The sequence below is a fragment of the Arvicanthis niloticus genome, chromosome 3 (assembly GCF_011762505.2).
Source record: "Arvicanthis niloticus isolate mArvNil1 chromosome 3, mArvNil1.pat.X, whole genome shotgun sequence".
NCBI classification, from domain to species: Eukaryota; Metazoa; Chordata; class Mammalia; order Rodentia; family Muridae; genus Arvicanthis; species Arvicanthis niloticus.
In genome coordinates this window covers 78,593,424-78,664,144 of record NC_047660.1, presented here as the reverse complement: position 1 = coordinate 78,664,144, position 70,721 = coordinate 78,593,424, and the positions used below count along the sequence as shown (strand labels likewise).

The 70,721-nt window shown below is 50.2% G+C and overlaps 1 protein-coding gene and 1 long non-coding RNA gene across 2 annotated transcripts; both read left to right on the top strand.

The window, feature by feature from the left end:
- Positions 1–17,588: 17,588 nt before the first annotated feature.
- On the top strand, positions 17,589–69,432 carry Zcchc24 (zinc finger CCHC-type containing 24). Its single transcript, XM_034497809.2, has 4 exons — positions 17,589–18,030; positions 29,348–29,548; positions 61,009–61,173; positions 65,687–69,432. Exons 1-4 carry the CDS (start codon positions 17,785–17,787, stop codon positions 65,798–65,800), a joined length of 726 nt encoding a protein of 241 aa, XP_034353700.1. The 5' UTR covers positions 17,589–17,784; the 3' UTR covers positions 65,801–69,432.
- LOC143441756 (uncharacterized) lies at positions 52,665–57,468 on the top strand. Its single transcript, XR_013109426.1, has 2 exons — positions 52,665–55,707; positions 57,092–57,468. It is a non-coding gene; the product is annotated as an uncharacterized LOC143441756 (long non-coding RNA).
- Positions 69,433–70,721: the final 1,289 nt, after the last annotated feature.

Genomic DNA, 70,721 nt, shown 5'->3' with positions numbered 1-70,721 from the left:
CTCTATCTGCTTCATGATGAAAGATGAGATCTGTATTAGCTAAGGGTATCAGGGTAAATATTTACAACACAGTTGGAGGCTGTCCTGGGATTTTACTACTGTGAAGAGATATCATGATCACAGCAACTCTTATAAAGGAAACCATTTAATTGCTGCTGGCTTACAGTTTTAGAGGCGTAGAATTATCATCATTGCAGAAAACATGGCAGCATGCAGGCAGACATGGTGCTGGAGAAGGAGCTGAGAGTTCTACATCTTGATCCGAAGGCAGCAGAAGGAACCTATGTGTCCCATTGGGCATAGCCTGAGCATAATAGACCTCAAAGCCTGACTCCACAGTGATACACTTCCTCCAACAAGGCCACACCTTCTTCAACAGTGCCACTCCCTATGGGCCAAGCATTCAAACACATGAGTCTATGTAGATATTTAATCCACCACAGATGCTTTATATGGAAATACCAACAGTAGGTTCTCTTCCTCTGTCCCATGCATGGGTTTCTACAGAAAGAATCCTTTCAGATTCCCTAGTTTGCAGTAAGACCTCCAGAGAAGCAGAAAACAGAGAGGCAGCTGGTGTTTTTAAGCTTTGTCTTGCCTACAGCCTAGACAACCAAGAGACAATCAAGAGAAAAGGAATAGAGCCCTTCTCCACTCCTTTCAGAGGCCCAGCTACATGGGGTAGATGCTAGACCAGGGGGAATGATTTCCGAAGCTTAGCTGGACCAGGGTCTTGCAGCATTGAAATCAAGTCAAGGCCAAGTATCTGGTGATGCTCAGATTGTAGGTGAGCAGAGGAAGCTTTCAGGCAGGGACCAGAGTGTGGCAAGTTGAGGGATGGCAGCAGCCACCCTGGGGAAATTCGAATGGAGCCAGCTGGGAGAAGGGTGTTATGTCTCTAAGCGGCCTACCCCTCAACTTCCTCTCCCTCAAATATCCTGACCCGTGTGCACTGTTGCACCCAGCCTTGTAACAGTTCTTCCCTTTTGCTCAAGTGGCTGTAGCAGGGCCCTAGTGCCATGAAGCCCAAGATGAAAAAGCCCACACTCACTGGGGGGTGGGGGTGGGAGTGCTGGAGAGGCACTTCCTGTTGTGACCCTGGCAGTTTCTCAGCCTTCTTTTTCTTTGATATCGGGATTCACATGCAGGAGAGTGACCTGTTTAAAGGTGTGGTTGTGCCTTATTGTAGTCCCAAGTTGGACAATTATCAGTACTATTAAATTCCAGTTCATTTTCAGCCCCAAATGAAAATCCACACCCATTGAGCACTTGGTCACCATTGTCCCCCAGTCTCCAGTCCCTATAAATTGCTCTCTGGGTCAATGAACTTGCCTATTTCAGACATTCATTAAGTAGAATTCTTTAAACAATGGACCTTTTCTGTATGACTCTTGCACTCACCCTAAGGTTTTCTAGGCTCACCATGCTCTACCTGGATCAGCAATTTGTTTCTCCTCTTTGTTGAATATCAACATCCCCCCCCCCCCTCCACCAGATCATGGAGTTTGTGGTCCCTGCCCCTTGTAACGTGAGTACTGCTACCATGATCATCTGTGGACATCTGAGTACCTGTTTTCGGTTCTTCTGGGTAGATCCTTTTGGCTGGGTCTTGTCATAATTCTGTCTCGGTCTTTAAGGAACCTTCAAACTGTGTGTAATGGCTGCATGGTGTCCAACACCGGTGTTCAGACTTCAGCTTCTCCACATCCTCTCTAATCCTCGTATGTCTAAGGAGGTATTTCACTGTGGTTTTAATTTGCATTACTCTGCTAACTAAGGAGGTTCAGTGCCTTGGGGTGATTCATTCATCTTTAGAGAGATGTCTAAGCAAATTATTTGCTCATTAAAAACAGAATTATGTATAATTTATTATATAATTATAATATATAATTTATTTATAAATTGAACACACACACACACGCACACACACACACACACACACACACACACACACACACACACGGAGACAGGGTGTATATAGCCTAGCCCAGGTTTGCCTCAAACTCCCTAAATTACTATTTAGCATAACCTGGAACTTCGGATCCTCCTGCCTTTGCTTCCTAAGGGCTGGTATTTCAAGTGTACACTACAATATCTAGTTTATGAGATCCTGAGGTTAGACACCCAAGTAAGCATCCTATGGACTAAGCTCTGTGTGTGTGTGTGTCTGCTTATATGCATACACATGTATGTACTCTCACTTATGCATGCGCGCATATAGAGGTCAGAGGTCAATGTCAGGTGTCTTCTTTCTCCATTTTATTTTTTTAATCGTTAAATTCTATGGTTGGTTGATTGATTGTGAGGGTGTGTGTGCACCTGTTGTGTGTGTGTAGAGGTCAAAGGTCAATATGCTGTAGATGGGTGGTTATTTCCTCTCATCATATAGGTCCTCTGGGTCGAACTCAGGTCATCAGGCTTGGCAGCAGGTACCTTGACCTGCTGAGCAGTCTCTCCAACCCTTCACTTGATTTTCTGAGACAAGGTCTCTCAGTGAACCTTTGCAGCTAGACTGGCTGGCTGGAGTTCCGCCTCCCCCCCCCCCCCCCAGGGGTTTCCTGTGTCTTCCACTCAGGCATTGGAGTTTTAGGCACAAATGCCACACCCAGATTTCCTGTGAGTGTAGGGATCCCAGTTGATGTCCGAATGCTCGCTCTGTGGGGCCACCTCCTCCGCTCCTATGCTGTTTTTTATTAAAGAGCTGAAATCGTTGTTCCTCTATTGCAGATGCTCCTCTCGAGGTACGTGAGCTGCGGACTGTTTCCCTTGTCTGGTGGGCTGGGCTCTTGCTGCCTTGTTAATGTGCTTCAGAACACAAAAGATTCTCATTTCCCTAAAGTCCCGATTTTCTACTGGGTGGCCATGTGGGTCTTTGGTATTCATTTTCCCTCTGTTCAGATCCCTTCCATCTGCTGAGTTCCAGATTCCTCCTCGTGTTTGCAAGTCTTGCTTCTAGTGCTGGTGTCTTGAACAATTTTATCTGTCTCAGATAACAAATTCCCACAGGAACCGTGACCAACCCCCCAAAAAACAATCGAACATTATGCAATTAGTTAAAGCTTTTAATGATGACTGCTGATGACGACCAAGAATCACTAAGTTCCCCCCTGGGTCTGCTTCACACTGGAGAATAAATCCATTTTACTTTCACAGACTATGATCCTGAGAAAGGGAACCTCCTGGCATACTAGAGAGGGGCTTCAAAGATGCTGTGATACTTGAAACAAGACTTGAAACAAGTCTATCCTGGCTTCCAATCAAGCTCAGGGCAGTGCTTTTGCTAGGGTAATGGTGTGGGATCCTGCTCCAAGAGAAAAAAAAAAAAAAAAAAAAAAAAAAAAAAAAAAACAAAAATGTGGTGCCCGCATAGGGTCAGGGCCCAATGCTCTGAACCCAGGCTCAGGAGGTGGAGAACGCAGGAGGACACTGCTTAGCTCCTGGTCCCAGATAGGAAATTAGAACTTCTCCCTAGGAAGCTTGTTGCTGGGGGATAGTTCCAGATCAGTGAAGAGCTTTTGCCAGGGCACAGGGCCCCACAACATAGCAATCTCAGATTCCAGGCCTTCCACCCTGAGAGGCTCACTGTGCATCTGGATAGTATTTCATGGCAAACTCAGCCCTTGTCTTTGCCCGGGCCAGCATACCTGCTTGAGTCTGAGGCCACAGGAAGAGTTCAAGCTTGCCATGGTGGATTGCCACTTAACTGAGGTAGTGCGGAGAAAAAAAAAACAAAAACAGTCTTATACAACCGAGGTGACTGCAGCATTGTTGTGTGAACACACAAGGCAAGATGCATGCATCGGCCAGGTGCTCCAGAGAAACAGCTGATAGGGCAGAAAACAAACACAGACAGAGGAGGGGATAGTTAGTGCTCACCATTCTAGAGGCTGAGCATTCACATGGCATGCCAGCAAGCCCAGGATGCCACGATCTGCCTGAGACTCTAAAGCTCTGCTTGACTTAATCCCATCATCTCTGCTTCAGGAACCCAGTCAAAATCGCCTCTGTTTACCACCCAGCCGCCAAGCAGCTCTTCTCAGCAAGTCCTGGCATCTCTTGCCTGGGTGTGTGCAGTGGCCACTGCCCAGTGTTGACCTTTCCCTTGCTGGCTTTTAGTCTCATTCACATGGTGCCACTTCACTCAAGACCCTTAGGGGTCCCTCCAACCCACTCACAATAAGAGCTATTGTCTTTGCAGGGCCCCCGAGAAGCTTTGCAATTCTCTCTCTCTCTCTCTCTCTCTCTCTCTCTCTTTCCCTGCCATCCTTTGCCCCCCGCTGGGCTCCATGTCCACTGGGCTCCTTGGTTGGTTCTCCTTTATGTCCCCTGGACACTTGAAACACAGTTCCACCTTGCAACCTGTGGCTTCCTGATTTGTGTCCATGAACCATCTTCCTCCTGATGTTTCCAAAAACGTACCTCATCCCTTTATTCGGGTCTTCATTTGTTGATTCTCAGAGAAGCTAGTTCCAGTGGCTCCATTAAAGTCATTCTTGAATTCTTGACTTGATTTTTTTTCTTTTAGTTTGAGACAGTGATTCCTTATGTAGCCCAGGTAGGCCTTGAACTTTTTTATTTTTGGAGACAGGGTCTCTCTGTTGTAGCCCTGGCTTCCCGGAACTCACTCTGTAGACCAGGCTGACCTCGAACTCAGAAATCTACCTGCTTCAGCCTCTGTGTCCTGAGTGCTGGGGTTAAGCATGTAGGCCATCACTCTTGGTTTGGTCTTAGATTTGTGATTGTCTCGCCTCAGACTTCCAAGAAGCTAGGATCAAGGCAAGGGTTACCATGTACGAGTGGATTCTCCATCCTGCACAAATAGATTCTTCTTTCTCTTTCTCCTTTTCTTCCTCCTCTTGTTTCTCCTCCTCCCCTCCCTCCTTTTCTTCCTTTGGAGACACGGTTTCAGGTCCCATAGGCTTGCCTCAACCTCACTATGTTTCTGAGGATGACCTTGAACTCCCTATCCTTTCCTCTTCACCAAGTGTTAAGATTACAGGCCTGCCTCATGCCTCACTGGACAACGACAGGAGGACTGGAGCCATTACAAGGTCCCCTTTAATTACTGGAGGTTAGGCCTCTATCCCTGCCTTGGCAAGATTAGAATCGCCATGGTCCTTCCATACTTGGAGAAGGGAGGAGATGTCAGGGGCAGCCCTGCTTATACACTGAAGGCCTAAAATCAGCCATAAGCCTAAAATCAGCAATAGGCCTGACATACATGCATGCTAACACAAAGTCTTGGGTCTCTGTGGAAAAACACTGAAACAGATGGCTATAAGCTATTGTAAACAGGCAGCTTTTGTGGAAATTTACCAGTCTGAGTAGTCATAGATCTTGTAAATAGGCAGCCTTGGCAGATAGTACCAAATTAGATAAGGACAAGTGAATCATAGGCAGAGTCGTAGTGACCTGTCCCCTGAACCTTCACCCAGCTGATACCCTGTTCTGAAAGATATCTGTACTCCCCCTGAACACCTATGCTCCTGTGTCATGCCCTTCCCCACATCCTGCATTTTTGTGTTTATAACCCCTGTGTTAAAAAGTAAAAATTATGATTTGATAATTAAAAAAAAAACAATTAAAAAATATTACAGGCCTGTACCACAATGCCTGCTTTCTGGAGATTGAGTCTAGGGCCTTATGAATGCCAGCCCAGTATTCCACCAGCTCAGCTTAACCCCACACCTGGACTCTTCTATCCCATTTTCTTGCTTTGCTACCTTCCTTTTCTTTTAGTTTTTCTTAATCCAATCTCTCTTCTTTATCCTTTGACACTTCCATACATGTAAACAATAAATGTCAATCATGTCCATCCCAGCTCCCCCTCCCAGGTACCCTGAACATGTCACCCTCCCTGCTTAATGGCTCTTCTTTTTGGTTTTAAATGGCACACCAAGTTCATTTCTCCTTTTTGCTTTCTTTTTTAATAACACACAGAGGTCAGTCAGGGCTGCCTGTTGGAACGTTGACTAATCTTGTTGGCTTGATCTCAGCGGGTAGCCATAGCAGCAGTAAGTTCGTGTGTGCAAGGGCCAGATCATGTCCGGAAGACAGCAATTTACAGCCCTCCCCATCCTCCACCTCTTACATTCTCTCCCCCCTCTTCCCTGTTGCTTCCTGGGCCTTAGGGAGTGGATTGACAGAAAGGTCGAATTGAGAGTACTCAATAGTCATTGCTCTTAGCACTTTGGCCACTTATGGATCTCTGCATTTGCAGCTGATCACAGAAGAGAGAAGCTTTTTTTTTTTTTTTTTTCCCATTTGTTTGAAGTTGACTGTAACTTTAATTTTTTTTTCAAATCCTACTTTTAATGATGGTTCTTAAACTCTTTAACCTCCCTTTTAGCCCACCACCCACCAGAGGGAGTAGAAAAGAAAGGATACAGGGGAAGTGAACCTGTTTAGAAATGGTTTTTTGGAGCAAATCCCATCAGTGCTGTCAGGAAATCAAGAGTTCAGTTCACAGGAGTCGGCACCGGCAGCTCAATCCACTTGCCAACACTTTGTGGACATACCAGCAGTCCAGTTCAGTGGAGTTGGGTTAGCAGCAGCAGCAGCACTCACAGCCTAGCAGGAACAGTTAGGCCACAGCCTTCTTGGCACAAGTCAGCAGGAGGGACCAGGGTCAACAGCAACACCAGGAAAAATTCCCTGCTGTGCCTCTCCTAGTGAAGAGATGAGTGAAGACTCCAGACCCACAAGCATTGCACAGCTAGCTCTATAAGCAAGCCAAGCCCAGTCCCTGTCACTGTCTGCTGAGTTCTTTTTAGACACCCATCAAACATCACATGTCCTCCATGGGTCTTGCCTCAGCATGTGAGTCTGTCTCAGCTGACATCACTCTGCTAATCAGTCTGAGTCCTTGGAAGCAGCAAGAAACTGCAGCACACCACCAGAAGTTTTTGGTGCCTTCTAATACATGCGTGTCATTAGCAAAGAATCCTTTATCACGTGTCCTTTCACGTGCATGCTTTAGCAGAACGTCCTATCACCTGTATCCACTTCAGGAACATACTCCTTCATGTGTTTGCTCCTGAAAAACAACATCCAACACAACTGACTCTCCAAAGAACCCTTAAGTTTCCACTTCAGTTGAGGCCAGCACTATCTATCTATCTATCTATCTATCTATCTATCTATCTATCTATCTATCTATCTATCAATCATCCATCTATCCATATCTATGTGTCTATCATTTATTTTTCTATCCATTCATATTTATCTTCATACCTATCTCTATATATCCATATTTATTTATCACCTATCAATCAATTTATCTATCCATTCATATCTATGTATTTATCTACCTATCAATCCACATCTATTTATCTGTCCACCTCTCTCTCTCTCTCTCTCTCTCTCTCTCTCTCTCTCTCTCTCTCTATCATCCATCTATCCATCCATCCATAAATGTTTAACAACACATGCACATAGCAAGATAACAGTTGTAGGTATTACCTGGAGCCTATGATTGTCCTAGCCATAGGCATGTGACCATGTTTATGGTACCAGGTCTGAGTTCCATCCTGTGGCTCAAGTCTCAAATCCAAGTAAAACCAATTGCCACTATTGCATCAGAGCTCTCCTGACAGGTTCATAATGGAAGGTGCAGGGTAATATTATTGATGGCTTTCCCCCCCCCCCACACACACAGTGATATGCATAGCACATTTCAGGACTATGGAATTTAGCTAGCTGGAAGGAAGTTCTCAGTTCCAGCTTGATATCTGCTTTGCAACCAGAATGTGTTGTGTGTTCAGCAATGGGGCCTTACCAGTGTCCACACATTCTACTGTGCTGTTTATCACACTTCTTTACTTATGGTCTCAGTCCCTCTTGTAAAGCACAAGCTTACTGAAGTTACAAACTTTCCTATTTTTCATTGGTGGTCTTATTTCCAGCACATGGTGTAAGGGTCCATGATTCGCCGGAGAATGATACCCCAGACTCAAATAGTGTGTAAATGCAAAGAGTGTTTTATTCTGCAGAAGTCCAGCATGCTGGGGTCTCCCACTACCAAGATAGAGAGACAACCAAGTGAGCTAGCAGGACTGATTTAAAGCTCACTAGGGGATTCCTGCATAGGTGACCTCCATGTTAATCAGTTGGATCCATCTCTACAGGCATTCCATTACTGGGGTGTGAGGGTTGGGAGCTTGCTGGGAAGGTCTGGAAACTGTTGCTGAGGAAGTAGCTGAGAAGTCTGGAAACTGCTGCTGACCCATTGTCCTTGTCCCAGGCCAGGTTGGGGTGGGGGGGTGGGGGATGGGGTGCTTCTGAGGCCTAGACTTGCCCAGTTCTTGGAAACAGAGATTCAGGCCTAATCTCCTTAACTGCCAATTTGAAGCCTGTCATGGAGTTAGCCTAGCCTTCTCAATGGAACACATGTGTTTTGCTACACAAAGCAGAGAGTGTGAATCTGGGTGAGTGAATAACTCATCTCCCTTCCAGACCAGACCAAGCTCACACAGCAGCCAGTGTGACAGAGCACACTGAACTGATCACACCTCTTCCTCCCTGAACACCATTCAGTCTCTGCCTCCTCCTCACTCTTCAAGACCATCTACCACCCAGGTCTGATCACCTATTATCAGGTCATGGTCATGTCTGTCCACTCCATCATGAAACACTATGAGGACAAAATGCACACTCACACACACACACACACACACACACACACACACAGAGAGAGAGAGAGAGAGAGAGAGAGAGAGAGAGAGAGAGAGAGAGAGAGAGATCTGTACACATGCAGTGAAGACCAACACAATCAAAATCTCTCTTCTAGATTCTGGGCAACACAAGCCATCCTCCAAAGCTGAGGGAATCCTTCCTCACCACAGCTGAGCTGAACTGTGACCCTTTTAGTGGCTGCTGCTCCACAATCTTCACCCTAAGATGGAGAGATGCAGATGCTTCTGCTGGGATGAGAGGGAGAGCAGGGCCCTCCCCGCTTCGTCTTTCATTTGGCTTTTCTCATATCTCCCCTGGAGGGGCATCTCAGAATGGATGACCTCCAGGAAGGGTGACCTGAGAACTAGAGTTGCAGGAAGCTGACTGTGTAGGGGGGGGAAGGGGGAGGCCAGGAGGAGGGTTGGGAAGAGCCTTGTTTGTGGTCCTACGTGACAAAGTATGGACAGCTGACATCTTGAGAAGAGATGGGCTCACTGGCTGAACTTGGCCCTATGGCACTGAGTACTTAGTGGCAGACACCACATCTAAGTACTTTTTTTTTTTTTTTTTTTTTTTTGGTAAGGGGGACATTGAAGCAGGGTCTCATTCTTAGCCCAAGCCTGAAACTCACTGTGTAGCAAAGGTTGTTCTTTCTGCCATCTCTTCACTGATGTTTCATGAGCCTTAGGGGAAGGATTAATGGAGAGACCCACTCAGTGCTGAGCACCCAATAGTCATGGTTCCTAGCACTTTGCCCGTTTATGGGTCTCTGCATTAACTGCTGATCACTGAGATCCTTTTGCCTCAGTCTCCATGGTTTCCATGGTCCCACCTTAATAAAAAGGTAGAGAGTGACTGAGTGAGACACAGGCTGCATATGCGGGCATACTCACTCACAGGCATGCACACCTACATAGAATTGCACACACACTCACATATACACATATACAAAAGGGAGGCAGAAAACTGGTGCTGGCTAGTTTCATGTCAGCTCGATGTAAGCTAGAGTCATCTGAAAGGCAGGAGTCTCAATTGAGAAAACATCTCCATAAGATCTGGCTGAAAAGCATTTCTTAATTAGTGATTGGTGTAGGCGGGCCCAGTCCATTGTGGGTGGTGCCACCCCTGTGTTGGTGGTCCTGGGTTCTATAAGAAATCAGGTTGAACAAGTCTTGAGGAACAAGCCAGTAAGCAGCACCCCTCCATGGCCTATGCATCAGCTCCTGCCTCCAGGTTTCAGGCCTGCTCAAACTTCTGCCCTGACTTCCCTCAGTGACGGACTTCAATGTGAAAATGTAAGCCAAATAAACCCTTTCCTCCCCAGCTTGCTTTAGGTCATGGTGTCTCACCACAGCAATAGAAAACCTGACTAAGACAACAAGAATTTATGATAAGCCCCATCCCTTCAAAGTAGTAATAGTCTACTCAGGAGACCAAGTCCCTATGATGTAATTGTCTTTCTTCTTTTGAGATGCAGGGAATTGACCCCAGAGCCTCACACTTGCTAGGCAAACATTCTACTTTAGAGCTACATCCCCAGCATCTAATTGCCTCTTGAAAGCTCCGCCTCTCAACACTGATAACGCAAGGACTACATGTCCAGGACATGAACCTTGGGGCACATTCAAACGTAGCAGAGGACACAGATGGTCAGCACATGCTGGCAGTTTGCAGTCCCTGCTGGAGCTTCTTGCTATTCTTCAATCCCCGTGTCTCTGAGCTGTTCCATGACATGCCCGATAGTCTGCATATCTGAGCCTGTAAACCACAAGGACATACTGAGTTTATTACTTCATCCCTTAAGTAAACAGAAGGCTTGCTGTGGTGCCGAGCTGAGCAAGCAGAGGAGATTGTAGCTGCCAAGCAGCTCACAGTCCAGTGGTGGGCTGGGTAAGAAGCGAGAGGAGGGTGGGCTTTACACCTGTCACACTATGCAAACACCAAAGAGTCAAGAGCAGAGGGGAGCTATCTAGTAGGTAGGGTGGGGGTTACGATCACAAGAAGTCAGTTTTCAGCTGATCTTGATGGGTGAGATACTGCAGGAAGACTCCTTTAGGAGGCTGTTTTAGAGGTGTGGGGGAAGCCAGTAACCTCACTCGTCTGGAGGACAGGGTCCACGTGTGTTAGAGCTGGGAGATGCTTCATGTAGAATGTAGACGGAGGAACTGGAATAAAGTGTGGGCACGCCCTCAAATGCCATGCCAAACGAGTATTAGGATGCCATGCCAATAGCTAGACTAGCATAGAAAGAATCCGAGCGGTCATATAAAGAAGACACAGGACAACTAGGGAGGTGGCCTTCAACTTCCCCTTGGCTCTTTGATGCTGACAAGGATTTTCTCAAAGGAACATAGAGAGTCCTGCTCACTCGTTTTCAGGGCCAGCATCTTCATCTCATCTCCCAAACAGATGTCACATAAGCCAAAGCACAGGAGAATGACAGACTGCTTCCCACCGCTGTGATGCACGGGAGGCCATGTTCTTGTTTGGACCACTGACCGTGAGGGATCACAAAAAGTCAGTGTTGAGCTGATCTTGAAGGGTGGATACTGCAGGAAGACTCTCCTAGGAGCCTGTTCTAGAGGCATGGGGGAAGCCAGTAGTCCCACCCACATGGGGGATGGCTTTACATGCGTTAGAGCTGGGAGGCATCTTTCTTTGGAGTAGCCAGTGTCCCCTGGAGACCTGGGGTCCCTCCAGAGGTGGAAGCTTTGAAGGACCATTGGTGGAATGCACACCACCTGCCTTTCCTTTCCCACTTTTCACTTCTCAGAAATGGGTGTGAAATCAGAAGGCAAGAGCAGAGTGGCTGCTGCCCACCCATGCTCCTAGGCCTGGCTCTGTAACTTCCAGCCAGGTTCCTGAAACGTAGAGATTCCGTCAGATTGACTGGGTTGTATGTGCAGGTTGTCCAGGCCTTGAGCATCCAGGTTGTCTTTCTCATGCTCACCTCTCAATGTCCTGCAGCCATGAGACCAAGCAGGTGGGATACTCAGCTTATCAATGTCTCATCGATGGGAAGAGTTTGGTCTCTAAGGGGAAGAGAGAGAGATGGGGGGTGGGGAGAGGGAGACGGAGGAGAGGGGCCAAAAGTGAGCACAATCACCAACCTTGGGACGAAGTTACTTACAACTAGGCTGCAGGTTGTAATTGGTGGAAAGGGTTGGTGACCTCTCTCTCTCTCTCTCTCTCTCTCTCTCTCTCTCTCTCTCTCTCTCTCTCTCTGTGTGTGTGTGTAATACAAGGCCTCACACATGCTAGGCAAACAGTCTTCAATTGAACTACATCTCTGGTCTCTTGCTGCTCTCTTAAAGGCTGGTCAGGAGTCTGTGTGAGGGCTCTAGTGTGGTCAGGCTGCTCCATGGCTTTACCATCTGTTCACTGCAGAAGGGTATCTGGGGTCAGTGGAGGCAAAATCTAGCTAATGTCTAGTAAGCTATGTGCCCTAATGACAAGGGTCTGTGTCCCCGGATAAGAAGTTGCCTCCAGTGTAAGCATGCACGGAAGGGGAACAGAAAGCTGGGGTGAAAGGGTTTTTCACTTTGTGGATTAATGCCAGCTTCCTGTGAATGGGAAGCTGGAGCACTGCATTAAGGAGGAGCAGAAGTCAGATCTGGGAAGATGTGTCTGTCCCAGAGAGAGCTATCCTGGTGGGGGATGGGGCAAGAACAGGAGTAGGGAGAGCATTTGTCATTTTGCCCTCTCTGCTGTAAACTGACACCTTCTGTGTCAACACACAGTCTGAAAACATCCAAGTGCCTGGCCCTGGCCCAGGGGGAAAAGAACCTCAGCCTTGTCGGCTGTGGGCAACTTCATTGTGTTCCTGATGCTATACGGGAACACCAAGAGATCCTCGGATTCCTGGATTTCTTAGAGTGATAAATCACCAGGCACTGTTTTGCAGGGAGATAAGCAGCCTGGCTTGCACAGGCCAGTAAAGCCCCATCTTCCCGCACATTCCTTTGCCTTACAGGCCCCTCCCCAGGGCTCACCGCCCTCTCCTTCCTCCAGGTCTTCCTATTCTTCAGACCTCTGAGTTCTTGGTCCAAAACCAAGGCTTCTCAGACCCACCTCCCGGGTGACATCAGGATAGAGATGTCCGAACTACCTCCTTCCTCATTTTTCCTAGACAGCATGAATACTATTATTATTGAAATGGCCAGTGCCACCCTTCTCTGCCACGTGGTTGCCAACAGCACATTCTGGTCAAACACTCTTTTAGCTCCACCAGTCCCTGGAGAAAAGGGTAGGGATGGGTGGGCTAGCAATCCTTCCAGTTTAAACAGAGGGTAGAAACCTGCCCACCCCTCTCCAAATCCTGATTTCTTTCTCTCCTTTGTCCCATCTTGCACACCGTAGAATAGACTCCTCAGGTGTGAAGGAGGCAGAGACTAGAGCCGCACACGAACACTCTCTCCTATTCCAGTTCCAAACTGGGGCAAAGCTGCCAGTGTGGGACCAGTAAGGGAATCAGGGTATGGTTAGGAGCATAGTTACTGTGTGACTCCAGCAAGTCCTTTGCCTTGCTTGGGACACAATGCTGCTTCTTGATAAAATGTGTCTGGGCAGGGGGGCACAGGGAGGGGTCTGGCCGAGTCTATTGACTGAGAGTACCAACCCTCTGGTTCTCTACTGCCATTTCTACCCACAGCCCCATCCCACAGCTCATGTTATCGCAGGAAATGTGTAGTATTTGTCTCCAGCAGCCATCTGGGGGCTGACCTCAGGCCAGCTAGCTGCTATCCAAACAAACTGCCCATAGGTCGCTCACGTTTACTTATCATTTACTGGGTACAGAGCCCACATGTTGAGCACCATGTGCCGAGGAGAGAGGGAACTGGAGACATACACACCCACAGAGGCCACCCGGACTTCGAAGGAGCCTAATCTTACTATCCTTCCATCTGCCTATCTCTCAAGCCAGCAAATATCTCCCTACCAACTCCTAGTCATACACCAGGCTCTGGATAGGAAATGCAAGGAAGGGGGTGGAGGGAGAAGCAGAGGTCATCGCTTAAAACAAGTACCTTTCTGGCATCACAATCATTCTGGAGGCCAGGAAGAGACCAGTGTCTCTCTCTAAGTAGGCGTCATACCCTCCGTCTCATAGTGAGAATGGTGGTTACCTGTCTGACCTCTAAGGCAGTCTGGCTCTGCAATTCATACTAGAGGGAAATATCATTATTTGTGACACCAAGGGGTGACTTCATCCAGAAAACTGGGGAGATGAATAAAGTCAAGAATTGCTGGGATTCTCAGGCTCTCCTCTGGGCTCCCCAATAGCCTGCTGTGCAGTTGGAAGGTATTACCTATGTAGCAGTAATTAGTTAAATCACTTGGCGCCCCTGATGGGTTACACATGCACACTTGCCCAAGAACTATCTGGACCTCAAATGAAAGATACACACACACACACACACACACACACACACACACACACACACACACACAGAGTTAATTTTAAATATGCCTTGACTAGCTCAAAGGTGGAGCAGTTCTAAGCCTCTGCTCGGCTAGCATACATTTCCCTCCAGTACTCTTGGCTCAACACCTTTCAAATCTATGTCTTTCTGGGCAACTCCTCCCATAGGGCTGCTTTCCCTTTCCACCTACATTTTAGACGAATTTTCTTCTGCAGCTCTAAATCTGATCTGTCACCCACTGAGACATGGCAATCTCTCTTCCTCCCTTCCAGTTCCTAGCCCAAGCCAATCTAAGAATTCCACCTCTGTCTCTCTCTGCCCAGCCATTGGCAGTTCACTCTTTAGTGATGGATCAAAAGCCACTTGGGGACAAGGACCTTCAGTGTTTGGATACGCAGATTCCCGATTTGGAAGGCAGGATTAATTCAAAGCATTAGAACCAATCCCCAACACACCCATCTTTGTAAAAACATTATTTTACTTTGAATATGTGCACGTATGTGTGAGTATGTGATGAGGTATGGTTTATGGTCATGTTGAATTCAGGTGCCTAAAGAGACCAGAAGCCTCCATCAGAGTCCTTGGAGTTGGAGTTTTTGGTGGCTGTGAGCCAGCAGAGAAGGGCACTGAGAATCAAACTTAGGTTTTTGTGCAAAAGCAATACTTGCTCTCAATGGCTAAGCCATCTCTCCAGCCCTTCTCACTTGTCTTTATAAACTCTGAGGAGGGTGGTTTCAAATTCAACCGTATTTGTAGGAGCTCAAAATCTCTTGAAGAAATATAGAGATGCTGAGGTGTTTTGTCTTGTTTGAGACAGGGTCTCATGTAGCCCAATGTTGCAGTAATTAATATTTAGGGGCTTCTATTCTAACTTATTTTAGTTTCCAAACAAAATATATAAAACCTTTATATTTATAAGCCTTAAAGCACTAGAGCTGGACAGATACCAACCCTCTATGCTATTTTGTCTATTTCCCTGTGGTTATCCCCAAGATATGACCTATCCTGTTCTGCCTGGACTGCTTCTACTCCAACAGACCCTCAAGGCCATGTACTCACAATCCACCTACCCTGGGTGACTTCCTTCTCTCTTCTCCCCTTCTCCCTCAATAGTCCCTGCCTCAGACCCCAAGCTTGGGAACTGAAGCTCCGTGTACCTTTCTTCTGCCTAGCTACAGGCTATAGGCATCTTTATTAGCCAATCACTGATAGCAGTAGATGATTAATTCACATCAACCCGAGGCTTCAGTGGCGGCAGGCGTTCCTCACTACCTGGCCCAATGTTCTGGGTTCCTAGATGAAAGATACACACACACACACACACACACACACACACACACACACACACACACACACACAGCCTTGTATTTTAATATGCCTTAACAGCTCAATGGCTGGGCCACTCCCAAATTTCCACGTGGCTAACACTTCCCCTCCAATATTCCTGAGTTATTACTTACTAAAATCTATATTCCATCTTTGTTGCCCTAGACCCAGTAAGGGGGGGGGGGCGCGCCCTTCCTCGGCTTTTACATGATTGGTTTGCTTTCTCTCCTGAACCTCTCAGGCCTGCTTCTTACTCTTTTCCCAGCATGGAGGTTCTAAATCTTCTTCAGCTCTTGGTTCCCTTGTCTTAGAATCCTAAAGTCCCGCCTCTGTCTCCTTGCCCAGCCATTGGCTGATGGCAAGTTAACTTGCCAATCAGAATCAACTGGGAGGCGGGGACCTTCAACATCTTACAAGAGATTTTGGGAACCCAATTAACATTATACCAGCATCAGATCAAATCCACAACACTTTGTGGGGCAAGGTTTTTACAACAACAGAAGGAATACAGGAGAATTTGCTCATCTTGAAGCAACCAGAACTTGGGGTACAGAATTTAGCATTTGAATACATAGCACCAGACCAACCCAATACAGCCCAGCTAGCGTCAAGCTCACTACACAGACAAGGAACTTGAACTTCTGATCCTCCTGTCTCAAGTCTCGCCTCCCTAATGCTGGGATTTCAGACATGCTCTACACCCAGCTTATAGATGGATGAAGAAGTATATTGGGATTTTATTAGCATACATGTTGTCATTTGAATTAATAACTGCCAATTATTTGATAGGCAAACTAGTTCAAAACACGGAAATCAAAGGGTCTCTCAATTGGTGACACAGGCTAGCTCTCTGTCACACTGAAAGCTGCTGGGTCCAAGCATCTACAGATGTGCTGAGGTGCCCTGGCTTGGTGGCTGGTTGGAGGACAAAGGACCTTGAAACAACTTCTATTTACTGAACTCATGCTTCCACTCAACAGATACCCAGCATGAAGAGTCATTCCCATATTACAGAGAACACAGGCTGGTTGGCAGAGGTGAGGTGGCTCATCAGAAGTCCATTTACTGGCACTTGAGTACCAGGCTGAATGGCTCCTGGGCCAAACGAGGTGGAGGTGACTTGAGTCCCCATAGGGCAGTCAGTTCCTCTGAGTTGGCACCTAGAGGTTGGGCCTGGTTCTTGGATATGGGGCAGCACACACCATTCTGAGGTTGTGATGTGAATGAAGGCCTCGGGATCTGGGAAGCCACTGGCTAGTGCGGGCTCTTCCAGGAAGATGTGGGTTTCCGGGATCTTCTAGGCCAGGGTCCTGAAACCCCTTCAAGAGACTTGGAAGAGCTGACTTTGGAGCCAGGGAGAAGACGGGAGAAAAGCCGAAGCCAGCCTGGAGTAGAAACAGGAGAAGTGCAAGAGATGGGGGGGAGGAGAAGGGGAGCCTTTCCTTGGGCAGGAACCCGGGCCCCCCTCAGCGCAGGCTGTCCGCAAAGCGATTCTGCAGATGGAAGGAATTAAGTGGGAGGGGGAGGGTCCTATGGTGATAGCGAGAGGAGTGTGTGTGTGTGTGTGTGTGTGTGTGTGTGTGTGTGTGTGTGTTTGAGGGAATCGAGGGAGACAGAAGGAAACTTCAAACGAGACACGTTTAAAGAATCTTTAGAGAACATCGAGACAGTCACAGAAACACAATCGGATTAACAGCTAGTGGAGGGACTGGGAGAAGGAAAAGGTGCAAAAGGCTGAACTAGAGAGCGCCTGGGAAGTAATGGGAACCAGCCTTACAGTAGAGCCGACTGAGTGTTTGGGCCCAATTGGTTCTGAGCTGAGCTGACCGGGGGTAGAGGGGGTGAGGGGAGGATTCGGGAGGGGCCGCTCCTGGTGTGGGGGTCGACAGGGGTGCTACATGTGCGGACCCGCCTTCCTTTTTGTCTTGCTCCTCCCTCACATCCATATTCAATGAGCCAACCAATGGGGGAACGAAGATGGGGCCGAACCGTTCGGGGTGGGGCGGGGTCTCCGTGGACCCCACCCTAGGAGCGGTCCCCGGAGGGGTCAGCGCAGAGGCAGATAGCGGATCCCCGGGCGGGGCGGGGCTGGCAGCGGGCGGGGCGGGGCGGGGCGGGGCCAAAAGTTTCCTGCCCAACTTTCTCTGCCTCCTTCCTCCGCCTGTGCGCGCCCACTGCTGCAGTTGGGGAGGCGGCAGCGGCGGCGGCGGCTGCGGGCAACGCGCGGGGCGCGGGAAGCGGGGCGGATAGCCGTCGGGGCCGGGGCGGCTGGCAGTGGGCACAGGCTCCCCGGTGCCCGCCCCTCCGCCGGGAGGGGGGCGCGAGCGGGCGGCCGGGGAGGGGCCGGCACCGCCACGGCAAAATGAGCCTGCTGTCTGCCATCGACACGAGCGCCGCCTCGGTGTACCAGCCAGCCCAGCTTCTCAACTGGGTCTACCTGTCGCTTCAGGACACACACCAGGCTAGTGCCTTCGATGCCTTCCGGCCCGAGCCGCCCGCCGGCGCCGCGCCCCCGGAGCTGGCCTTCGGCAAGGGCCGCCCGGAGCAGCTGGGTTCTCCCCTGCACTCCAGCTATCTTAACAGCGTCTTCCAGCTGCAGCGCGGAGAGGTGGGTGCCCCAGCGCGCGCCAGCCCCGCGCCCACTGCTTCAGGCCCCTCTGCTATCTGTTCCGCTCTTCCTGGCGTGGCCCAGGCCGGCCCCGCATTGCCCGGCTCGGCTTGGCTTGGCTTCGATCAGCTCTGCCAAACTTGCCGCCCGAAGTCCCTGGGGCACCGGGAGCGCGTCACCTCCCGGCAGAGCCTCCCGAAGCAACTCAGGCCTGGGCAGGGCCCTCCCGCTCCCTCTTCGAGTTTGGAGTCCTGCTCCTAGTAAGCAGGTTCAGGGGTGTCTCCGGATTCTCTTCAGACTGCCGGGGTGCGGCTAGGGCGGGGAGCCCCTTTCTAGTCTTTCCTTCGCCCAACCCTATCAACTTTCCTGGCTGCCATCCGCTGGGACGGAGGGTTGCAGAGCTTGCTCTGAACTCCTCTGTAAGGGCCTAAAAGAATTCTTTCCCCGACCTCCATAGTTCTTAACCTGGAGGGCTCCCTGGAAAGCAGTTGCTCTTCCCAGGGACTTTTTCTCCTGTTCCCACTACTTGGGAACCCCTAGATCCACCCTGCAGCTGCTTGCCCTCCCCCAGGCACATAGGAAGTGGTTTTTGAGGGCTTGACCTAGCCGACTGTTCTGTCCCCTGCCTTCCCAGGCTGGAAGGAAATGAAAGGGAAATCCTTGGGGGGGGGGGGGTGTTAGGCTGTGGCCATGGGAGGGCTCCAGCTGCCTAGTGCCTTCTCCCAAAACCTGGGATGTGTTGCAAAGGCTGCTTGTTCAATGGATTCGGTTACAAAGTCTACTGGACAGTCATGCTCCCAGCTAGATAAATACACAGGTGGCCGTGACCTCCCAGCCCCCTTTGCAGGTCTTATCCAGAGCCTTCCCAGAATCCATCTACCAACAGCACCCCACACCCCATTTACTCCATTTTGGAAATTACTCATACCCTCTGTGCCTTTCCCTTGCCCCTGTGTGGTTTCCCTCTGCTAAAAGGTGCAGGGGGTAGAGGGACACACACAGGGATCACTTTCACCTCTGACCCAGAGGTGACTGGGAGGAAGACCTGTATATGCTGAGGTGTGCAGGGGTTGAGATGTGTCGCCTGGAGGTCACCCTGTCTGGTCTCAGGTATGTGTTCAACACTGCCATGGTTTATGGGAGGACATGTGAAACAGTGGAGAAAGGCCAGCACCTCCAAGGCTGCCCTGTGGAACAGAAGTGGTGCATGAGGGCTGGGTATAGGAGCAAGACTGGAAAGGTGCCTGCAGAGCCCCGGGGGAGAGCGTTTGTATGCCAAGGGTCTTTATAAACCATAACACATGCTCTCTGCCCCAAGGACTGGTTCCTAGCTGGGATCTTCCTTTCTTTTGACACTTTGTTGTCTATTGGGGAGCTGGCTTTAGGTGACCAGTGACTTTGGAGGAGTGTTTGTGGAGTATTTCTTTATTGGCTGGGTGTTTCCCGTTATTAATGCTTTTAGCAAACATTTGTTGAGTTCTACACAAGGACAGGGGTGAAGAGCCTGGAGCTGGGGGCCAGAGGAAGCATAGACGATATACGTATGAGTGGAAGGTGAATGATGGGGTGCTATCATGACTCATAGTTGGATAGAGATGCACTCAAGGGAGCGTCTTTCACCTAGGGAGAAGATGACCATGACCCAGAGGTCCCGTGACCCAGCAGGGTCCCTAATGAGCTTTTACTAGACTTCCTCGGCTCCCACACCAGCATCACCTCATTCCTTACATGTGGTTTTTGTTGGCTTGTCCATCAGTCAGAGATCCCATCTTTGGAAAATTCAAGCCTCCAGGACCCCAGCTGTGGTACTGTGAGACCTACCCCTTACCACTTCATTGCTGTGTCGCTCAGTTTTCCTCCAGGAAGTGGCCCAGTGTGGGAGGAGCTGGAGCAACGGTGGGGGAAGGGCCTGGCTTTCCCATTGAGTAGAATGAATCTTGGTTGCATTCATGGTGCCCAGAGGGTGGGTATGTTAGAGGTTGGAGGTATACATAAACAAGTGAGTATCTGCCTGCAGGCAGCCTGGGGTGGGGGATCAGAGGGACTTTTCACACTTTAAAGGCTTATGGCTTCCATGGAGGGCTGGAGAGTTGAGTTTGTTGATGTCCAGAAGGCTCTCTTGGGTTCTGGCCTTCTCATCCTCACCTCCTAACCCTTGGCTTCTTAAACTCTCTCAAACCCCGAGCTGTGTTCTTGGGGCTTTGTTGGTGTCCTGATATGGCTGAGAAGGTGAGAACCCAACCCCCCCTTCAATGCTGTATGCAAAGGCAACAAGTTCTTTGTCACAAGAGGGAACTTTAGGAAGGGACCCAGGGTCCATCCACAAGCATTGCCATTCTGTTCAAAGCCTGACAGGCCTGGTGGCAGTGCCTGTGGATGTGACTTGCATGCTGACCGCTGACCATAGCCCGTCTGCACCAGCCCCTGTGCCAAGAGCCCACCCCCTCCTGCACCGCCCCCAGGCTGCTCCCTCCACAATAGCAAAACACCATGAATGCAGCTGGCATTGGGGGAGGTGAGGACACGGGGCCACAGAAGCCTATTGTGCCCCTGGAACCTCAGCCCTGGGAGCTGAAGATAAGCCAAGGGTCCTGAGTAGCCCTCTGGCCCTGGGAACAGAGAGGAAGACGTTTACATGCAAGTGCAGGACAAGTTCTAGGAGATGGCCTTCAGGCGAAAGTGTGTTAAAACCCTTCTGGGTTCTGAAATGAGGCCTGGTAAACTCAGAAATGGCATCTGTGGTCACAGCTGGATGTCTTCAGAGAGAGAGAGAGAGAGAGAGGGAGAGAGAGAGAGAGAGAGAGAGAGAGAGAGAGAGAGAGAGAGAGAGAGTCAGTTCTTGGCTGAGCCCCTCTCTCCAGGTGCTACAGGAGGAGGTGGGGCTTAGGAGGGGGGTGGAGGGTGGACTGCATGGATCTTCCTTGCCAAATTCTGTTTGGAATTTAAATTCCCAGCAGTGTAGACACCAGGAGTTCCACTTCTGGAAAAGTAGAGTTAAGCATTACTTCTTGGACCTTTGGAGGAGTTCTCAGAGCCGGTCCTGGCAGGCATTTTATCCCACTCCCGCCACGGCAGGGAAATGAGGCTGCCCCGTGTCATTCAATTCAGATTCTTAGGACAAGTTTCCCTTTTTCTCTGAGAATAGATGTAGCCGGGAAGTGCGGCTCCACTGTGGAATGACCACCCCTCCTTTGTTCCTGCTGGGAGAAATGAGGGCACAAATAGGCTTGGGAAGCACAGCGTACTCACCATAGTCCCTTCGCTCACACAGTGCTCGCCAGCATGGTAAAGGCTCAGAGAAGTCCTGCCATTCAAACTGTGTTAACAAGTCTTCACCCCCAACATCTTCTAGACTTAATTCAGCCAGAGGATGGTTTTGGCTCAGTGTTCTTCCAGCAAGGAGAACACATAGGAGAAAAAAAATAGAGGATCCTGTACAAGATTCCAGATGGAAGAAGTGGCTTATATCTGTATTCCTAGCACAGGAGGATTACCATGAGTTCAACAAGGCCGGCCCGTCTCAAAAACCAGCATAGGGCTGGGGGGAGGGATGGGTGGGTAAAAGCTCCTGCCACCAAGCCTGACAACCTTAGTTTAACCCCTGGGCTGCACATGGCAGAAGGAGGGAACTAACTCCTGCAAGTTGTCCTCTGACCTCTATATGCACGCTGCGCTGTGCACCCATAAACACCCACAGCCAAATAAATAACTGCAAACATTAAAAACAAACGGAGTCCTCAGCCTAGACAGTTGTAGGGAGTTTGGATGAAATGGCACCTGTGCCTGCCGCAGGTATCCAGCGGCTCCTCAGTCTGGACGTGTGGAGCAAAGTCACTCTCCTCCCTAGCAGGGGGCTAACCTTGAGTCCTATGGTTTCCGTGGCCTGCTTGAGGTGGGAGGCAGTCATCTCGAACCTGGGAGGAATGTTTCAGAGGCATGATTAGGGAAAAGGTCCCAAATATCTGACCCCTCCCCTTGGGATGCTGAACAGTAACTCGGGCAAGGAGGCTGACACTTGGGAGTGGTTATCACAGGCAGCTCGACTCTGCTCTGTTAAGCTGACTGCATAGGTCTGGGCTCAGAGGGAGACCATGCCTTGGACCATATAACTCAGGTGTAGGGAGGGCAAGGGCTTCAGTAATAAATGATTAGTGGCAACAGAAATCCAAGGTGGCCTAAATGGGGAGTAGTAAGCAGCGAGCTGCCCTGTTTTGTTTTCTGAAGAAGGGCCTTGCCCTAGCCCAGGCTGACCTTGAACCCAGGACAATATTTCTGCTTTAGCCTCCCAAGTGCTTGGAATAACAGCAGGAGCCACCACCTCCAATGGGACCATGGACAGCAAGGCTCTAGAATATAGTTTCTTGTTGTTTCCATTATCTAGAGAGCAAAGCAGAGGCCTGGTTGACTCAAGTTATCAACAGAGCTAGGTCTAAATTACTTCTGCATCCCAGCCTGGAGCTATCTCTGTAGCCTGCATTACAGCTGGTGTCCAGGCTAGCTCCTACTTGCGTCTTCCTCGGACTCCTGTGTATACCAAACACTGGGACTCCCCACCAAACCACAGTGCCTCTGATGTTTTGTCTGGATCCAAATCTTTCATTTTTTAAATTTTTTTATTTTTATATTTTTGAGACAGAGTCTCATATAGACCAGGTTGGCCTCAGACATGCTCCATAGCTAAGGATGACCTTGAACCTCCCATCTCCCTGCCCCCACAAGTACTGGGATGACGGGGATATGCCGTCATGTCCTGTTTAGGTGGTGCTGGCTATTAAATCCATGGCTTCCTATATGCTATGCAAGTATCCTACCAAGAGCCACACCCTCAGGCCTGGACACCAAGTCTTTTGAAGAGTCATGGGCTCTTGTGTAGGTACTGGGTTTCTTAATACGTTCCTTCTCTGATTGACCTGGTTTAGGAGAAACAGAAGAGTAAAACCATATTTTCCTATTTTATGCCTATGTCCCTGCCTGGGGCAGTTGCTCTGTTGTCCAGAAGAAGAGGTGGCATGGTTGCATTCAGAGACCTAGGGACAGATCCTAGCATGTGCCATTGGATTTGTTCCTTAACTCATTCTCTCTCTCTCTCTCTCTCTCTCTCTCTCTCTCTCTCTCTCTCTCTCTGTGTGTGTGTGTGTGTGAATATATCTTCTGTAGTTCAGTTCTCCTTTGGATACACACTGGCTAACTTGTACTTTCTGGAAGCACCCAGGAGCCTGGTGTGTCCAAGCCTTTATACTTGCTGTTGAATCTGCCTGTGATATTTCCAGGCCCATCCTGATGGACAGATTCCAAGGTGTTTCCTTACAGTACAAATGGATGTCTCTTCTGGGAGTCATGGGGTGGCAGCTTTAAGGAACAGTCCTCTCTCCAGCTGCTCCAACATGGGCTGTGGTAGCCAAGGTGTAATGCTTTAGGGCAGGTGGCAGGCTTGACAGCTGAGCTGCCATGCGCTATGCAATAGTGGTGTCTCTCCATAGCTCTGTTGTTGGACTTGGGAGTAGGAATCTTACCTCTGGTGCCCAATCAGTAACTGGGCCACACTGGATGTTCACCTCATTCTAGGTGAGTGGGGGTAGGACAGATGGCCTGAAACCTACTCTCTCTTCTGACTTCAGCTCTGTGATGAAGTAGATGGTCACCCTCATCTCAGCCTCCTGGGTTGTCTCAAGAAATGAGTGTTTATTAGTAGTTAGGTTAATTGCGAGGGGCTGACTTGGGAGATGGTGACGCCCTATCCCTAGCCATGTCCAGGTAGTGGCTTAACTGTGCAGATGGTCCTCACCTTGTTTGGTCATGAGCACCTTTAAGAATCTTAAGGCATTTGGAGTCCCTGGTGTGAGCCCAGTACACATGGCACAAACACCTATGTCTGCCCATGACGTCACAGTTTGTGGACGCTCTTACTTCACAGTGGATCCAAGCTCTAGGCTTCTTCTACAGAGGATATGGCCTCCATTGTACCCTGTACTGACTAATGCTACAGTCCTGCTCAGCCCTTGGCTTTTCAAATTCATGCTTTCTGCTTTTGCTTGACAAGTGTGTTTCACACGTGTAAGGCGCAGGGTCCCCAGTACTCCTGTGCTAGCTGGGAAGCTGGCAAGGAGCCATGACCCATGAGCACCACCAAGTGAGTGGTGACCCTGGGTTGGGGGCCAAGAAACCGAGGTGGGGATAGTCTTCCCTTGGCTCTAGGTCTGCTAAGCTCTGTCCAGCATCCACTGTCTACTCTCCCAAGCCCTGGTCCCCATTTGTCTCTGCCCACTTCCTTCATCTAAAATAACTAGACATGACCATTAATTAGTCTAGGATCTTTGATTGAACATCAGCTGTAGAGGGGGAACTATTTTCTATGTGAAGTGTGAGCAATGTCCCTACTGGCAAAAGGTCTTAGCAAGTTCATGTGTTCCTGGCCCTGTCAACAAGAACATGGGCAGAACTGCATGTGACAGGGAAGCCCTCAGTTATGGTGTGCTTTGTTTTCCTGTGGCCCACTTCTCACCTGTGTGTACTGTTTCCTGCACCCCAGTCCAGCGTGCACCCTCCTGTCTGTGTGCAGAGGTTGAATATGTGTACCATTCCAGGTGGTCCTAGGGACAGAAAGGTACAGATCTCTTGGAAGAAGGGGTGTAGTCACTGGTGATGTGAATGGTTTCTTATTGCAATGTGTGTGTGTGTGTGTGTGTGTGTGTGTGTGTGTGTGTGTGTGTGTGTATTGGGTGAAGAGGTGAGGGATTGGGTGGGTTTAGGAGATAAGAAGATAGCTGTGTGGCTGATGAAAGGAATCCCATAGCACTTGGGGCTAGACTCAAGCTCTTTCCTCTAATGCTGTCTTGGGTTAGCGAGCAGGACATAGAGCATCTGTATCTGCCTCTGATCGCCCTGGGGTACCTGGCCTGGCCCTGGGCATCACCTTCACCATTGTCCTTGCCCATGGCTGTGTCTTTCCTGGAGAGGCTATCTCATTTCCACATGCTACCCTGCTAGTCCTGCCTGAACGATCTTTATGGTTCAGACTTCCACTCTGTCTGGGCCACTCTCAGAAGTGTGCCCACTGGCACAATGCCTGCCATTCCTCCCTTGCCTGTGATACCTTGTGATAGCCCTGCAGGAGAGTCTAGCTGGGCAGGCTTCTCTGGGGAGAGTGGGACACAGCCTTGTGACCCTGTGCCTCTGCCCTTCAGAGTCCACAGCAGAACTGCCTTCCCCAGATTCCAACCCCCTCATAGAGAGCACAGAAGCTGGAACCACATCTTCCTTAGCATATGCTAGCATAGGCTTTACATATGATGTCACACCTGATGTCAGTCATCCTCTGGCTCTCTCTCTCTCTCTCTCTCTCTCTCTCTCTCTCTCTCTCTCTCAATAGGTGGAGCTGGACCTTAGAGGTTGTGCGTGGGTGAAATATAACTGGCCAACACATTTTGACTCTGTTGCCTTGGGCAAATTACTAAGTCTTTTTGAGTCTTAGTTTCCAGTTCTACAAAAATGAGATCGGTGTTCAGATAAATGACTTAGCAGTCAAGGGGAACTAAGAAAAAGAAAAGATTCTGTAGAGTGTACAAGAACAACTAGAGGTTAGAGGAAACCAGAGTCTTCTAGTCTACTTTTTCCAGTCAGACCCTCAAGAACCATGAAGCAGATTCTAGCAATGACCATGAGTCTGATGCTGTGTCTCCCCACATGTGTTAGAAGGATCCCATGTTTCCTATGAGCTTCTGGGATCTTTGATACAGGATGATGATGTAGCCCAGAGGTTTACATCCATCACATAGTGGGGCTGCCCTTCCTTGGAGAGCAGGGCCTTCAGAATGCATGCATCTCTGTTCTGCTTGCTGGCCCTGCAGCATAGTAGATTGCTGATTGCTCTTTATATGCCAGGACAAGGGTACCTTACAGAATGTGAGTGTCAGAATCCAGCAGCGGTGTACCTGCAGGGACAGTCAAGTTTGCCTTATCTCCCGTCTGTTCTAAGAGAGAAGGCCCAACTTACACTCTGCCCAGTCCCTGCAGGCTAGAAAACAGCCAGAACTTACCTTTCACCTCTGCGGGCCCATGCTCAAACAGGGCTTTGCAGAGGAAATGGCTTTCTGACCTGCCCAGCCTGCCCTGACCAGGCAAGCTGGACTCTTGGCTCTCTGTTCCAACTGGGTCTGAGCCTCTGCAGCCCTCAGAACCTCGGTTTCTCTACTAATAGCATGGGAATGTGGCTGAACCATCTGACTCCTCTCGGACTCTCAGTTCTGAGTGGTGTTTGTCTTGGGCTGGTGCGAGGTAGAAAGCTGTGGCAGTTATGAAGACAGACTGGGGGACAGTGGAGGCCAGGATTCTGGGAGGGGGACATTAGCCTTGCTCTGTCCGTGGATCTGTTAGGGAAAGCCTATCTGTGACCCTTGGTGGCATCTGGGAGTAATGAGCTGTGAGGGAGGGGGCGGGAGGCCTTTGGCTGTTTGAGGATGCCTGAGGGTCTGCCGTGCGTCTAGGAGTATGGCCACAACCCTGGGGAGAGAACTATTTAGGGTGTAATTAGTGTGTAGCTTTGGCATCCACCAAACTTCCCCTTCCTCTTAAAACAGTCTTGAAGGCTGTGGACTTGTTTAAATTCTATCCAGCAAAAAATGAAAGAAAGGAAGAGGGGGGAAGAGAAGAGGGTTGTTATTTTGTGAAATTGCATTTCCCAGCCGCGAGCGAGCATGAGTCACGGGGTTTGGAGGCTTCAGATTTCTTGTTTGGATAAACTTCTCTCTCAGAGGCCAGGGCTGTGTCGCCCTCAGTCAGGCCAGTTAGGGATGATGGAGCCGGTAGCTTCCTAACACGGGACAGGTCTCCCAGTCAAGACATAGAGTGACCCAGGAGTTGGTGCTCTGAGGCCCGTGAAGCGGCTGCTGCTGCCCAAACTTTCCAGGGTGGGGGTGGGTCGGGCATGGCAAAGCAGATTCCTGTCAGGAATTCCTGTCCGGTAGATTCAGCGTTTGGGACTGGGGAGGTGGAGAACTCTGAAGGTGGTGGTGGTGTCCGCTGTGTCTTAGTGAGGATACGCTCAGCGTCACGGAACTGAACACTTTAAAGTCGTTAAACTGGTAACTGTCATTATGGATATTTGATCACACGCAGAAATATGCTCTTGGTCCCAAGCCACTGCTGCGGTGACCCTGAGGTGGAGCCCAGAAAACTGTTTTTGTTGCTAGTTTCCAAGTCATTCAATACAAGTTTTGAATACTCATTTCATGTGTGAAGTAGTGGGCGGTGACTCCAGGGGATATGACGAGAAGCAGCTGTCTCAGTAAGTGCACCATTCCTAGGATTTGGCCTGTCACCATGGCCACCTTGTCTGATGTCCTTCTGTACTTCAGAAAGTGACCATGTAGTCTCGTTGCCTTCAGGATAGGGACTGTTGCCTCTCAGGGAGCCACTCCATTCTGGGCTTGCCCTAGGGTTTTTTTTTTTTTTTTTTTTGTTTTTTTTTTGTTTTTTTTTTTTTTTTTTTTTTGGTTTTTCGAGACAGGGTTTCTCTGTGTAGCCCTGGCTGTCCTGGAACTCACTCTGTAGACCAGGCTGGCCTCAAACTCAGAAATCCACCTGCCTCTGCCTCCCAAGTGCTGGGATTAAAGGCATGCGCCACCACTGCCCGGCTGGCGTTGCCCTAGTTAAAGAGTTGGTTCAGACCACATGCAGGCTGGTCCTGGAGTGCTCCATCTTGGGTTTCTTGTTGTGCCAGAGGGCTAAGGATCCATGTGATTCCCACACCGCAGGAAAATTGTATGCTAGCCCTGGGCAACTCTAGGTGCGGTGTCTGTGTTCTCCCATGCCCAGGCTCTGGTTAAAAGAATGTAAGATGGATAGAGGCCCAGAGAAGGAAAGGGCCAGTTCAGGGTCACCCAGCAGGTGTCCAAGGGACTGTCTTATCTGGAAGATGAGGGCTGGCTCCTCTCAGAGCTGAGTGATCGGTTTCTGAAGATGGAAATGTGAGATTAGAAGCTACTCTGGTAGGAGTTGGGCAGGCTGTTGCCCGTGCCCTAGACTGCTGTCAATTCTTTTCTCTTACCTTCCCACATTGAAGAGACAGAGGACTGCCTCCGCTCTAGGCTCCTGCCGGCCCTCTTTACAAAGGAGCCTAAGCTCTTGGCTCTAGGAACCTTGTTTCTCTATCAGCCTAAGGACTCCTGGAAGCAGTGCCTTGTCTTCCCATCAGCCCAGGGCCAGAGCTTATCCCTGCCATTTGGGGCATCTGGAGTGAGCTCAGAGGACTCCAACCATTGTGTCCAGGTTCACTGTTGACTTTCCTGGGGAAGCCACTGCTTTCTAGCCTTGGCCCTTCACTAGGAAAGGGGAGCCCTTGGCCATTCCTTGCCAGTCCCACCACAGGCCCCACCTGTACTAAATTCCAGTGTGCCATGCCACCCAGAGCCTGTGGTGCCTATAAATAGAGGCCGTATGCACCAGGAGGGCCTGAGCCACAACTGCCTGGGAGCAGCGGGGTGTCTGGTTCCTGTCACTCGGAGGCTGGGCTTCTCTGTGTATCGACCTCCAGTTCTCAAAAACGGTAGCCACAATGCAAGCCCCCAAGTCTCCTTACTAGGTGGGAAATAGAGTCAACAGAGATTTGTCTGAAGTCTCTCCATACCCAACAAGTGGCTTCCTCCCATGAGGCCATCTGTATTAGTCACTTTTCTTATTTCTGTGGCAAAATATCAGGTAAAAGTAACTTAAGGAAGGAAGGCGGCACTTTAGCTCACTGTCAGAGGGCATGGTCTGTCAAGACAGAGAGGTGGTGCCATCAGGAGCCTGGGACCGATGACCACAGTGTGTGCACAGGCGTAAAAGAGAGGGAAATAAAGGCTGTTGTGAACCCCATTTGCCTTTGTGTGGAGTTCAGAACCCCAGCCCATGGAATGTGCCTCCTCCCACAGTTAGGGTAACTTTCCCCAAGTTGCTTAACCCAGTCTGGAAGTGCCCTCACAGACATGCTGGGAAATTTATCTCCTAAGTAATTCTAGGTCCTGTCAAGAGTATTAACCTCCTCCACATCTGGTGTAGTGTGTCAAGAACTGATAGTAAGCAACACTCTCAGCTGTTAACATCATCACCGCGAACCCAGGGGTCCTAGGGACCAGACACGTGATGAGAAGAACTTTAGACTCATGACCTCCCTTTACCCTTATGGAAGCCTTAGGGAATCACTCTCATGTTCCCACAGAATAGGCAGGGCCCCGGAGGCCAAACCCACAGCTAGAGTTAAGATTTGAACTCGGGCTTTAGCCGGGTAGTGACTGAAAGCCTCCTTTGCCACAGCCCTGAATAGCCTCTGTTCCCACAGGCGCTGAGCAGCAGTGTGTATAGGAACGGTTCGCCCTACGGCTCCCTCAACAACATCGCTGATGGCCTCAGCTCCCTCACTGAGCATTTCTCAGACCTGACGCTCACCTCCGAGGCCCGCAAGCCCAGCAAGCGGCCTCCTCCGAACTACCTGTGCCACCTGTGTTTCAACAAAGGACACTACATTAAGGACTGCCCCCAGGTAAGGCACTTCAGCCCAGCTGGGCTCTCTGGAGCTTCCTTCCCGGCTGTGGGTAGATGGGCACCATGATCTCCCTGGGGCCTTCTGTTTTCATGGTATTGTTAAGTCAGACAAGGCTGTCTGAGGTAGAGGGGTACAGACCTCACTTGGGCCCATGATGCTTGCTCAGCAATCTGCATGGGGGATTCTGGACCTAAACCAGGCCCTCATGTGAGGTTCTGGCCCCTCAGGTCCCACAAGTGTTCCTGCAGAGTGGATCCCGTTATAGTGGGGGCAGGAGGCAGCCGGCAGCCTCTTCATAACTCTCTGGAGGCCCCATCTGCTCACACTCACCAGGAAGGAATGTGGGCTCCTGGCCAGGAATCCAGATGTGCACCCCCTCCCTCAGACCCACCACTGCCTCCTCTGCCTAGAGCAAGGAAGGATGAGGGTCCTTGCCTATTTGTGCCCCAGAATAGGTCAGGGTAAAGGCATCGGGTGCCAAGAGGTCCAGCATCCCTCTCAGGGTGCAGGGCTAGGAGATAGAGGGGTTTGGGGGCCGCCCCAGGGGGCTGGAGGTAGCCCCAGTCTGTCCTCTGTGCTTTGCTGTAATGGAGTGAGGCGTCTGAAGCCAATGCCACTCCCTGGGCGACTGACTCCCCGACAGATACAGGATCCTGGGGAAAGAAGACAGCAGCCATCTTTTTTAGTGTGATGTAAGCTTATCAGTGATTCTTTCCTTCTTCACATTTTCCATTTTTTAAATTTAATAACGTAGTGCTGGATTTATTCTATATACGTCATGGAAATGGAATCCCATCAATTCTGAAAAGCTATGCAGTATTGCCCTCCGGATGCTGGAAACCAGGGTGGAGCTGGGTGGGGACCCAGGATGGGCTTGCCACCATTGCATCCTAGGCATTTCTCAGGGAGAGCTGTGCCAGGCTGCGGGTCTTTGCTGCTTCAAATCTAGCCCCGGCACAGCTCTGTTAATGGTTCCAGGGAACTTGGTAGAGAAGCAGATCCCCAGGCCCACCCCACATGCCAGGTCAACCTCCATGGTGACATGTGCAATCCCCTACTACAGCCCTACAAGGTGGAGCTCACCAATGATGGCATCCCCTCACTTCCATGGGGGCAGTGAGCAAGAGACCCTTGGAATCCTGTGACTTTGCTGGAGGTTAAGCTCCCCCAGGGCTCTCTGATTGGACAACAGATAAGGACTCAGAGGCTGCCCACCCCTTCCCAGCTAAGTGCTCCTACATGCAACAGTTCAGGATATCTCAGTAACTAACCCACCCATGGGAAATGGGCAAGCAAGACTCACTCACATTGTGCCAAATGTCCCCTGGCAGCCTTTCATGTACTGCGGGTGACTGCCTGTGTGTCAGGCTCCCAGGAGCCTCCTTCTGGGAGGCTGGGAGGAGTACTTTGAGCAAGGGAGAAACTCATGCGGAAGTTGAGCTGCTTAGGGGAGGAAGCAGGATCTTCACACGGGCAGGTGAGTCTTCCGACCACTGGATAGAGGGTCCCTCGGTTTCCAGCTCAGTGCTGACACCGCGTTTCCTTCACATTGACCATTGTCTCTCAGCTCCATGGCAGATGAGGGAGGAGGGGCCCATAGACAGTGGGACGAATGAGAGCTGCAGAGCTCAGGACTCAGAATTGGTACTTGGTGCCTTCCTGAGTACCTGGGCCACACCCATCTGAGACCTGTGCTCCATGTAACCTAGATGGACTATCTGAGACTGTCTATTCTGATTTGTTCCCAAACCTGACAGTATCTGGGACTCCTGCCTGCCTCAGTGGTAGAGGCAGGGTTGGGATAAAGCAAAGGAGGACTCTAACTAACACCTGGATAATACAGTGAGCAAAGGCAGGAAAAGTACCTGGCAGGGCCTGGCATGGTGAAAATGCTTACTACAGGCTGTCTGACAAGAGAGCACCCTCTCATCCCTGCTGGGTGCTGGATGGAGGGGATTTGGGTGGGTTGGAATTTAGTTGGATGCTATCCACCCTTCACTGACCACAAGCAGCTGCTGGGTCACCTTGCTCTCTGGACCCTCATCACCTGACTCCTGAACCAGCTCGGGTTCTTAGGGCAACTAAAGACCGTGGGTTTTTTTTTATAAACGCATGGTTCAAGTGAAATGTTATACAGCAGGTCAAAATAATTGATATGCCAGTGAGACATGGTGACCCACTCCTGTACCCCTGTACTGCGGAGTCTGAGACAGGAAGATCACATGACTCATCGATGTATCGTGGGTTGTCATTTCTTTTTAAGGCCAGGTGGTATCCCACTGAACTTATATGCCTTTATCAGTTCTCAGAGCACAGCGAGACTGTGTCTACCCATTACTGTGGATAGTACTGCTGTGGGTGTGGCCTCACAATATCTCTGAAAATCCTTGACTTTGGTTTTTCGCTCTGACTTTTCTTGTTCCCATCTGTGGTGTGCTTACTTGGCCTTTATTCTTATTTCTTAGTGTGGGGGCTGAGGTTGGGTCACTGACCATACGCTTACTCATTATTGTGGTTTATTTGTTTTTGTTTTGAGACATTCTCTTTATAGAGTCCAGGTTGGCCTCAAACTTGTGATCATCATGTCTCGGCCACCCATTTATGAGTATTTGCCACCATACTTGGCTACACCTTCATTTTTGTATGCTTTGGCTTCTTTCTTCTTTCTTTCTTTCTTTCTTTCTTTCTTTCTTTCTTTCTTTCTTTGTTTCTTTCTTTCTTTTGAGACAGGATCTTACATAGCTAGACAGCCTTAGCGGTTCTTGAACTCTTAATCTTCCTTCTTCCACTGCCCAAATGCGAAATTGTGCCACTGCCTCTGCTTCATATCTTTGTGTGTGTGTGTGTGTGTAATATGTGTGTGATATGTGCATGTATGTGTATGTGATATGAGCATGTATATGTGTGTGAGATATGTGCATATATATGTATGTACGTATGAGTATGTAAGTATGATATGTGCATGTATATGTGTTTGATATATGTGCATGTATGTAATATGTGTGTGATATATTCATGTATGTGAGTGTGATATGTACATGTGTGTGCTCCTATGTGAGACCAGAAGCTGGCATCTGGTGTCTTCTAAGTCACTTCTCCAACTTACTTTTTTTTTTTTTTAAAGATTTATTTATTTTACGTATGTGAGTACACTGTAGCTGTCTTCAGACACACCAGAAAAGGGCATAAGATCCCATTACAGATGGTTGTGAGCCACCATCTTGTTGCTGGGAATTGAACACAGGACCTCTGGAAGAGCAGTCAGTGCTCTTAACCGCTGAGCCATCTCTCCAGCCCGTCCAACTTACTTTTAAAGCTCACTAGAATTAACCAATTCAGCTAAACTGGCCATCCAACAAGCCCCAGGGATCCTCCTATTTCTGCCTCCCCCATGCAGATAATTTAAGGCATACATGACCAGGCTTTCACGTGGCTTCTGCAGATCCAAGCTCAGGTCTTTATTGTGCACAGCCACTAAGCGACCTCCCTGGGCCCCACACCTTCCTCTATCATTGCCAATGTTTGTAACTATGAATTGCTCCATGAGCCACATCGCATGCTGCAGGGTGTCATGATGCTCATATGCCATCCCATATTTTCCTGACTTTTCCTTTCGGACCCTCTGGTTATTCAGAAATGTGTTGTTTAATGGCCACATATTTGTGAGCTTTCCAAACATCTTCTGATGATTTCTGAATTTATTCCACTGTGGTCAGAGAACTAACTGCTTTGTATTGTTCATCCCTTCTAACGGCATTGTGGCTGTTGTGGAACAGCATGTGGCTGGCCTGGAGACCGGCCTGGGAGAAGGTTGGGTGGAGTAGCTGGGCTGTCTGCTAGGCATGCTGGCCGACAGGGCTGTTTATGTCTCCTGTAGCCTTGTTGCTGTTCTGCCCAGTTCTCTATCCATTAAATACCAGTGTCCCCAACTACTGTTGCTGAATTACGTCTTTGTCTTCAATTGTCTGCTTTTCTTCATGTGCTTTGATGTTCTCTTACTAGGTATGCCCTGTCTTTCTATATCTTTCTGATGAGTTGATCCTTTTTAAATTTTTCACTCTAGTAATGTTCGTTCTTTGTTTTAAAGCCTGTATTAGGGTTAGAGATGTAGGTCAGGTAGAGCCCTTAACTAGCACTTGCAAGCGCATCTTGGGTTGAATCCCTAGGACCAAGGGAAAATAGAACTAAAACAAACCCATGATGTCTGTTTTTTTTTTTTTTTCCCACAGTGATACATCTGGCTTTCTAGTGATTACTTTTAATCCATTCAAATATTTGTATCTGAAGTGAGTCTCCTGTAGATAGCATCTAATTGGTTGGATCTTGAGTTTTATGCCCAATTCGAAAAATCCCTGCCTTTTGATTGGATTCTTTAATCCATTCACCCTTAGTATTATCGGTGTAGTTTGAGTTACTCCTACCATGAGTTTCTGTTTTATACATTGTCTTGTTAATTCCTCTATTTCATTCTTATTTCTTTCCTTTCTATTAGTTTTCTAATGTAACATTTTAATTTTAAAAAATGATTTCAATGCCACTTGGTAGTGATCTACTTGTTGGATATTGTTTACATTATACATCTTAATTCACCAGCATGATGCACAGAAAATACCACTCCTGCACAGGTCCATGAGCTGCTGAGTTGGGCCTTCAAGTGCTCACTGTGCTGGGTCTGTTTCTGTGTTCATCCTACACAGAGACTATTGAGCTGCTTGGATGCATTGTGGTGCCACACCCTCCCAGCACTCAGGAGGCCGAGGCAGGAGGACCTCTGTGAGTATGAGGACAGTATGATCTACAGAGTGAGTTCCAGGACAGCCAATGCCAAACAGAGAAACTGTCTTCAAAACCAAGAACAAAAAGCTGTCATTAGATTTTGAGAGTTTTAGGCCATTGTCCCTTCAAATGCTCTTTCTACTCTTTTATCTTTTGTTCTGTATAAGAATTTCTAAATGACCGAAATGTGTTTAGAATTATCCATAGTTTAACTGGGGTAGAATGTACCTTGCCAGGTCCCCAGGTTGCCCAGGAGCCCTGGCATTTCACAGAGGCAACAAGGAGTTCCATGTCAGCCTCTGCTACACATCAAGTTCAAGGACAGCTCGGGATACACAAGACCCTATTTAAAAGAAGAGGACACGGTTAAAAGATCAGGAGTGCATTCTCTCGAGGTGGCATGACGCTGGGTTACTGTGAGGGATACTGAGTACTCCAAGAAGTCTGGAGCCTCCAAAGCCGAGGTGGAAGGCAATGGAGCTCTGCTGCGTACGGGGACATCACTCCGGCTGGGTGTGGTTGTGCCAGGTCCGTCTCTAGTAGATGTCTTCTCTAGGAAAGCTTAGGCCCCAAGAGTGTTGGCACTTCATTCTTGGAAAAGCAAAAACGAAATGTAACAACAACAACAAACCAGCCTCACAGTCCCTGCCCTTGGGCATGCGCAATGATGAGCCTCACAGTTCCTGCCCTTGGGCATGCGCAATGATGAGCTAGTTTTGAAGTCTGAAGGTAAACAGTAAAGTCACCGTCCAATAGCCAGTGAGTCTTTCACCTTCTCAGTGCATTTGTTAAAGTTCCCCGTGTCCTTCTCACAGCACTGAGGCGCAGGGACAGTAAGTGGCTTGCCCATGGTCACCCAGCTGTTAAGTCTCAATGCTTGGAACTTAGGTCCTCTGAGTCTAGGGCCCAGGCTTTTTTATGGCCTACATCCACTGTCTTTAAGATCAGAGGGTTTTTTTGTTTTTTTGTTTTTTTTTTTTTTTTGTTTTTTTGTTTTTTTTTTTTTTTTTTTTTTTTTGGTTTTGTTTTGGTTTTGGTTTTTTAAAAGAGGGAATGGCTGGAAATAGACCTCAAGAAGCCACACCTGCCTAAGTAGGTGTGACCCACAACCCACAATGGGTCTAGCCTCAGGAATCTGCTGCCTGGTAAAGGAGAGAGGTCAGCTCTGGTAGCAATAGGCATATGTTGTCTGCAGGGGAGACCTAGGCAGTACCTGCTAGCTGCCTGCAGGGTCACTGAGCACAAGGTGTTGATGTCTGCAGCCTGATGGGGCAGGACCCTGAGGAGTTGAGCCACAGTGGCTCTGAGCCACCAATCCTCCAATCTTTCCAGCTTGGTCTGTGTGTTCGGAGTTGGGGCTCTGAGGACCTCTCTAAGTGTCTCTTGGGTACAGACATGCTTCTAGAATAGGCACAGCCTGGGTGGTGGCTCAAGAGTCTGTCCCACTCTGTCTAGGGCACTGTGGGATGTTTCAGGGGGAGGAGCTAGACCAGGGAGGGAAGGCATCCCAGGCCTCTCTGGGTACTGCATGCCCTTGTTCACAGTTGGCACTCCCAGAGGAGAGGCGGGAGGCGTGGTCAGAGCAGGTGGAGCAGGTGGTGGAGGCTCGCATGCCAGGCTGTAACTCTGAGCTTAGTGTTGAGGGCAGGGGAGCCATCTGGGTTTAGGTAATGGACTCACGCTAACAGTTTAAAAGATCACTCTGAGGGCAGGTTGGAGGCTGGGTGGAGCTCAGAGGCTCAGAACATTGCAACATAGAGGAAAAATGAAAGCCCAAATCAGGAACATTACACTTGAAGAAGAGCCAGGAGTCCCCTCCGGGTGACCGCTCTACAGCACAGACAGCATCAAGGCTGCTCATGGTCTTTTTAGGGGTCCACAGAAATGGTTCTGCTTTATGTCTTTTAAGGCCATGAAAGGAAGTAGATGACATCATCATGTAATTAGAATCTAGCCTGGATATCCACACCAACACAGTTAGAAAATATAATTTTAGTAACTTATAAAGAAAGGGCCACACAAAAGAAAAAGTCTATGGGCATGAAAGTCATCAGGCAGCCCTAAGAGGAACTGGAGCTGCTTGCAATTGGATGGTTTTGCTGATTTCAGGAAACCTCACACAGGGTCTGCATGCCACCAGGAAAGTTCCTGATGCTGGGAAGGGAGTCCATTAGAAAAAGGGAAAGAGCCTTGCATTTATAAGTTAAAAGGCTGAGTTTAAGTCATCATTCTGTATGTTGCTCTGCTGTGCAGCACTGGATAAGCTGCCTAACCTGTCTGGGCTGCTTTTCCACATCTGCAATTTGACCTTGCACCTCTGTGCAAGGACCCAGTGTCCTTTCTTTAGGACCTCCCTCTTCCCAGCATGCCAAGCCTGGCAGCTACCCTTCAAACCTTGAACCCCCCTCCCTCCCAGTTCTTTCTTGATGAGTAGTGGTCCTTGTCTTTAGGGAGGTCTGGGGCGGGTTGTCACCTGTGCCTCCATGTCCAGCTGAGGGCTGGAGCCCAGGGGAGCACAGGCCTGAGTCAGCACGCCTGCCTGCTTAATGTGATCCAGATGTCAGACAGCGAGATCGTCACCCCACCCAGCTGGCAGCTCGGGTTTCTTGGAGATTGCAAAAGAAAAAGGAAAACAGAGCAGAGAGAGAGAGAGAGAGAGACTCAGATCCCAGAACAGCTGAAATCTTAAGATGTAAATAGTTTCAGAGTCTTGCTGGGGAGCCCATTGGCTTTCTGCCTACCCTGCCCGGGCTGCCCTGCCTCCTACCACAGGCCAGAGGCGCCAGTCCCTGAGGGTTTGGGTGTTCAAAGGCGATAAGCAGAGCTGACGGGCCATATCTGACCCTGGCCTGGGTTGCCGACCCCTTCATTCCAGTCCTGATTTCACAGCAGGTTTGTTATTCTCTGGGGTCTGAGTGGATGGAACTGCCCAGGGGACAGATGGAGAGGGACCGTGGATCTGCAGGGTTTTCCCTAAAGAACTCAGGCTAGGGTCTGGAAGCTCCTTAGGGCTGCCAAGCTGAGTGGCATGGAGAGATGAAAGGGGTTATCCTGTTCAGTGAGCTCAGCCAGGCCCTCCCCTCTGCTTGTGAGCACCTCCCATAGGAAGGGACAGACAAGGGAAAGCTCTCAGGCTAAGATATTTAAAGCTTCCACTCAGGCAAGAGCTGCTGGAGCTTAGACTTGGTTTGAGTGTGCTTCTTAAGGGCTCATGTGTAGGAAGCTTGGTTCTCACAGTGTTGATGGATGAAGTGAGAGGCGGTGGGCCTTTAAGAGGTGGTGTCTGGTGGGAGGTGGTTAAGTCATTGGAAGGAACCAAGGTAACTCTTCCAGGTTATGTCTCCAGGGTTATTATAAGAAAGCAAGCCGGGCGGTGGTGGCGCATGCCTTTAATCCCAGCACTTGGAAGGCAGAGGCAGGTGGATTTCTGAGTTCGAGGCCAGCCTGGTCTACAGAGTGAGTTCCAGGACAGCCAGAGCTACACAGAGAAACCCTGTCTCGAAAAACAAAAAAAAAAAAAAACAAAAAAAAAAAAAAAAAAAAAAAAAAAAAAAAAAAAAAAAGAAAAAAAGAAAGAAAGCAAGCTTCTTTCTTTGCCAGGTGACCTCTTAGTCTTTCTGGCGTTCGTGGGCTTCTCCATGGGAGCTTCAAAGGACTTGATATTAGGACTTTTAACCAAAACTGTGAGTTACATAAACCCATTTTCTTTGGGAAGTTTGAGCTTTGGGTATTTTATTGTAGCAACAGAAAACAGAAAGGAGCACTGGTGAGCTGGTGGGGAAACTGAGGGTTTCTCACAGAACCTGCACTAAGATCGCTTTATGAAAAGATCTATAGGGGGCGGGGGGAGCCAGAAGAAGGGAAGGGAGGAAGAGGAGGAGGAGGGAAAGAACAGGAGGAGGAAAGAGGGGATAGGGGAGGTGTACAGCATCATTCTGATTCCCAGGAGGAATTCTGGGCTGCTGGCAGGGGGAAATGACTCCCCTGGAACCAAGGATGGCCATTGTGGGGACCTGAGCTATGCTAGTCTAGCACCTGGCACAGTACCTGGAATGCCATGGGTGCCCAGGGAATGTTCTCAGGAACATGGCTGGGGGCCCTGTGACTGCTGCTTGGCCCAGAGTCTCATTGGTACTGGTGTTGGGAGGTGACAGGACTCATGTATCCTGGCCTTCTCTCCCTCCTTCCTTCTCTTCCTCCCTCCCTCCCTTTCTCCCTCCCTCCCTCCCTCCCTCTCTCATTCCTTCCTTTTTGAGACCCCTCCTGCTGCCTCATACAACTCCAGTGTGGCTTCTTTCCAGCTGTGAGCCTCTGGGAAAGTGAGCCAGTCTTTCCAGGTCTTGTTTCCTCCTATTTCTAGTAAGGATACTGAAAAGTCCTGCCCCAAAGCATGCTGGGAGCTGCTGTTTATCTGAAGCTCTCCCCCACTCCCCGAGTACTTACACTAAATTGTTAGTGGATGTTGTTATTTTTAGGCTGTAGGTCAGCTCTTTCAAACTGGTTTGGGGTGGTCCCAAAAGTCTAGAGTGTGCCTCAGAGCTGTGGGGTCCCCCAGAGGACTCTGGGCCTCCCTCCTACCCTCTGTCTACGGAAGGGGCTATTTCAGGAAAGGGCTGTAGGGTCTAGGTGACAAGATTGTTTCCTCGGGGGGCTTGGGAGGAGCAGGGACAGTTCCAAGAACTTGGGCCGACTTGGGGGAACTTTCTGTAAGAGGCTTGGGGAATCTTTTCTGCCCAGGGTGGTACCCCAGGGGATAGCTGGGGGAGCACAACTGTCAGCTCCTGTTGGCTCCCATGGAGGGATGGACGTGGCAGGTACTCACCCTACCTAGCACAGACAAGAGCTGACAGCTGCAGAGGCGGTAGGAGACTGGAGAAAGAGGGGTGTGGCACAGGGCACGTGACCGGAAGGAGCTGTGGATCCGGTCCCACATCCTCAGCTGATGGTCCTCTTTTTAAGCATCATACAGGGCAAGAAGGAGCCTCCAGTGTCTCCATGATCAATGAGGGCTTCATCTCCTAGATACTGAGGATGGGCATGAGGGCAGAGCCTGGAAGGGAGGGCTCATCCCCCAGCCTTGAGCAACTTGTAAGGCCTGGAGAACAGAGTGCTGAAACAAAGCAAACTGATCTGTGTTGGTCAATGCATCATCACCATCATAAGGTTTCTGACACAAGCTGGAGGTTCCACCAAATGGTTTAGCTCAGGCTGAGGCCACCCCGTGGCTGCTTGGCAGCATGGCGGCGTGGTGGAGTGTCAGTGTGGTGGAGTGGCAGCATGGTGTCATGGCTAAGTGGCAGCGTGGCCGCGTGGCTAATGTTGGTGGCAGAAACATGCGGGAGGATGTGAGTGACTCAGTTCAGAACAGGGAGAGAGGCAAGGGCTTGAACTTTTCACGTGGCTTGTGTTTGTCTTGGGACTGTTCAAGGATGAGCTGGCTTGAAGGCCCTAGGTTCTCGCAGAGCCTTCCTGAACTGGACTCAGACTTTAGTTTTGTGCTTGCCCACTGCATAGCCTTGGCTGGGAATGGGTTCTCTTGCCTTGCAGGGTGCAGTGGGCTATGTGGGCCACACTGCCTGTCCCTTACTTGGCCTCCTCTAGCATGTGGTGTGCAGCTGCTCTCATGGGCTTTGTTGTTACTCTTGAGGCTGCTGGACCCAGAGCCTCATCCACCCTCACTGGTAAACTGAGGCCGGGACTAACATGAGACTCCTGAGATATAACAGACACTGGGCCCTCCCCTTACCATCCCATTGCCTCCAATGGCTGTTGAGCCTATATCCGTGGGGACACATGCATGTATACATATGCATATGCTATGTATACACACGCACACACATGTGCACATAAACATGTGCACACACATACACTCGCACACACATGTATGCATATGCACATACGCACATAAAGGTGCATACACACACATGTGCACACACACTTGCACAGGTACATACGCACATGCACACGTTTGGTATTTTCCAAGCTGCTAAGCCCTGCCTCATGCTGCACCCCATCTTACACTGCCCTAACTTAGCTGCTTCCCACCTGCTCCCTTCAGAGCCCAACTTGAGCCTGCCTCCCTTGGGACTCCTCCCCAGCCATCCCATGCCTATGAGAACCTGGCCTTATGGCTGGGCTGATTCTTGATTCCTTCGGATACTCACTGGCTCAAGGCCCAGAAGGCCAGCAGGTCCTCTAGGATCAGCTGGAGAGTGAGGAGGCCTCAGGCTCTGTTGAGTTGAAGGCAGAACAGGAAGTTGGTTGCTAGGTAGGGCTGCTCATTGCCCTGTGTCTGGTTCTGATTTTGAGGCAGGATAGTCAACTAGGTGACCTTGAATAAGTCTCATGCCCTTGCTATGCCTCAGTTTTCTCTTCTGTATAGTGGGTCCATGAACACACATCCAGCCTGTCCCTTCTGTGAAAATCTTCTGAGCTGACACTTATAGATGAAAGGAAAGCCAGATAAGCTGAATTAAAGGGCCAGAAAGGAGTGACTGTTTCTGGACACCGGGAGGGTAGCCTGGAGTGTGGACATCAGGAGGCTAGCCTGGAGTGTGGACATTGGGAGGCTAGCCTGGAGTGTGGTCCTTGAGCCAGCTGCTGCTTTGAGAGGCTTAGAAATGCAAGCTGGGGTTGAGGGTATGACTCAGTGGCAGAGCTCCTACCTCGCACAGGATCAGTTTCAAGCAGCATCAGAGTAGATGTGATCTTTAAGCCTTCTGGGTCACTCTGGCCACACCAGAGTTCAAGAACTACTGTCCCACAGCACAGTGACCCTTACTTTCCTTGTCCTGGAGTCCACAGCATGGGACTTCCTTCTAGAGCCTAATGGGATCTTGCCTAGGAATTTCCATCTAGTTACAGGAAACGACCGTGTTAGTCTGCTTAGGACCCAGAGGCGTTGGGTGAAACGGAGCAAAGGGCCAGCAGCCTCGGTAAGGCTGCGCTGATTGGCTTGGGATCAGCAGAGCTGGGACAGGGCAGACAGAGTTGGGGGAGCACCCTCATCTGGGTGTAGGAAGCTGGGGCTTCCTCTAAGCAAACCAAAGGCGTTTATTTATGCCCAGGCTATCACCATCTATTCCGGACATGGCAAAGGGGCCAAATCACAGCTGGAGTGTTTGGGTTAGACAGACAACAGCATGACTTTCTAATCAGTCAGGAACACACCAGGAAGGACACTGAGGGCCTCCATCCCCTGGAATGGATGGGCTTGCTGTGTAAGGTCCACAGCAGACCAGGGAGAGGTGAAGAAGTCTCTGTCTAGCCTTCTGCTCTGAGACAGTTCCATGTGTGCCTGTCTTTTTATGGCATAACGCTGTCATGTACAAAGGTCATACTGAACACCGTGCATGGAACTGAGTTGTCAATATAAACACACACACACACACACACACACACACACACACACTAAGTAAATTAATGATTTTGTGTTGCTCTGCATTCAAAGCTATCCTGGGGAGTGTGTGCCTTACAGGTTACAGGCTGGTCCTGTAACCTGTCCTATATACCTAGAGCTCTAGACAAAAGAGGCCACATCATTTGTCTAAGTCCACAGCTAGGCCCAGACTGTCACAGCAGAAGTGCGGATTTTCAAATGTTGTCCCCAAAGCCTCTCTTTATTATGGGCCCCCTGGGAGTGAGGATTGGCATTAAGGGTCCTGGTGACCCTCCTGGAGGCCATTTGGTAGACACTGCACATCTGTAGGCCCAAAGGCTCTCTTGGAGCCTAGAGAACTGAAGTCTCTCTCTGCTCTGGCCTGCTTGATACCCAGGATTCTAACAGCACCCCAAAGCAGAGGCTCCTCTAAAGAGGCAACGGAAACCCTGGAGCCTGTGGGGTCCAAAGAGGGTCCAAGGAGAGGCTTAGGGGACTTGAGCCTGGTGTAGAGGCTGGAAGACAGTTCTGTGTGTCCTTGGGCTAGTTGCTTGTAGTCTCTGTTTCCCTATAACAGGAAAGAGAGGTTGAACCCAATCAATGATGCTCCTCTGGGACTTCCCCGTAGGAGTGCCTGGGATGTTTTTGTCTTGTTGATTTGGTGCTGCTGCAAGTGTTGACTAGAGCAGGCTGAGACACAGAGACTTGTGGGCCATGTTCAAATGATGGTGACAGACAGATGGGCAAAATACAATACCCAGTGTGAAATGACATGGTGTCCGCATGAGAGGATCTGCAGGTGAGCAAGCTCGCTGTCCTTCTAAGGTCTCAGATACAGTAAGTTCCAGAGCTTCTGCTTCCTCATGCCTGTGCTTCAGCCCAGAATCTTGGTCCAAGTGGCCATAGAGCTTGTGACTTGGAAGCCGGCTTCCTTCCAGGTGGCTCTGGCTCTCGGGCTGTGGGCTGTGTGGTTTCAGATCTGAGACGCTCTGCTCTGTGCATGGCTGAGCTCAGCATTCTAAGCCCCACACAGGTGTCTGGGTTCTCAGGAGCTCTCGTTCTGGGGATGAAGCCTCTTGCCTGAGAATAGTGTGCATTGCCATCCCCAATTCTAGAATCTAAGGCATGGTGCTGTTGTAGGCTTAGCTCTGGCAGAGTCTACTCTCAGCAACCCTGTGATGGTCTGCCAATCCAGCTAGCCCAATGGCTACTAGAGCCAGGGGTCTGACCTTGGTGAGCTGTATGAGCAGTCTTGCCTTGGGGAACAGTGAATGGGGAGACAGGGCCCTGTAGAACTCGTGGCTCCGCCCCCAACACGACAGCAGAGGAGGAGTCAAAGCTAGAGACAAAAGGCGCCTTCCACCACCCAGCAGGGACAGTGATACAGGCACGCAGAAGCATCTCTTGATTATGGTTTGTATCAGTACGTCTCACAGCAGAGCTCTTGGTGCCCAGAGTAGCAGATTAGGTTTCATCATGTGGGACTATCACATGCAAAGACCCCTCAAGCTCTGAGCTGACAAACACACCCTGATTCCAGGTGGAGAACAGAGACCTAGGAGGGGATGAAATGGCTTAGTAAGAACGGTGCCCTGTCTTCCAGCTGTTACTGCAGAGGCCTTTCCACTTAGCCCGGCCTGGGCCTGCCTTTTTATGTAGAACAATCCTGTTTCAGTAGGGACCCAAATGACCTTCGGTCGCTCTAAGGTAACAGAAAGCGTCCCAGACCCCCAGAAGGTTATATATACTTTGCGTCTATAGTCTTGCTTAGTGACTTAACCAAGCCTAGGAGGGTTCTCAGTCCCACATACTCTAACCCTAGGCCATTTTCAAATCAGCAGCTAGACCACACAGTCATGCCTGAGGACTGGTGTCCCACACAGTCCCCTTACCCCCCACCTCAGCTATGCTAGAATGTCAAACCTAGAGCCATGACAGGAAGTGGGCTACCAAACATCAAGCCTTCTGTCTCTCACTCTGTGTGTTCTTGAAAATGCCTTGAAAATGCCCCTGCACCTCTCTGGTTTCTTCCATGCTGAGGGGCATCGGACTATGGCTGACAGAATGGCCATGAGGATTCAGCAAGATCCTGTAAGGACAAACCTGGCACACCGAGAAGGGGCAGGGGCTGCCCACATGCCTGCCAACCTATCAATCTTGGCACAAAGCCTGCCTTGCTTGTGTTTGCTGAAGGAGACTGGGTGGCCACTCTCATAGCCACTTTAGGAGTGAAATTATGCTTTTCGAAAAACCTGGGTTTTTAAGAGGCTATCAAGGTACAAGGAGGGGGGATCTAAGAATATGTGAAGTAATAAGCACATTGGTAATGTGAGGATGATGATGGTGGCGATGGAGGTGATGATGATGGTAGTGACGGTCACACTGATGATGATAAAGATAGTGATGAGGTGGTAGTGGTAATTATGGTGGCAGTGGTGATAACAGTGGTGGTGATGACGGTGGTAGTGATGGCAGTCGTGTTAATAGTGATAATGATGATGGTGGTGATGATGGTGATGATGATAATGGTGATGATGGTGATGATGATAATGGTGATGATGGTGGTGATGATGGGGATGGTGGTGGTGGGAGTCATAATTGTGGTGATGGCTACTCTGAACGAAATTCCAACCGTGTGCCAAGCATTTGCTTTAAATGAGCCAATCGTCGTCCTCCCTAGTTGGATGATGGGATGATGCCAACCCATGACTCAGAGAGAGGCAGAAATTCCTCTGTACTCTTGCTGCTGCCCAGTGGCATTGGCGTTCAAACCCAGGTCTCTTGGGCTGTGCATGAGATCTGGTTTCATTTGCCGTCACTGGATGAGAGGCTGCGAGCCACTAGATGGGTAGTGGCCACCTCTTTGTGGGGCCACAAATGGCCCAAGGCAGGGACAGATTACTTTTTTCCCCCAGGAGAGATGGAAGAATTGTGGGTTTCCCCCTCTTTCCCACAGGGTTCTTTTTTTTCTTTTCTTTTCTTTTTTCTTTCTCTTTTGGTCATTTTTCTAGAAACCCAGAGCTGCTGAGGCTATGTACCCACTCCCAGCCCCCCTTGGCTGTGGAGAGGCGCATGTACGCAGAGCTCCTGAGGTGGGGCATTGCGTGGGGGGTGCATGCCTTTCATGCCAGGCCTGCGCATATTATAACATAACCAGGGTTGCACTGTATGTCTCTCCCTATCCAGGAGCTGGAGATTAGGGGGAAGCCTCACCAACTTGCCCCCTCGAAGATGTGCAGTTGGTTTGAGATGCTGCTTTATGTCTGAGTGCCCTGTGTGCAGTACACCTGCAGGCCAGAGGAGGGCGTCGGATCCCATTACAGAGGGTTGTGAGAAACCCCAATGTAGTTGCTGAGAATTGATCTCAGGACCTCTGGAAGAGCAGCCAGTGCTCTTAACCTTTGAGCCATCTCTCCATCCCTGCTTGCTTTTCTCTTGGCCACTCTCAGTCACTGTCATTTGGCTTAGCAGGAGGATCCAGGTCACCCTGAGGTGTGAGGGACAAACTCTTTCATGCTTTACTTCCTGTGCTCTGCCCTGCCCAGCCTGGTGTGCACATAGGTTCAGGACCTACATGGACAGAGCTGAAGCACCAGCCCCCTGTCTGCGCCCCGTCTGTAGATAGCATCCTGGGATTCTTGCTTTTTAGGCCACTGGGAACACAGCCAAGATGGGACAGTGAGGATCCCACATGCGCCATGTGGGCAAGTTGCAGGGACTGGGGACTCCACGTGAGAGCTGCTGGGGACTTACCTAAAGCCTCTGCCTCAGCTGGAGCAGTAGGAAAGCACAGAACCCCAGGAGGCCTTCCTGGGGGTGCAGCAGCAGGCCTCTGGGAATGAGGCCTCAGTCACTGTGACAGAGTCCCTGGACAGCAATCTTCATCAAAGCAAGACTCTGGGACATGCAGGGGGAGCCAGCAGTCCCCTTTTCACATGCTCCACAGCACTGAATGTCTGAGTTCCATCCTGCTAGTCAGGGTTTGGTGCTCCTGGAAGCCTCTGCCCAGAGCATCCACTGCTGTGTGGAAGGCCAGTGGGAGGCGATGTGACCTGGGAGGCATCTGTGGCTCGTGTCTTCTAGGTGCCTGATGGCTGGAACCTTGGGCTTTCTGTCCTGACTGGAGTTTGACTTGCCCTGCCTGGGCTCTTTCTGCTGTGAGGTCAGCCTCTTTCTCATTCACCCTCTTTCCTAGCTCCAAGGAGTCGCTCTTGGGCCTAGCAGGCAGCTTGGAACTTTGAGGCCTGCCTTAGGGTGCTCCATGTGCCCTTCCAGTTCACCCACTGGGGAAAGAATCTGCCTGCATCTATGTAATTACAGAGCAGCACCAGAATGCCCAGCCCTGCCCCCCAGACCAGCTTCAGGGTAGACCCTTTCTCTGGAGCTCATGTCTCTTGCCCTAATGTCATCATGTGGCTGTCCCATGTGCTGTGTCCCCGCTCCGGTCTTGGCTAGATCTCCTGTATCCATCTTTATTGGATGGACACAGCCGTGGCCAGGCTCTGCCCACTTTACTGGCACAGAGAAGCTTGCCTGCAGAATGCTGCTTCAGACTTCCTGGGCCTCACCGTCTCTCTGCCACCATCCATCGGCCACATATAGCCAGAGAGACTTCAGAAGGCCACGGGCACCTGTCTGTACCAATCCTAAACTGTGGCTTTCCATGGCTCCTGGGCTAAATCCACCCTTGCAATGGGGTCCTGGGGTCCCTGAGGCCTTTGGCCCACCAAGGCCTTCACCTTCGTACTTTCTGCCACCCAGTTCACTGCAGTGAACCGTCTCCACTGTGACTTCCCCTGGTATCCCCCACACTCCTTGCCACCTCCTTACCACCCCTGTTCTTCCCCAGAATGCCCTGTGTTGGGCAAGTCAATACTCAACTGGTTTCTCTTCTCTGTTCATTCATTGTGTATTTATTAAGCTCCTACTGTGTGCATGGCATAGACCACATTGAACAAAGAAGACAAGGAAAGAGCAGTTCATATTCCTGCAGTGGTGACAGCAAAGAAACAGAGACACTATGATATAAGTCATAGCTCAAACAGGGCCGTCAGGGACCACCTCTCTGAGGACAGGACAACTTGATTAGAGACAAATGAATCAGGGAGAAAATGTTTGGTGTCCTGGGCCAAGATCATTCCTGGCAGAGGGAAGAGCAAATGCCCAAAGGCCCCAAGGACATCCAGGCAAGGAGGCTCTGAGCCTGATGGCTCCAGCTCAGAGGGCACTCAGGCTGCTTGGGATGGACTAAGGCTCCCAATTTTAAGAATATCCCTGGTGCCACTGTCCCTTCTCTCCGTCCCCCTGCCTCAAACTGGGCAGCTCTTCTCTAGGGAACACAGATGGGTGCTTGTCTGAGAGTCCCCTCCCCCCACCGTCCCAACATGTGCAGTGGGGACAGGAAGTGTCAGATCTCGCCTCCCAGCTGCCTGGTGGGATGCCACCAAGCCAGCCAGGACAGCCTGCTTGGGAAGGGACAGAGGCCCCATTGAGCCAGCTCTCTGGGCCAGTGGGGACAATAGCCACACTGAGAACTAGGAACATCGGCCAACGTGCTTGTCCAGGAAGTTGCCAGGCCACTACTGCCCCCTTCTGTGCCACCCCGCCCCCAGCCCTCTCTCCTCTGGCTTCTCAGCTTAGAGGATGGCAGATGCCAGTGGCCACTTTGCTCTGGCACTGGCTGCTTTGTGCTGGACCCATGCTGTCCCTGAAGAGGGAGAAGTACAGAATCCTGGGCATACGGCCTACAGATAGGCACAGGTGCCAGGGCTGGAGGAGCCCACAGGGGAAGGGGTGTGCACCCTGGAAGCTGGATAGGAGGGCTTCCAGGAGGAAGAGTCATGATTCTAAGGCATGTATGTAGCCAGGGTCATGCTTTGAAGGCACAGCATTCAAGAGGCATCAGAGGAGCTAGCTGGCCCAAGTTATAAGTCAGGAAGAGGAAGAGGAGGAGGAAGAGGAGGAGGAAAGAAACCATGGTCAGGGCCACCCATCATCCAAACCATTTGCTTCTTAATCCTGAGTGTTGTCTATAGATGGGACATTTGCCCCAGAAAGATCTTCATCGGCATCCTGTTGTATTCGCCTTCCATGTTCAGGGGCAGCTGCAAATCCTAGGCAAATCCCTGGTGGAAAGCACCTGGGGTAAACACCCAGGTGCAGATTGACCTTCCCGACCCCCACACACCCCCGCTCCCACTTGCTGACAGATAGGAAAACTGAGCCCCGGACCACAGACTATGGTGGTGAGTGTACAGGAAGTCGTCTTTAAGCAGATCAAGTCATGAAATTTCAGATTCTAGGAAGGACCCATATTGCCCTAGATACCCTACAGTGTGGCTTCTACTCAGAGTCAGATCCCTATTGGGCTCCCATTCCAGCATCCTATTCCTTCCCAACAGTCAGAATTATTCCAGTAAGATACTTGCTGTGTGTTCCTGTCCACTGGCTGAAAGCTCACCAGGTTGGGGTGTGTCCTATTCCAGAGCCTCAGATAAATTGCCGCCTCGCACATTCTGGTTGAGAGTCTGAGTCTCGGAGTGCCGTGCGGCAGGAGGGAAAACATACCCAGTCATTAACTGACTGTAGCCTGCCACTTTCCAGGGGCTCCTTTGCCCACCGTTGACATACCAAAGACAAGCAGGGGACCTGGGGTCGATTTGGCAGTCAGACACATGTCATTACATAGGAAGCAGCCAGGCCAGCTTCGACAGACCTTGCAGAGAAACTGAGGCTGGGGAAGCTAAGTCACAAGCTTGATCTCGCAGGCAGGGCAGAGTTGAGCAGGGGTCGCCTGGCTTCTGTCCAGATTCTGGAGCACCCGCTCAGGCCATCAGCCTCCATGTCTACAGCTCAGGGCTGACGGCTCCTGACAGCTGGGCCCATCGGGAGTCACATAGGCGGGTGCCAAGGCAAACACTGGTGGGGAGGTGGGGGCAGGAGGTGTGGCTCTCCCATTCCTCTGCTTTCGGAACAGACCGCCGCAGAGCAGAGCCAAGCAGCCAGGTCTGCACTGCAATCATTGTTCCTGTGATGGTTTCCAGATGCTGCGGACTCACAGGTTTGGGGCTTTGGCCAAGGAGCCAGCCCTCCTTCCTCGACTCGCCACCCTGGCCAGTCCTGTACAACAATGCTGGGCCATCTATCCAGCCTCAGGCTGACACCTTCAAGCCTGCAACCTGCCCAGCTCCTGGGCCAAGAAACCCAGGCTGCCATTCCTGGCTCTCACTCTTAACTTCCTGTGTGGCTTTAGGAGGTTGCTTGCCTTCTCTGAGCCTTATTTCCTGGGCCACAAAATGGGCACCAAGGGTAGCATCATGGTGCTGGGGACCCTTCCCAAAGTGGGGCTTCAGGCCAGCAGCAACCCTTCCAGGGGTGAATTGAAGATGAAGATTCAGGGACTCTAGGGTTGGGGGCCTGCATTGTTACTGTGCCTCGGTAAGGTATGAATAACAAGCCTCTAGATTCTGAACCCCTTGGGTCAGAAAGATAAGAGCTGACTTCAAAGATGTGTGGCTTTAGGGCAGACAAGAGACTTTGCTTGAGGTGAGGGAAAGTGGTTAAAACACTCATCTCAGTGTGTGGCAGGGTGGCTGTGCCCCAGGGAGATGCCAGCTCCAAAGTTACAGGTCTTCAGGACAGACACTGTCTGAGGGCAGGTCTGTGCCTGGGGCCACTGCTCGTCAGCACTGCAAAGGAGCTGTGTGCTGGAGCATGTGCACCCCATCATGCAACAGCCGCTCAGTTAGGAGGTGAGAGACCAGAGGGCTCTGGGCACAGAAAGTTGTTGGGGAAGTTTCTAGAAGAAAGTACGGCTTCCTTTAGATTTGACTAACTTGACACAATAAGCCAGGCTGTAGGACTGAGGTGGGCACTGAGTGCAAGAACGACCAGTCACTAACCAGCCCTGACCTGGCTGACTTCTGTAATGGCTTCCTGTGCTTCCTCTGGATTCGTGTCTGTGAGGCTGTCCATAGACAAGGCCAAGAAGACCAGCTGGAAAATGAGACTGTGCAGGAAGCACTCAATACAATGGGTGAAGTCCACCCTGGGTTTGGGTCCCAGTTCCGCTACCTCCTGGCTATGTGACCTTGAGCAAACTGTCACCCTCTCTGTGCCTTGGAATCCTAATCTGTAGGAGTTTATGGTCCAGCTGCTGGGGAAGCTGCACCAGAGCAGGAAGCTGTGCAGTGCTTCATCCTCTGGCCTGCAGAGCAAACACTTTGCTCTGGAGGACAGTGGGGAAGGGTGAATTCTGCAGCCATGGTCCAGCCCTCAGATACAGAAGCAGAGTACAGAAGGGAATGTCAGCCTTGCTTCCTGCTGTGGCCTCCTGGGCAGGAGACTGGCTAGAGGCTCTTCACTTGCAGGGCACTCTCTCCGAGGAAGTGGGACTCTGAGGTGTTCTACCCACACGGTGGCACCTCACACCCACTTCTCTCCTTTCCAGCACCAGCTGATGTCCAGGGATCCTGGGGAGAGCTGCAGATGCTAGAACTGACCACAGGGGCCTCTTAACTCCCCCCCCCCCGTCCATTTGCATTGCCATAACTGGACCTCATACCCCAGTGACAGAATCAGACAATAGTCAGAGGTCCAGGGTTCACAGCCAGCCTCTTTTTTACTTAGTGACCTTAGACAGATGACTTAACCTCTCTGGGCCTTTGTTTCCACACCTGGAAGTGGTTTCTATGAAGTCACAACTCTAGTGTGTAGCCAGCCTCAGTTGGACTGGGTACAATCAGTGCCTATGGCTCTCAGGTCTCCTGTGGGCTGAGCACTCCAGTGCTCATAGGTATGCGGCTGAAAGCTTTTCTTCTGTCAGCTATCCAGGTGAGGAGGAAGGGATTGACACTAGAACTAAGGATGGAAAGGCAAGCCAGGCAGCCGGCAGCTGAAAAAGCCCCAGCCTCAGGCTTCTGCCAGAGTTGCCCCAAACAGCTGACTTCAGCGTCCCCCATGCAGGGTGGAGCGGATCTCTTTTTTGGCACTTGGCCACCCCATGCCCTTCCCCCATTGCTATTTTGAGCTGAACTCACTGTCCCCTCCTCCCATAGCTGTGGCCCTCACACCCAGAATCTCGTGGTGGCCTGTAGCTTTTCCACCTCTTACACAGTCACCTGCCATTCCTAGGACTGGGCAGGGCCTCCCTCCAGCCAGGTGGGCGGGGTCTTCCAGAGAAGACCTCATGGGGTGCACAGTAGACTGCACATACAAGGAGAATCAGCTTACGAGTGGGCAGTACCCTGCCCAGGGCAGTCCTAGCCTCTTTCCAGGTCTCCTGTCTGAGAGACCTGTACCCTTTATACCTCTGCTCAAAATCTCATGCCCAGGGCCTCTCCAGACACTCCTAGGAGAAGCAGGAGAGCCCTTGCATGCACGTGTGCACACACGCGCGCACACACACGCCATGGTGAGCCAGGAAAGTTTGCAAGTTTTTTTTGTTTTTGTTTTTTTTTGTTTTTGTTCTTTTTTTTTTTAGGTTTTTCAAGACAGGGTTTCTCTGTGTAGCCCTGGCTGTCCTGGAACTCACTCTGTAGACCAGGCTGGCCTCAAACTCAGAAATCCACCTGCCTCAGCCTCCCAAGTGCTGGGATTAAAGGCGTGCACCACCACTGCCTGGAGCAAAATGTCTTTAAACATGAGATAAACACGAGATGGCATGCTGGAGATGGGTTTAGGAAGGATATGACCCAACCACACAGTCCCTTGAAGTCTATCTAGCCTTCTCTAGAAGAAGGTTCTCAGCTAGCCACTAACCGGTTAACCTCAGGGAGCCTGAGAGGTTCAGCCTTTGAACTTTGCCCTTGAGGGATATCAGAAAAGCATCAGCACTCCAGGGCACCAAAGGAGCAGGGTAGGGCTGTGGGACTGTTACTGGCAAGGAATTGGGCTTTGTTTTTAAATTTTGAGTCTGAATTTTACAGAGAGTTTATAAGGACTAAGTTCAGGTCAGCTGGGACCAGATGGAAAGCTGCCTAACTGTCATGTGCACATGTGTCGTCTCTGCCCTGCAGTACTGGGCACCTCAAGTTTGGAGTGGCCACTGAAGTATTTGTTGGGGGATTGGTTATCTGAGCTGGGGTCATGTCTGCTGCAGGAGAGAAGGGAATCTTTAGGAGAAAGAACCTGCAAGATGGATGCACAGGAACACAAGGTGCACACAGGGTCCTTGACAGTCACCAGCAAGCTACAGGATGGCTGCAACTCTTCCCTCCACCCCTCCCTCCCACAGCCCACGACTAAAGTCACAGCAGGGAGGAAGCTTGAATCTTTTGCAATGCCTGCCATTCCACCCCTCCACAAAGGCCCCTCTTCCCCTCCCTGCCCTCAGCCCCAATCCCATCCCTGCGGCCAGTGGAGGAAAGCCAGAGGCAGGAAACAGATAGCCAGGGAGTGGCTGTGCACATGGTTGGAAGTCCTGGCTTTCCAAAGAGTTTTGCCCAAGATTACTTCCAACAGCCTGGTGTGGGATTTGGAGAGCGAGGTTCTGCTTCTATGGTTCATGACACAGCCTAAAGGCATGTAGTGCGCTGGGGTGGGGGTGGGGTTCTCTGAACCTCTGGGTCCTGGGGAGCCTTGTGGTCTCTTTCCTGGGGTTCATCATTTCCAATGTGTGTCCTCTTCCCTCTTGGTTGATGTCACCCGTGGTTGCACTCTTCCTTGTCACCCTGCCGAGGCATGTCTTTTTCTCCCTGGCTTCTCCCAGTCTCCCCCTCCTCTCTGTCTTCTCCTCTCTATCTCACCCCACAACCCCCTCCCCAGGGTTTTCCTGAGGCCTTTTCCTGTCACTGTGAAAGCTTCCATTGTTCCCTGGGCTCTTACAGACCCCAGTGTTGTGGGTTAGGGATGGCATTTTTGTGGAGGGGGGGGGTGCCCGGGGGCTGGGCCTTCTGGGCCCATGTGGGGCTGTGGCAAGAACCCAGAAAAGGGAGGGGGCTGGCAAGGGGACATGGACAGACGTTGGTCTCAGACAAGGAGGCCCTTGAGGCTCAGAGGAAGCCAGGCTGGCTTCTCTCAGTGTCCTCTGTCCCAACATCCTGCAGGCTGCATGTCCCCAGCCCACCTGTCCCTCCACAGCCTGCTTCCTCTAGGGTTCCTGGAAGCCTGCAGTTGCCAGGAGTGGGCTGTTCGGCTCAGGGCCTCCTGACTGCCTGGGTGTGCTGTCCAAACAGATGAGTCAGGGGACCACAGTTGGAGGGTTCCTGAGGTACAGAGAAGGAAAGCACAGGTTTGAGCACTGGGTGGAGACTTGACCTCAGAAGGAACCCTGTGAAAGTGGATGGGGCTTTGCTCTGTCCTCAGCCTCTTTCTTTCTCTGACACCAAGATCAAAGGCTGATTTTGAGGGAGCCATTGCACCAGTTAGAGATCGTCACCTGGGAAGCCAGAGGGCCATGGCTCTGCCACCTTGGGGGCTGTGGCCAGGCGTGGGCCATGGGCCCAGAAAAGGTCTTTTTTAGAAGTCCCCAGACTGTGCTCTGTGAAGACAGGACAGTCCCCATCTTGTTTATGTCCATGTTCCTGGAATTTTCCACAAGGTCTGATCAGAGTGAGTGTATGGTGCATGTTAGTTGAATGAATGAATGTTGATAAGACAGCCTAGGGTCACAGGTCAGAGGGCTGTGTTGCTCAGAGCATGATTGTTCTCTTGTTTTCTTAGCCGTTTCGGGGAAAGGCCGGGCACTGGGTAGAAAGGGTGACACTGCAGTCAGTGAGTAGGGTTCAAGTCTTGGTTTCATAGGAATGGGACCCTATGCAGGTGCCTGGGCTGCCCGTGGCATCTATTTGCTTTCTTGCTGCAGAAAGGGGCTATGGAGGGGCAAGTTAGGAATTACTGGTTCATGGTAATGCTCACTGAAGGTTAGGGTCTCTTTCAGAGCCCTGTCTCTCTCACTGGGCAGACAAAGAAACAGGCTCCAAGAAGGGCCTGGAAAGCCAGGGCCTAACATCACATCTGTTTTCCAAAGCTTGTTTACTTGGAGCTAAAGGGCTTAGGAGAGGCAGCAGAAAAGCAAGAGGAAAGTTAGAACTTCTGGCCTCCAGGGAGAGCCATTGAGCCTCACAGAACCCCAGCTGGGTGAGTTTGTGGTCAGCCCCATCCCATGCCTCTTTAGTTTGATCATAGGAAGTCCATTTCAGATCCTGAGACCCAGGGCTGGTGCCCCACAAGGCCAGGGCCACTTCAGCAGCCAGGCTGCATGAGAGCACACGGACAGGGCAGGACGGGGCTGGCTGGAAGCCTGTCTGTTCTTAATTTCCTCTCCCTGTCCCTCTGGCTCTGGCCAGAGCTTCTCATCTGGGTGCATGGAGCCAACTCAGGTCTTCGTGAGGAGTAAGCCCAAGGGGCTGCAAGGCACACATCGAGTGAAATGATGGATGTCTGGGGAGGTGAGTGACCCTGCCCAGAGGCTACCTACACCACTCTGGAAACAGGGAAACTGAGGCCCAGAGAGATCTGTGACAGTGGTCATCAATTCTCATTTCTCACCTCCCTGACATGATGGGTTCCTTGTGCTGTTCTGGCACATTCCAAGGAAGTTCAGAAAGTCCTGGCAGACAGTTAGACTCAACCATTTGGTCGGTGTGGCCTCAGATACTGCGCCCATCTTAAAGCCTGGATTTATCAACCCTAGGCAGCTGGAGGAGGTGAGGCCCATAGCCAGAGAACCCTGTATTCAGAAAAGTATCCAGCCCGAACACAGAATAGGCATCCCACTTTGCTGCCTGCTCCTGTGAACAGCATCTTTGTCATGTTCCACCAGAAGCACTAATGGCTATTATGACTGACATCTCTGCAAAGAGGGGACCAAGCTTACTCAAGAATGACTCACTCTGTAGGGACGAACTCCAGATAGGGGGTCTCGGACAAGGATAACTTTCTGCCTGGGTGAAGTAGCTCTGTGGATCATTGTCCAATAGAACCAGCAGCCAGAGTGGCCCATTGCCCTCTCCACTGTCCACACCTGCAGGGATAACAGTAGGGACTAATGTGGAAGAAGTCACCTTTGATTCCAAAGGGTCCCCACTGCCTGGGGAAAACCCCAGGCGCCCCCTGGTGGGCAGGGCAGGTAGTCGCCATTGCTTTCCTCTTAAGTTGGGCTTGCTCAGTGTGGAAAGCATGCATTCATTAGGGCAGAGCCAGAGCAGAAATGAATCTATCCACAGACCCATCCCCTGCAGGCAAATTCTGAAACCTTCTAGCCTGTCCCCTTGGACTGTTTCTCACGTGCTTTTTCTTTTCACAGTATGCCATCTTTTATCCTCCCTTCTCTCAAGCACTTTCCCAAACATCTAGCAAGACTCACTATAACTTTTAAAGATTTACATTTACGCATGTGTGCATGTGTGTGTGCTGTAGCATGTGCATGGAGGTCAGAGGTCAACTTGTTGCAGTCAGTTCTGTCCTTCTACCTTGTGGTTTTGAGGGACCAAACTCTAGTCCCCAGGCTTGGTGACAAGTACCTCTACCCACTGAGCTATCTCCTGGGATGTTCATCATAACCGTCTCAATGGCTCGCTGTCATGCATCCCCCCTGGGAACATCTGGGACCGGCTGGGGATTGTCCCATTCCCAGGTCTTCATTACCCTAAATCATGTGGCAGTAAGATCATTGCAAATGCTTTGGGTCTGTATCTCTGATCATTTCCTTAAGGCCACCGTAAGGCCATTTTTAAAGATGACCATTAGAAACGTAGCAGGAGACACCTGTCCGGCCCCTGCTCCCGGCAGCATTGATAGTGGCTTTCTCTTCATATCTGCCTCAGGGGCCTTCACTAGCCCTCAGAGTCCAGAGGGCGAGAGATAAAGCTGGAAGTACTCTGAGAGTCACCAGGCTCAACTTCCTGACCAGAGCAAAGGTCCCCTTGGCAAGCTTCCTGATGGTTGTTTACCCAGGCTCTGCCTACACTGCTTTAGGGACAAGGGCTCACTGCCTCCTAGTCCTTCTCATGAACTGACAGAAGGCCAGTACAACCTCGTTCTGATGGATGAATATTCCAAGGTACAAGCTCCTTCCCCCTCCTCTCTTTCCCCTCCTCTCTTCCCCCTCCCCTCTTCCCCTTCCCCTCTAGCTTTATGGCTCTGCCCATCCCACAGCAGTGTGGCCTCCTGCCTCTCAGGCTGCCTTTCTGCTACTGTTCCAACCACAGTCTTAAGGTCGGAAAGCTCTTCCTTTCTGTCCTGGATCCCTCATGGGCCATCTGTCAAATCTCCTGGCTTTTATGGTACCTAGGACCTGCTTGTAATACCAGGGGTAGCTTCTGGGACCCACTGAGCCAACCTGAGCTCTTGGCAGATCTTATTCCCTGGTGTGGGTGGGGTAAAAGGGGTAGGCAGCCTGGGTCAGGAAAGCCTGCTGGGGCCTGGCAGCCTGCTTGGCTAAGTGGTAACCCCTGCAGAGCTGTCTGTTGACATTTATGAGAAGAGTCCCAGCCTCTGCAGAGAGGAGGCAAGGGGAGGCAGTCTGTCAAGCTGCCTTCTCTCTGGGCTCTGGGCCCTGCCCTCACTGGTCAGTATAAACAATGTCGGGACAGAGCCTTCCAGGAAGTGGCTCCTTGAAGCTGCCCGCCTGCTGGCCTGTGTCCCTCTCTCCGCTGCTTCTGAAACTTGCCCTGTAAGCCACCTCTGCCCCTGCAGGAGGGCACAGGAATACCTGCCCCACCCCCAATCCCCACCAGCTGGGCTGGGGAGGAGGTCCAAGGAATTTTCTCATCCTATCTCTGCTGAGGCACGGCAGACAGGCTCCTGAGCCTCAGTTTCAGCGTCTTGTATATGGATGTTCTTGGGCATCCTGCCCTTACCCCTGAATCTTCAGTTTCACCATCTGTCCTACCCGGCGACCCACAACAAGTCCCCTGGTATCTCTGCCTGTAGTGAGGCCTGACAGGCTGTGAACCCTGAGAAAAAGCCCAGGACACAGGCAGTGTCCCACAAATGCTTGGCCTCGTCCCTCCACCTTGTCCTCTGCTGGCACGTGTCCAAGCTTCTGCAGTCTTCTTTTTGACTTTTGGAGGGTCCTTCTGGTAGAATATTCCAGAAGATGAAGACACCTCACTCCCCTTTCTTTGATGGCTTGCTTGTCTCCCCATGCTCACACCTTGGGATAGAGGACTACACTGGCTACCAGGCTGTCATCTCATTTCTAAAATATCCTTTGGATTTTGCCTAGGCCTCAGCCCCTCCCTCTGCATGCTCCAAACACTAGTAGTCACCGAGCGAGAGTGTGCCAATGTGCCTGGACTGAGCTAAGCACCTGCAAGGGTATCAGGTCTACAGCTCAGGCCCTTGATCAGCATCTGGTGTCCAGATGTGGAAACAGGCAGAGATACCAGGGGACTTGTTGTGGGTCGCCAGGTAGCAACAAGTTGAGCTGTCTTGTGATTTAGGAATCTGACCCTGGAATCCAGGATCTGAGCTGATTCTATGGGACAGAGGCAACACAGGGAGCTGCTAGCATCTGGCCTGTCAGTGTGGCATTGGCATGATGGGACATCTGGACCTCAAAGGCAAGGCATCCCAACCCTTTGAGCTTTGGCTCTGCTCCCCATTCATTTCTTGTCCGACTGCCTGTTTCTCCCTTTGGTTACAGTTTATACCTCATTACTTTTTTTTGTTTGTTTGTTTTTGTTTTCCGAGACAGGGTTTCTCTGTGTAGCCCTGGCTGTCCTAGAACTCACTCTGTAGACCAGGCTGGCCTCGAACTCAGAAATCCGCCTGCCTCTGCCTCCCAAGTGCTAGGATTAAAGGCGTGCACCACCACCGCCCGGCAACCTCATTACTTCTGTGGGCTCTCATGACCTCTAATTCTGAATCAGATACCGTAGGACTGGATTTTAGTTTATTTCGAATCCTGACTAGGACACAATGTTTTACTCAGATATGCTAGGATAAATTGATAACCACTTCTGTCCTTTGGCCTAGATATGATAGGCAAGCCCCAGGTCTTGAGGACTCTCTGAGCAAGAATAGATCTGCAGAACCAGATTCCAGAGCCAGCCTGGAGGGAACGGGCCCTATCCCTTCATCAGTTTAAGGAAAATCTCAGAGTCACCTGTGGCAAGATACCTACTATTTGTAGGTGTGTGTGTGTGTGTGTGTGCGCGCGCGCTTGCACCCATGTATGTATAATTGCATATATGAATGTGTGGTATGCATGTGAATATGGAAATCAGAGGACAACCCAAGTGGTATCCATCTTTCCTTTGAGACAGGGTTTTAATTCAATTGGAACTTCACCAAATACACCAACGTAGAAGAGCTTCCAGGGCTCATTTTACCATCCCGGGAATTGTAAGCATGTACTTCCACACCAGACTAACTTATGTGAGTTTCTAGTCAGACTCAGGTCTGCATGCTTACAGGGCAAACATTTTTATCAATGAAGCCACTCCCCCAGCCCCATCAACCCCTCAACAGCAGATAGCTTTGGAAATGGACACAGGAGACCACATGCATTTGGTGCCTATGGACACAGGAAGCTCAGAGCCAGGGCACTGGCTGCTGGATGGCAGTGGAGAAACTGGCATCAGAAAACCTGCAAAGCAGATAGCTAAAGAGCCTCAGAGGCTTCCTCATGTCCAAAGTGAATAGACCACCTCATAACTCTATAGGGTACATCTCTCACAACATGGCTATCTCTCGGGCCCTCTCAGGGTGCACAGTGAACCAGAAGTCACAGTGACATCAAGCAGGTGACCTAAAAATCAGCACTGTGTTGTGCCTGCTTTCCAAGTTTCAATTTTCACACCCATCTCCCTTTTATTATTTTGCCTGAACTCTAGACAGATATCACCTAGTGGTGTGAGTGATAAACCACTCAAAAGTAATAGAAATGACTATCTGATACTGATGCTACTTCAGGTTAGTAAGTAGTAGTGCCAGTAACCCTATTTTACCTTGTGTGCCACTCGCTGTTCTCGGGGGTTATTTGTATCATCTCCTTTAATACTTCTTTAAAAGGTTTTATTGCAGATATTATTTGTGTGTGTGCATATATGCATGCTGCAGCATGCATATGAGGGTCAAAAGACAGCTTGTGAAGTTGGTTTTCTCCACCATGTGGGTCCTGAAGATTGAACTCAGGTCCCCACTGAGCCCTCTCACTGGCCCCAAACATTCTCAGATGGAGTCACTTCCTCTCACCTTGTCCAAGGTCACAGAACTAGGATTTGGATCAGAGTCTGCTTTTTTTTTTTTTTTTTTTTTTTTTTTTTTTTTTTTTTTTTTTTTTTTTAAGACAGGGTTTCTCTGTGTGGCCCTGGCTGTCCTGGAACTTGCTCTATAGATGAGGCTGGCCTCAGACTCATCTGGCTGCCTCTACCTCCATCTAGAGTGCTAGAATTAAAGGTGTGTGCCACCACCTCCCAGCTCAGAGTCTGCTTTTGACCTAAGTTTTCTAAGTGAGCAGTCACCCAGGGAGTTACCATGGCAACGATCATCCCACAGCCCAAGCTTCCTGAACCTGGTAGAGGTTGTCAAAATGCAGGTTCTGGGCTGGGGGGGGGTGGGGGTGGGGGATGGCTCGATGGGTAAAGCACTTGCTGCACAGCATGCGGACCTGAGTTTAATCTCTGGCACCCACAGAAAAAGCTGGCTGGTGTGGCACTTGCTACAATCCCAGCACAGGGAAGATAAGACAGGGGGACTCCTGGAGCTTGCTCGATGGCCAACCAAGCTGAATTGGTAAGCTCCAGGTTCAGTGGGAAACTGTCTGTAGGCATGAAGGAGCAGAGTGACTTTTAGAGAGTGACAAATGTATCCGAAAATCAGACCGTGAACAACCTTGAATATACTAAAAACCATTGAAGCGACCATTTTCAATGAGTGAGATGTGCGTTATTTGGACATGTTTCAATAAAGGCATCAAGTTGTGCAGGAGAGCACTAGATCCTCTCATATATAAAATGCAGTTGCAAGACAACAAGAAAAAGGCTAGGGTAGAAAAGATGGCTCAGTGACAAGCACTTCTGCAGCTGTTTCAGAGGATCAGAGTACAGTTCCCAGTCCCCACATTGATTGGCTCTCAGCTGCCTGTAACTCCAGCTCCAGGGGACCTGACACCCTCTTCTGACTGTGGCAGGCATCTCCACGCACGGGCACAGACATGTGCACAGAAAATATTTTTAAACCTGCACAGAAAATTATCTAAGGAATGTGATTAAACCATTCTTATTTTAAAGACTTATTTGTTTTATGCATGGGAGTACACTAGCAAACCATTCTTAAATACATGCAAAGATGCCTCTTGCTCATTATGAAAGAAGTCCAACCGCCTCTGAGAAGATCGCATACCTTTTAGATTAGAGATACTATGGTCTCCCCTCATGGAGAAAGGTGCATTTCAAGACGCCTGCTCCAGGGCTGGAACTAGGGGATGCAATGACAAGATCAAAACTAGTGTGGATCTCTCTTTCTTTGATTTCCCAGCAGGGGCTTTGTTCTTTAGAGACCTCAGATTTTTTTTTTCTTTTCTTTATGATATTGGCAGATTTCCCCTTTCCAGGTAACGGAAGCTCTTTACGTCTCGTTGGCACATGGGTTGTCTGCTACCCTACTCCTGTGCTCCAGGGAAATCCTACACAAAACGGGAACCACTTGAACATATTGTTCATCGGTATCAGGCAGTCACTGAGGAACTAATGGGCGGGTAGCGTATATACATACCGTGGACACACGGGACAATGAAACCACTGATGGCCCAGGCACGTGGAGAGAGCTCTCATCTTGTTCTTCAGAGCTATGCATAGTTTAAAGCTTATGAGTTGTTTATTTCTGGGACTCTCTGATCAGCTAAACACGACTGAGGAAAGCAAATGTGTGAACGGTGCAGCTGCAAACAAACGGGAGCATCAGCTAAAACTCTGCTCCTGAGGATCTGGAACACGAAGCTGGTGAAGCATTGTGGGAGTGGAGGCAGCGGCAATAGGTCTTATCACTAAAAATGGCACCTGTAACCTTTACCACAGGAGTTTCACTTCTGGAAATTTCCTCTGCAAATCTACTCACAGGCATGTATGCTGACATGTGTATCAAGCACTTATAGTAGCACACAGTGAGCTTTCATGAATTCTGCCACCATGCAGCCGTGAAGAAGAATACGGTAGCTACTAGTAATGACATGAGAGAAACACCAAGCTTAATTCAGTTGGGTATGTAATTTAGTTGGTAGAGGGCTTGTCCAGCATGCATGAGGTCCTGGGTTTGATTCCCAGCACACCGTAAAGCAAGTATGGGAACAAGACTCAGGCCAGTAAAGCCGGAAGACTGAGCCCTCATTTTCTGTATCTACTTCCTGTCTCTCCAGGCACGCCCCAAAGGTGAGGGTCTGACACCATACCAAGGCAAGAAGCGCTGCTTTGGCGAGTACAAGTGCCCCAAATGCAAGAGAAAATGGATGAGCGGGAACTCCTGGGCCAACATGGGGCAGGAGTGCATCAAGTGCCACATCAACGTGTACCCGCACAAGCAGGTGGGTAGGCGGGGTCTGGGGTGGGGGCGGAGCTAGATGTGGGACTGAGCAGGCTGCAGTGGGTGAGGTAGGGGGAGTCACAAGGCATTCTTTCAGGACCCCTGGAAGGTGATTTTTTTGCCCTTACTGAGGCTTAACTGAAGCTCAGGTGTGTGGGCGGAGTAGGCAGAAAGTGTAGGCCATGGTGGTTGACTTGACAGGGAAATTAGGACAGCCCAGTTTCTACAAGTCCTCCAGTGTCTGGGTTCCGAGGATCTGGGCTGCAGGTCTGGGAGACTCACAGACTGTCTTATGACCTAAACAGAAAGGCAGAACCAGTTCATACACTCAGAGCCAGAGGAACTGGACACTCGGCAGTTTTCCTGTGTGGGCCAGTGTCTGGCAGGACAGGCTACTTACGGGGTCCCTTCCATCTTGCCAAGATATCCCTTGGTCTTTGATGGCTTTCCCTGCCTTCTTCCCACATCCTACTAGCATAGCCTAAGTGTAGCCTGCTGACCTGCCAGCCTGGTTCTATACAGAGGAGCCCAATCTAGAAGAATCTTTCAAGAGCTCCAGGCTCCATGCTTCCCACTCACCATCATCCAGCCAGTATTTGTTGAGCACCTACTGTGTGCTTTGGGGAGACTGAGGTACACAAATGGAATAGGATTTGAACAATCCCACCCCACCACGCACATGCCAGCCAAGTTCAGGGTTCCTGGGCCTTTGTGCGCCTCTCTTTGGCTTGAGATTTGGGAATACCTCCCCCTTGCTCTCCTTGGGAGGCAATGGAGCCTGTCCTGCCCTGTGGGGAAAGGCTCTTGCCCCTCCCACAGGGCTGACCTGGGCCACCTCACCCCTCTGAGAAGCCCTGCCCCCACTACATCTGTTTCCTGTCAGGCTCCAACTGCTGCTCCCCTAGACAACCCAGGCCGCACACCCCCTACCCCAGAAGAGAAGAAAACACTAATGGGCTTTGCCTCCCTGCTGGGGGCTGGAAGGAACAGATCATAGATCAGTCCCAGCTGCTGGGTGTTTCCTTCCACAGAGGGGAGTCATCCCGACAGCTCCCCCAAGCTCCCCACTGGCAACTTGAGGCTGCAGGCTGAGCAAGTCTTAGCAGCTGGCCAGAGTTCATACTGACCAAGGCCAAGGAGAAAGGCAGTTTAAAGGAACCTCAGGCTAGGGCTGGCTAGTGAAGGCCAAGAGTATTTCCTAAGGATTCATCTGATGGTTTTACCACTGATAATATTCAATATTAATACTAGCCAATGCATGGGCAGTTCCTCCTGAGTTAGGTACCCTTCTAACCACTCTGCACAACAATCCCATGAAACAGGATTTCTATTAGGTACATTTTATGGAGAAAATCATTCAAAGAGATGCAAAATGACTTGCTGACTGTCCACACAGACATTATGAAGTCTTTGTGGGGCTCTGTGATTATAGAATCCTTTAAGAGTCATTTTCTCTGTAACACACACACACACAACCAACATACACACATGCATGCACACATACAACATATACACAAACTAGACACATGCACACACAATATGCGTGCACACATGCACACATGTATGCATGCACAATGTATGTTGTACACACGTGCACAGAGAACACACAGGCACACGTTTGTACACACATATACACAAATGCATATTTGCACTGCGTACAGTAGACACACACACACACACATGTGCGTGCACATATAGAGCTAAGCCTAGACGACACCTGTCACTAACCCGCTAGCTCAGGCTGCAGAAAGGCAAGCTGAGGTAGCAGTCATCATCAGCCAATGGATAACAGAGGTAGTGTTCAAAGCTGTCTGACGTGTGATACTATGAGCTGTGGACACACTGCAGAGACGAGGGGAGAGCAGTTTTCCAGAATACTCTACAAGCCTCTCAGCTCTCCTCATTGGCTCTGCCCTTACCTGTGGGAGCTCTGGATCTCTGTCAGCCCCCTGGGGTGAAAACCAGGACACCAGTGTCTGACAGGGTGGGCAGAGCACTGTGAGTGGGTTCTCAGGACCACAAGGGTGGGATAAACGTCAGAGGAGGATGCTACCTCAGGGACAGAAAGCCAGGGACCTGGAACAGGCTAGGAGAGTACATGAGATCTTAGCTAGCCCTAAGCCACAGGACAAGGTCAGGCATATCCCTGAGAGTGTGGGGCTTGAGGTTCACCATTCCCTCTCTGGAGGCCTCTGGGCAAGATTTTTAAATGGCTTATGGTTTCCTCATCTGTGATAAACACCTCATTTGTGATAAACTCAAGCTGTCCCCTTGCGTTCCATGGCAGTGCCTGGCCACACAAAAGGAGGAGCTAAGACAGTGTAGGCTAGCCCACTCCTGTCCCTCTATCCCCTGCTAGAAAGCTGGTTCATGGAGGGGCCTGGGAAGAGCTGAGAGGAGCAGTGGAAATTGTCTAGACAGCTTGGGTTTGGCTTGGGGTAGGTAGCATGTCAGGGCTTCACTAGTCACCATTCTTTGGGAGCTGAGCAGAGAGCACAGGAGGCCCTGGGTGCCAGGAACATCCAAGATGAAGGCACAGGGACCCAGATTTCAGCTCAAGATGGAGTTCTTCATATAGAACCTACAATGACCCAACCCTGGGGACATGCAAGCCCATACAGAGAGGAGATTAGAGCTACTCTCAGTTTCTGGGACACCTGGAACAGCAGAGGGTGGGTTGGCCACCTCCTATGCTGAGTGACCCTGTATCACTGTCCCCTTCCCATTAATATTAAGACTAAACAACACAATGCCTAGAAGGAATGTCCTTCCATCTAGTCTTTGTCTTTACTAGGTTTGCTGAGAAGGACTTCCTGAAAAAGAGCCAGCCACCCACTTTACAGCAGGGAATGAGATGGTGTCTCATAGGGGTCAAATGGCCAGGCCAAGGCCACACAGCCAGTGTATGGAGGCTGAGCTGCTCTCTGGGACCTCATCTGCCAGGAAGTCAAGTTCTTTCTCCTCTCCCCTGATGGGACAGAATAGGAGGGGTGAGGCCAATCCTCTGGAAGGTCCCCAGTTCCAAGCCCAGGCTCTCCTGCTTCCAGACCTTTCCTCTGTAGCTAAAGCTTCAAAGAGCTGAGTTGTATGATACCCCCTTCTAGGGCAGTTAGGAGGTAGAACTCTGGCTGCTTGCTACCTTCACCTTTTAGAACCCTCCATCCAGTTGCCCAGCTGCTTTGAATGTCAGCTTGGGTCAAGGCCTGGTCCAGGCAGAAAAGTAACCTGCTACTCTTCAGTAACTAACAGTCTATGCTGTGTTCGTCTCAGCTGCCCTTCCCTGACCATCCTGGGCATGTCACTGGTATCTAAGTGTCTTTTCCCCAAATCCCATGTCAGCCTATAGTTTCTGCTCCACTTTCTTGGCAGATGGCTCCCAGCTGCCTGACCAGCTTCCTCTGAGCCTCCAAGTCTGGTTAGAGGACCCTTCTGCTGCCATGGTATCATTCTGAGCTTTGAGGGAGGATAGAGTCTTTGTGGCCAACTGAAATAGTGTCCACTACAGAGCTACTCCTCATGATCTTTGCAATGTTTACAGGTTTTGGCGGCTCTTATGGGTAGATCATGAAGGGAGAACTGAGAACCCCAAGCCATCCAAAGTATGAAAAGATTGAGGGCCAGTGAGGTGTCTCAAGGGGAAGAGCCTTGCCACCAACCTTGATGACCTGAGTTCAATCCCGAGGACCCACATGGCAGAAGAGAACTGACTCCTCCGAGTTGTCCTCCGACCTCCACACTCATGCTGAAGCAACACATGCACACACGTGAACACACACTTAACACATGTAATTTTTTAGAGGGGTACTTATATGTGTCTAATGCTGCCCAGGTTACCAATAGCCAGCATCCCTTGGGATTTCTCCAAACTTTGCGAATGAGCAGCGTGACAACATGCTTTATAGACGAGGATCATGCTTAAGCGTCACCGTAGGCCTAGTGAGTCATCTCCTTTCCCTGGGCCTCCGTTTCTCTTAAAAAAAAAAAAAAACAACAAAAAAAACAAGTTCATGTAGTCACTCGATAAATGGGCAGGTAGTGACTAGGCCAAGAGTTGGCTAGGGCTGACCCCAGATTGACCTTATGGAACTAAGAGTCCTGTTATCCCTTGGGCTGAAGTGTAGCTATGTCCAGGATAAGTGACTCCCAAGGTCACTGGATTGAAGGAAACAGATGTGAGTTGAGGTTTCCCTTGACTGTGACTCAGTTTCTTCATTTGGCAGATGTCTTTGCGCCCCTGTCCTGAATTTATTCTGGGCAAGATTTGGAGATCTCTGACATTCATTCAGAGAGGCAGTTGCCCAGACCTCTCTGTGGATCAAGAAACATATCTGTCATTCATTCTGGGTCTAAGACCCCTGCCTTGGCTCTAGCCAGCCCAGGAATTTCACTTGAGCCTCCGGGACACAAATGTCTGCAAACAGGCAAAAGGTGGGATGCCAAAACATTGACTGAACTATCTGTAACTGCAAATTGTCTCCCCCCTCCCCTCTGCCCCTCCCTCCCCTTCTCTGCAGAGACCCCTGGAGAAGCCTGATGGCCTGGACGTGTCTGACCAGAGCAAGGAGCACCCTCAGCACCTCTGCGAAAAATGCAAGGTCCTGGGCTACTACTGTCGTCGAGTGCAGTGACCTTGGTCACCACTGTAGCACCCCTCAGCTGCCACCTCCCTTTGCTGCCCAAAGGGCTGAATGTCCCCATACTTGAGATGTCATAGGCCTGTGGGCTTAAGCAGAGGAGGCTTGTGTCCTTTTCTCACACACTGACAGAGTAGCTGACATGCTCCCAACAGGGTGCAGACACAGGAGGCTCAGGGACTCTTCATCTTAGGCCTGGGCTCTGTAGAAGGACAGAGGCCAGTGGGGTCTTGATGTTCCTGCAAACTCTCCTCCTGAGTGTCTTTGGAGGCTGAGTGACCTTGCATCTGCCACAAGTACACTAAGATCCTGTAGCCTGTGGAAAGTTCTCCAAGACCAGTCAGGCTCGGTCCCACCAGCACCTTGCAGCTTGCCTCATGAAAAACCACTCTAGGAAGTCCCATGTCATTCCTGATATGTAGCCACAGTGGGCAGTCACTTGTTCTAGCAGCTACTGAGGAGTGGCCCTCTGTTCCTTCTCACACTGAGTCCCTAATCTGATATCACTGCATTGCACCTGGTAGTTAAACCCAGCCTCTGCCGATGAGACAGGTAGGCAGAGGGTGAGGCAAGGGGGATATTGAACAGTAACCAGCGTGCCAAGACATCCTAGGGACATCAGGCATCACCACTTCCCATCCCCCCCCCCCACCCTGAGTGTCCTGTAGGCTTGGGTTCTGTCAGCTGCTCTCTCTCTCTTTTCCCTTAGCTTTCCCTCCCATGTCAGGGATGCCACCCCACAAAAGCCGTAAGGCTGTTCTGGCATGAAGGATGCAGGCCTTGGCATTCTGGAGCTGCTTTCTGCCACTCGGGGCAAGGACATCTATCGCCAGCCTTAGTTTCCCCATTAGTTAAGTGACAAAGCACCACCAGAAAGCAAGAGGTCCCAGTGATCTCTGGCATTCTAGAAGAGAACAGGCTGCCTCTAGAACACAGAGTGTCACTGGAGGTGGGGTAGGGGGTGGGGGAGAGATTTGTCTCCAGACATCCAGGTGTACTGCCCTCCAATCTCTGTCCTGATAGCCATTTACGATGTCAGGCTGAGTGATGCCAGGACCTCTTCTATAGCCCTCCTTGCCTGAGGTTCTCATCCCCTGGGAAGACGAAAGATGATCCCTCCCCCTCTTCCTCCTCTTTCTCCTCAGCCCCTCACACTGGGCAAGCCTAAAATGAGCCACAGAACCTCTCCTTTGGAAACTGGGGATAGAGATTTCCCACTTCCTAAGAGGGCAGAGAGATTTCCTGGCATGTCACCTGGTCCCAGGGTGGCTGTTGTCCTGGCCAGGGTCAGCAGTGCGCCCCCTACCCTGTGACAAGCCACAACTCTCTTGTCTTTCTCCTCTTCACCAGCTGCCAGGACTGAGTTGCTTGACTTTGCCCCATACTATGCTTCTATGGCAAGAGAGAGAAAATCAGACCATGAAATAGGCCTGACATTCATGTTTACATATGGTGCCCAGTTGCCCTTTGTTTTCAAATGAAAATGTGTTGTACGGCTGAGGAGTCATGTGAAGTGTTAAGCAAGGGTAAGTGGAAGGGATGGTTGTGTGTCTGCAGCAGCTAGCTGCAGGGTAGATTTGGGGAGAACATACCCTCTGAGCACTTAACAAAGGTATTATCTGTGGCGGCCCAGACTACTAGTTGCCGTCTAATGGTGGCGTGCTACGGACGGTGAGCACCCAGCACCAAGGATTCCCCAGTCTTGCTGCTGCACTAGGGCTGCCTGATGCCAAGCTTCCTGTCGCTAGGAAAGGGCTTTTCCTGTCAGGCATCCCACCGGGACTCTAACGAGAATGTTCACAGCAATGGACAGTGTACCTGTGTCCCAAATGAGGACAAGTTGGGAATAGGTAACTGAGTCACAGATGCAAAGAAAGCCAGGGCCAGGAGAAGGCGAGCTATTAGCCTAAAGGGACTAGAGTGACGTCTGTGTACAGCCAGGCCCGGCTCACCCCAGACAGACCCTCCCTGGCCCTGCCTTGCAACGCTTTGGCTGAACTTGTGATCTTCCAGAGGCTAGCAAAAGATACCACTATCAAGGTTGGGTGCTGGGAGAGTTACTGCTCAGAGGGCCTAGGAGCCCAGGGGACAGGAAAGTGTGTGGTTGTAGTACATTCAAAAGGGACAATCGCTTGCAGTCGGTAGATCTAGCGATCTAGTTGAGAGAGAATGGTGTTTACCCCATACGAAGTATTCAATAGCGTTACTTGTGAATTTGTATTTATTTTGAGTTATACTTGACACAGATTTTTTTTTAAAAAAAAATGCTATGTGTGTATTTTGGGAAAAAAAAATTCATAGATGTTAAAATTTCTGCATGGTTACCAGTTTTTCTTTGGACATGGAACTTGGTAGCCTCCCCGCCCCCAGCCCCCAAATTCTTCATAGTGATTTTGTTTGTATATATTTGAGGGTCTTTTTTTAAAAAAGAAAAGAAAAATATTATGGCTTGATACTATTGAAATTGAAAACAAGAAAAAGGCATGTTTTTAAATGTCAGTGCTTTTGAAAGCGCAATCCATAGCAAACTGATTTTTAGATGTATTTTGCAAATCTGGTTGAGCTATAAGTAGATATTTATGGCGAGAACTTTTCCTTTTTTTCTTGTTATTTTTTCTATGCTTTGGTCTGTAAAAAGTATGCAACTGAACTACATTAAGAAGGAAATATTATCTACATAGAATTATTATATGAAGCTGGTACATAATTCTAACGAAGAAAAAAAAAATCTTTGCAATCTTTTAAGCTATGTTTTTTTTTTAAATTTCATTTTCCTTGGATGAAAATATCAGTATTAAGCAGCCAGTATATTATTCAAGTGTTTAGACTTATTAATATGCTCTTGTTCTGTATTTATACATTTGTGTATTTTTTGGAAGTATTGCCTTTTTAAGGGAAGTTATCAATGGACAGAGTGGTAAAAAGGGAACAGTGATCCTTTGTGCCTCTTCCGCTGAAGATGAAAGATTCCCCTGCATCTTTGTATTATTATCTTGTTATTACAGTTTTATTAACTTTTATGGGAAGGGCGGGGAATGGACAAGGCAAGAAGACTCATCGGTTGAACAGGCCCTTTGGTCTGTGAGCCCAGTGACCTTGTCAACAAGACCCAAGGAGCTACATGAACACCCGAGGCAGGCTTCCTCCTCGTCCCACCCCTGCCTGGAAGCTCCCTGCTCTTTGATCTTGGATCTGTCCACTAAGCCCTCACACCTGCCCTCTAGCTCTAATGGACTTGAATTTACTTTAAAGTCTAATCCAACCTCACTACAATATAGCCAGTGCAACAACTAATACTGAGTAAGGGGTGTTTACAGCTTTCTGGGAAGTGGCAATGAAATTCATCCTTTGCTCTTATGGCCAACTTCCCTGTATCAATCCCTGCACCCCTGTGTGGTGACCCTGTCCATGTCTGTATCTGTTCATGTGTGTGCACTCAGCTAAAAAGACAAACAGAACCCGTGAGCCACGCCTGGAGGGTGCATGGAGAAGGTTCCTCACTTCCCCGAAAAGGCTGGCCTCGGGGTGGCATTCCGTTGTGTGCCTTATTCCTGGAGACTCTATATAAAGCTTGCCTATGAGAATATAGCCTTTCAGTGCTGTATTAAAAGGACTTTGGAAAGATGGAGGCTCGTGAGTTTGTTTACAAGGAACATGGGGGAAGCTGGACCTTTTCGCAGATGTGGGACAAAGCAGGGGTGGTAAGAACTTGGGTGGCATTTAGTTCCAAAGCTGGACATATTGTCTCTGTCCTGTTTCCACCAATGACCTGCCTCCTTCCCCTTTGCCCTCATCATGTGGACACTCCTTCCAGAGTGAGGGTTCTCGCCAAGTGGGGCCCCAACTGGGTGAGATTGTCAGCAGATTAAGTCACACGTTAGCTCAGATGGGACTCACTCCTGGGTAACCATATATAGGAGTAACTCAGCCACAGACTGCAGCCCTGGGCTCCGGTGTGGCTGCACATGCTTGAATATGAGCCAGGATTAGGGTCCGAGACCCTGGCTTTCACGTGCAAACAAACGGAAGGCTCCAGAGGAGAGGGAATGGGGAGTTTTTCTGAGCAAAGGAAGGACTGGATAGGGCTGCCACCGGTTGGCATCTGGAGGGGTAAAGGAACACCATGAGAGGCAACTTGTCTGTGAAGCCTCTTGGCCAAGGACCAGTACTCCCCTCAGTCTTGCTGCTCACCAGTCATCTCCAGAGGCAGCAATGCTAATACATTGGTCTGAATGTGTCCTTGCGTTCGTAAAGAGCCCCTGGGTGCACTGTGCACCTTGCACATCACTTGGTTTGAGGAGTCCCCTTATGGCCCTGGTGGCAGGGGTAGGGGGGTGTTGACGGACCTACTGTTGGTACTGTCAGTGAGGGGCTAGAGAGGAGGGGCCTCTAGCTGTACTACAAGGGCATCCAGTCCCTGGCTGGAGCCAACCCACCATGTAAGACTACTGCTGCCTGCTGGGCAGGGGATGGGGAGGAAATGGGAAATCCCAGTTCTGAGTTTTAATATCCAGATTGCTAAATTTAAACAGGTCAAAAGTGCATGTGTATAGGCAAGCTCCTGCCTCCAAATGGTGGTCTCCAGATGGGCCTGAGAAAACCAGAGGGGTCGAGGGGACAGGACCAGCAAAGAGACGACTAACTCCAGAAGCAAGGCCCTTATCTGATTTGAGTTGTAGGGTGAACCCTAGAAGCCACCAAGCCCTCTTCTTCCGAGTAACATAAAGAGAATTCCCACTTATCATTGGGTGTGTAAATATCAAGCAGGCTGGGGTCTGCTTGGATACAGTCAGTGTCGGTTTAGCCAGGCAGGTGAATGGAGGGGACCCCACAGAGCAGAGTGAGCAAAGGACAGAATGACTTGTGTGTGTAGCTCCACAGCTGGTCACCTGCCAACTGCTGGGACCTCAGCTAA

Coding starts and splice junctions, on each gene's coding strand:
- Zcchc24 (XM_034497809.2), top strand. CDS start 17,785: ATGAGCCTGCTGTCTGCCATCGACACGAGCGCCGCCTCGGTGTACCAG. Junction 18,031..29,347: donor TCCAGCTGCAGCGCGGAGAG/GTGGGTGCCCCA, acceptor CTGTTCCCACAG/GCGCTGAGCAGCAGTGTGTA. Junction 29,549..61,008: donor ACATTAAGGACTGCCCCCAG/GTAAGGCACTTC, acceptor CTGTCTCTCCAG/GCACGCCCCAAAGGTGAGGG.